General features: G+C 48.7%; 3 protein-coding genes across 7 annotated transcripts in view; 1 reads left to right on the top strand and 2 right to left on the bottom strand.

The window, feature by feature from the left end:
- The window catches only part of HDGFL2 (HDGF like 2), a 28,899-nt gene extending 8,504 nt beyond the window's left edge, over window positions 1-20,395 (bottom strand). The window contains exons 1-9 of one of the 4 annotated variants that reach the window (XM_075903041.1): window positions 20,214-20,395; window positions 13,893-13,969; window positions 13,669-13,807; window positions 7,022-7,219; window positions 6,394-6,510; window positions 3,497-3,568; window positions 2,861-3,002; window positions 2,451-2,526; window positions 537-828 (exon numbers count right to left, since the gene is read on the bottom strand). In XM_075903041.1, the coding sequence (XP_075759156.1) occupies window positions 537-828; window positions 2,451-2,526; window positions 2,861-3,002; window positions 3,497-3,568; window positions 6,394-6,510; window positions 7,022-7,219; window positions 13,669-13,807; window positions 13,893-13,969; window positions 20,214-20,285 (1,185 nt within the window). In that variant the 5' untranslated portion in view covers window positions 20,286-20,395. The remainder of the gene's footprint in view (window positions 1-536; window positions 829-2,450; window positions 2,527-2,860; window positions 3,003-3,496; window positions 3,569-6,393; window positions 6,511-7,021; window positions 7,220-13,668; window positions 13,808-13,892; window positions 13,970-20,213) is intronic. The other 3 variants (XM_075903042.1, XM_075903043.1, XM_075903044.1) reach the window with 3 other exon arrangements.
- Window positions 20,396-26,793: 6,398 nt separating this feature from the next.
- On the top strand, window positions 26,794-41,333 carry UBXN6 (UBX domain protein 6). 2 transcript variants are annotated; one of them, XM_075903037.1, is made up of 11 exons: window positions 26,794-26,936; window positions 32,134-32,291; window positions 33,748-33,809; window positions 35,218-35,349; window positions 36,340-36,437; window positions 37,457-37,532; window positions 37,615-37,699; window positions 38,337-38,556; window positions 38,726-38,856; window positions 40,681-40,826; window positions 41,184-41,333. In XM_075903037.1, exons 1-11 carry the CDS (start codon window positions 26,926-26,928, stop codon window positions 41,310-41,312), a joined length of 1,248 nt encoding a protein of 415 aa, XP_075759152.1. In that variant the 5' UTR covers window positions 26,794-26,925; the 3' UTR covers window positions 41,313-41,333. The 2 variants fall into 2 exon arrangements, with proteins under 2 accessions (XP_075759152.1, XP_075759153.1); XM_075903038.1 differs by lacking the exon at window positions 26,794-26,936 and adding an exon at window positions 26,998-27,155.
- Window positions 41,334-44,349: 3,016 nt separating this feature from the next.
- Window positions 44,350-67,464, bottom strand: CHAF1A (chromatin assembly factor 1 subunit A). The gene is made up of 15 exons (XM_075903036.1): window positions 67,312-67,464; window positions 66,583-66,633; window positions 65,539-66,353; window positions 60,668-60,724; window positions 57,728-57,969; window positions 56,551-56,611; window positions 55,449-55,517; window positions 54,850-55,076; window positions 53,701-53,869; window positions 53,396-53,476; window positions 53,103-53,195; window positions 51,512-51,770; window positions 50,343-50,830; window positions 46,663-46,753; window positions 44,350-44,853 (listed from the first exon to the last, which is right to left on the bottom strand). The coding sequence occupies exons 1-15, from the start codon at window positions 67,316-67,318 to the stop codon at window positions 44,750-44,752; spliced, it is 2,814 nt and encodes a 937-aa protein (XP_075759151.1). The 5' UTR covers window positions 67,319-67,464; the 3' UTR covers window positions 44,350-44,749.
- Between the last annotated feature and the right edge of the window lie 2,397 nt (window positions 67,465-69,861).

Here is a 69,861-nt window from a genome sequence, read left to right as displayed (position 1 = left end):
AGCAACCAAACATCTACGTCACATACACACCCTCCCCACCCCCGCCCAACAGCCAGTCCCTGCGCCGGCAGCCTCCATTTCCTGCCGCACCTAGACCCTCCATGGGCTGCTGCAAATACAGCCAACAAACCATGGCAGAGAGTTTTCCAAGCCCAAATCCTGAAGCCCTCCACCAACTGATGCTCAGCCATCACAATGCAGCCAGCTCTGGGGTGGAACGTTAAAGCTGTTACACAGCTTCCAGCAATGCTCCACACCAGCATTCAGGGCTTCCCCTGTGACAGGAAGCAGCCAGAGCCTCCGTCCAACATCTCGGCAAGCCCTGGCGGTGGAGTTTGGTACCAACGCTAAATCCAGGCAGCTCCGCCCCGCCCCCCTCTCGCTACAGTGGCAGCTTGTTCCCCACTGACCGGAGCCGACGTGGCTGCCCTCAGCTAATCCGGGCAAGACACCACCCGGCAGCACAGCTGGGAGAGGTTCCTCCTGGATCTGGCCTGATCCTTGCATGGGCAGCACAGGAGCGACTGCACACTCACCTCTCGCTCCAGCTCCAAGTCGGAGTCCGATGACAAGTGGTCCTTGCCACGGCCCTTCTTGCCTTTCTTGGTCACTTCGTCCCCCACGCTGCTGTCGCTGTCCGAGTGCACCTCCTCCCCCTTCTCCGCCTTCTCTTTCTTCTTCTCCTTCTCCTCCTTCTCCTGCTCCCGGAGCCTGCGGATCTCTTCCTCCTGCTCCCTCTTCCTCTTCTCCTCCAGCTCCCGGCGACGCTCCTCGTCCCGCCGCTTCCACTCGCTGATGCGGTCCACGTCGCTGTCGCTGTCACTGTCGGGGGCAGAGAAGTGGATCAAGGGGAACAGGAAACTCCCTGAATAGATGGAGCCCAGGCGCCCTCCACCTCCCTTGCTTCCAGAGTGCTGCTGGTGCTGCGGAGCCCAGGGCAGGCTGTATACCGGGAGGAGCCGCAGCCTTGCTCCCTGGGACATAAGCTATTTGCAGCGTCAGTCTCAGCAGAATGTGGGGTGTGGGCCCCTGGACAGGCCCTGGAGAGAGAGGTAGGAGGCCACCAGCAGCTGCTCGCTCGCTCGCTGCCCCCACCTGGATGGAAGCAGAGCTGGCAAGGGGGGCCACCCTGGCAGCCCGGGAGAGTGAAGGCTTCTGGCTACCCCCAGCGGTGCACACTGCCCCCCAGCATCGAGGCAGTGCTCAGGGATAGCTGCACTAGGGCATCAGTCTCCAGGGCCTAGGCAGTCCCTGGCCCCTCGGCTCAGGTGGCCACCGCTGCGGGGGCGGGATTCCTGCCCCACACATGCAGGAGCCGGGCAAGAGCCACGGGGCCTGCCTCGGTCCAGGCTGCAATTCGCACTTGGGAGTCCAGTCCCTGGGAACCCTGCGCTCTCCTCCCGACGTGCCACACGAAGCCTGTCGGGCACCTCGCCAGTTGTGGCTCCCCCCCGCCAGGCCAGGTCGCCCACGGAACCGCTGGCTGTCGCAAAGCTGGGCAGACGGGGATTCCCTAAAGCCCTGGGGCAGACGCACCGAGACCAGCCCGCGCGTGTTGCTTGGGGAACCAGCACGCGCTCTCGCTGAGTCTGCACTAGGAGGGGTCGCCAGCGCAGCCACGCTCCTGAGCTGGGAAAGGTTTGCCGGGGTGGCTCTAGGCTAGCCCACAGAGCAGGCAGCGCTCGTCGACGATGGCCACTCGACTCGCACAAGGCACCCCCTCTGGCGGCAACCACGGGTACTGCCCCCTGGCCAGCGAGGCACTGACCCGGCCCCCAGGCTTACAGCCTTTATACTAGTGATATATGGTTGTGACTATTTTCTTCCACTATTTGATCTGAGGAAGTGGGTCTGGCCCACGAAAGCTCATCATCTAATAAACCATCTTGTTAGTCTTTAAAGTGCTACATTGTCCTGCATTTTGTTTCAGCCTTTATACTGTGGCACTGCCTCCCAGCCCTAGGGTGCTGGACAGATGTTTTGTACCTAGCAGTCCCTGCCCTAAAGATCAGAGGCGAGCGCTCCTCTCCCCCTGACGCCCAAATGCTGCCCACGTACACATTTCCCTCCGGACGCCCCCGAGACTCAGGTTTGTCATTTTATTCCCGTTTTCATAAATGGGGAAACTGAGCCAGAGGGAGACCAGGCAACTAGAGAGCTTGTGGCAGAGCCGAGAATCGAACTTGCTGGCCACACTCTGCCCATCAAGTCAGGACTCCTCTGCTCCAACACAAAAGATCCCCCACGGGACACCAGCAGGTCTCTTCCCTCTGCTCCCGCTTCCCCTTCTCCTCCAGACGGGACACCAACACATCGCCCTGGCTAGCTCCTGCAAGAAGCTAGAGCCAGGCTCCAGGCCGCACTCCTCTGCTTCTGAGCCAAAGGGGGTTAGAGCATCTGAACTACAGAGCAGGCATCCCAGCCAGGCCTCGATGCCCCTCGGCTCTCACCTGTCGCTGCTGGAGCTGGTCGGGGCTCTCTCGGGCTTTGGTTTCCTGCCACGAGGCTTTGGGGGCGGCTTCTCAGCTAGAAGAAGGGAGGGGTCAGGGATTCAGCACAGCAGGACATAGTACACACACACAGAGCACTAGACAGTGCTTGGTCCTGCCATGAGGGCAGGGGACTGGACTTGATGACCTCTTGAGGTCCCTTCTGGTTCTGTGATCCTTTCCACCAGCACCATATGCAGCCTAACCTGGGCCGGGGATCTGGCTTTCAGCCCACCTCCTGGGGCAAGGATTAACGAAGGTTCCCACACAAAGGGGAGCTGCTGAGCCCACCCAGCCCAGCTCCCTTCCAGAACCACATGGAGAGAGCTAGCAGCAGCCTGGCAGGAAGGTTAGCTCCCCTTCAGCCCTACCTGGCTTCCGGCCCCGTGGAACCTTCTTCACAGACACGTCCGAGTCCGAGTCAGAGTCCGAGTCCATCTTAGTCACGTCCACCGACTCCTTTTCCTCTTCCGAATCCACTTTGGAATCCGAGTCGGAGCCTGAATCCGCCTTCTGTGAGCAAAAGGGAGAGCAAGGGGGGGACCGATGAGTTGGTCCGCAAGGCACAGAGCTGAACTGCCTTCCTATGGGACCCGTAAGTGAGAGGAAAGAGGAAATCTACCTCCAGTCCCCTTAGATCTCTGCAGGTCAGGAGGTCAGATTAGGTGATCACAAGGCCACAAGAGAACAGGACATCCCCTCTTCCTGCTCCCCCAACTCATCAACTCCACGAGCAGGACGCCCGTCATTCTGGCTCCTCGTAACCCTCCTCCCCCCACCATGCCTACACTGGGGGCAACAAGGAATCAGAAGTTGCGTCTCTTCCGTTGCGCGTCTGTATTTCCTTTCCACTTCCGGCCAGCTAGATCAGGTCTGTCTAACTGGCCAGCTGCAACCTGCACCGGATGTCGACTGGCAGAGCCAAGCTCTCAGTGGCAAGGGGCTAACCCGGTGCAGGGAGCAGGGACTAGCAATGGGGAAGGGCTGTTGGCTTTAAGGGCCCCTACCTTTTTCTTCCTTCTGCCTGCAGATGCCCTCCTGGGAGCTCTGACCACTGGCTTCTTCTCTGGAGTAAAGTCCTGGGAAGGGACGGACGGACTTGATTTAGGAAAGGCCTCACTTTCGCTTCAGGGCCTTTGCCTGCATCGCTCTCGGCAGGAAACAGAGAGAGGTGAGGGCACCTTCTGGATATGCCTTGGGGTGGCATTGTGGGGGTAAAGAATGACCCCAGGTTGGCCCTTCCAGCTAAAACGCCTGCCCCGCCTCATTATCGAACAGCCCTTGGCTTGGATCTCCGCAGACCACAGGTGCTGACCCAAAGCCCCGGGCCTGGTTGTACTTGGGTAGACAAGCTGCCCAGTCTTAACTGGATCAAGGAACAAATACCGACAAGGTCCCAGCAAAGATGCATTGGGCACCTCAGAGCAGAGCCACGACTTTTCCTAAAGCTGGGGAACAGTGGGCGAAAGAACTGCCCCCGGGTGCCCAGTCAGTCAGTGCCACACCGGCCAACCTGTGCCACCTGCTGTCACCACCAATGTCCCTCCAGCAGCAGAGCTTCACAGGTGATTAATCAGCCCCGCCCAGTCAGAGGTGATTAATCAGCTGTGAAGCTTTAGAGGAAACACCAGTCACCATGCAGAGATGCCAAGCCCCAGCCTGGCCTGAATGCTCATGGAACATAAGAACAGCCGTACTGGATCAGACCAAAGGTCCATCTAGCCCAGTATCCTGTCTGCTGACAGTGGCCAGCACCAGGTGCCCCAGAGAGGGTGGACCGAAGACAATGATCAAGCAATTTGTCTCCTGCCACCCTTCTCCAGTCTCTGACAAACAGAGGCCAGCGTCACCATTTCTATCCCCTGGCTAATAGCCTTTTATGGACCTAACCTTCATGGAATTATCTAGCTTCTCTTTAAACTCTGTTATAGTCCTAGCCTTCACAGCCTCCTCTGGCAAGGAGTTCCACAGGTTGACTACACGCTGTGTGAAGAAGAACTTCCTTTTATTAGTTTTAAACCTGCTACCCATTAATTTCATTTGGTGTCCTCTAGTTCTTCTATTTAGGGAACTAATAAATAACTTTTCTTTATCCGCCCTCTCCACACCACTCATGATTTTATAGACCTCTATCATATCCCCCCTCAGTCTCCTCTTTTCTAAACTGAAAAGTCCCAGTCGCTTTAACCTCTCCTCATATGGGACCCATTCCAAACCCCTAATCATTTTAGTTGCTCTTTTCTGAACCCTTTCCAAGGCCAAAATATATTTTTTGAGGGGAGGAGACCACATCTGTACACAGTATTCAAGATGTAGGCGTACCATAGTTTTATGCAGGGGCAGTAAGATATTCTGGGTCTTATTTTCTATCCCTTTCTTAATACTTCCTATCATCCTATTTGCCTTTTTGACCACCGCTGCACACTGTGTGGAAGTTTTCATAGAACTGTCCACGATAACTCCAAGATCTCTTTCCTGATTTGTCATAGACAAATTAGCCCCCATCATACTGTACGTATCATTGGGGTTATTTTTCCCGATGTGCATTACTTTACACTTATCCACATTAAATTTCATTTGCCATTTTGTTGCCCAATCACTCAGTTTGGTGAGATCTTCTTGGAGTCCCTCACGGTCTGCTTCTGTCTTGACTATCCTAAACAGTTTGGTATCATCCGCAAACTTTACTACCTCACTGCTTACCCCTTTCTCCAGATCATTTATGAATAAGTTGAAAAGGATTGGTCCCAGGACTGACCCTTGGGGGACACCACTAGTTACCCCTCTCCATTCTGAAAATTTACCATTTATTCCTACCCTTTGTTTTCTGTCTTTTAACCAGTTCTCAATCCAAGAAAGGACCTTCCCTCTTATCCCATGGCCATGTAATTTACACAAGAGCCTTTAGTGGGGGACCTTGTCAAAGGCTTTCTGAAAATCTAAGTATACTATATCTACTGGATCCTCCTTGTCTGCATGTTTGTTAACCCCTTCAAAGAACTCTAATAGATTAGTAAGACAGGATTTCCCTTTACAGAAACCATGTTGACTTTTGTCCAACAAATTATGTTCTTCTACATGCCTCACAATTTTATTCTTTACTATTATTTTGACTAATTTGCCCGGTACTCAAGTTAGGCTTACGGGTCTGTAATTGCCCGGATCGCCTCTAGAGCCCTTTTTAAATATTGGTGTCACGTTGGCTACCTTCCAGTCATTAGGTACAGAAGCCGATTTAAAGGATAGGTTACAAACCACAGATAATAGTTCAGCAATTTCCCATTTGAGTTCTTTTAGAACCCTGGGATGAATGCCATCTGGTCCCGGAGATTTGTTAACATTAAGTTTTTCTATTTGTTCCAAAACCTCCTCGAATGACACTTCAATCCGGGACAGTTCCTCAGATTCATCACCCACAAAGGATGGTGCAGATTTGGGAATCTCCCTAACGTCCTCAGCCGTGAAGACTGAAGCAAAGAAATCATATAGTTTCTCCGCAATGGCTTTATCATTTAGTTTATCCGAAAGAGCTGGAGACTGAATGCTCATGGAAGCAGTAGGTGTACTGCAACAGCATGCCATTGCCCTCCGCTGCAGCAACGAGACAAGCTTAGAAGGCCGGGATTACATCCCTAGGCCAAGGTCTTCAGAGCAGATGCACTCACATGCTACTAACCACGGATGGACGCTGCTTGAGCTCAAGTGGTAGAGGCCCTTTGTACGTGTACAGCACAGGCTAGTCCACATTCTGCCCCCGTGTGACCCATTTAGCTGGCAAGGGAGAGGGTATATGGAGAGTGCACCTTGGCCTACGTGCTCTCCACTCTCCCGTTAGTTAATCTGAACCTACCCAACCCCAGCAGCATTGGGGGAGGGAGGGAGAATCTCTAAATCACTCGCTCACCTGGTCACTGTTTTTCTCTGATTCGGAAGAACTTTCCGAGTTCTCCTCTTCCGAGGGAGACGCACTGCCCTGGTCGAGGTCGCTGGAGGATTTCCGGGGTCGTTTAGCCACTGGCATCTGGAGTCAGAAAATCATCAGCAGACCCGCTGCCACAAGCTGGTATATATTGCTCACTGCTGCCCCCAAAATCGACTGAGTGGGGCTTTAACCACCACTCTCCTTACTGGTTTCTGTAATAAACTCGGAACGGCAGCCAGGGTGCAGTTTAAAGTGCATACAATTCATGCACATTGCGACAGGGCCTTCTGACGGATACTAGGGCCAAGGGAGCTATGTCACCCGATGTCAGCTGGTGAGTTAGCTCTGATGTCTTAGCTACTTCTAAACTTGGGATTACCTCCAGAGCATCAATAGGAGAGCTTGATTTCACAGCCTGCTGTGATGTTTGGGTGCCACAAGAAAAATGCAGCTACCTCTGGGGTGGCTCACAGCAGCTAAGTGGTGGTGATGTTCCTGTCTTACATATTATTCCTTGCGTGCTTTGTGAGCAGCCCGTGATATAACTGTAGCCCTCCTCCCACTATCCCAGCCAGGTCATTCCTCCCACATCGTCATGGGGCAAACTTACTTTCATAGCTAGCGCTTTCCGTTTCAGGCCACTGTGGTCGCTCCCCTTGTCGGACTCCTCATCACTGTCCAGCTTCTCCATGGCCGCTGCAGCAACGGCAGCAACCGCCATGGCAGCGGATTCCTCTTCCTCCTCTCCTCCGTCGCTTCCTGCCACTGGGTCGTTCTCGGGAACCTCGCTGTCAGAGGAGCTCGCTGGCTGCGGGGGCGAAGAAATGGAAAGGTCGGGGTGACTGCTCTGCTGGGGGTCCCCCACAGCACGGCAAGAGAGTAGGGAATGAGAGAGGAGGGTTGAGCCAAGAGGGGTATTTACACTCCCACATGAACAGCAGCCCTCAGAAGGCGGGACAACCAAGCCAGAACCCCCGGAAGGGTGACAGCCCTGAGAAGGGACAGTATCATGTTGACTTTTCAATGAAACTTCTTCCACAGCCCCCTAAGCTCCCCTCAGCCTAACCCCCTAGTCCCTTTCTACACCATCTCGGAACAAAGACAACTCCGCACTGGCTCCCCCTCCATCTCTGGGGTTACCTACTGCTGCACCAAACTCTCAGGATCCCGCCTTCACCGTGTTGCTATTCCAGGGCTCCTCAACAAGCTCCCCAGGGGTGAGCCAAACACCGCTCTTCTTTTCTCTGCAGGGCACTGGAGAAGGCCGACTGCTCCCACCTACTTCAAAGCAACTTTCACTGGTTTCACTCGGGCTTTTGACCTCTTCTTAAGTAAGCGATTGCTCTTAGGTGACAGATGAGCCTCTGATCACAGATCCCGCTTCCCAAGCTACATATCCCAGGGCAGCTTCAGATATTCTCCCCTTTGAAATAACCCACCTTCACATGAGGGGTTGGATTTCACCAGCACTCCGCTCCCCTAGTTTGAATCCCACCTCTCCGACTACCCCTTTAACCATCTGCAGCAAAGACGTCACATCTTCCTGGCTACCATTATACAGTGCCAGCTTCATAGAAGCCTAGAACTGGAAGGGACCTCGAGAAGTCATCATGTCCAGCCCCCTGCCCTCACGGCAGGACCAGGCACCGTCTAGGTCAGTGTTTCTCATCCTTTTTTTATAAAGTACCGTATATTCCGGCGTACAAGACGACCTCTGATGTTAAAAAACATCCCCCCAAAATCGGGGGTCGTCTTGTACGCCGGATGCACCGCCGCCGGAGCCCCTCCGCGGCTTTGAAAGCCTCGGGGGAAGCCGGCGGGGGGGCATCCCAGGCGCACATGGGCTGCCCCCCCGCCGGAGCCCCTCCGCGGCTTTGAAAGCCTCGGGGGAAGCCGGCGGCGGGGCATCCCAGGCGCGCATGGGCTGCCCCCCCGCCGGAGCCCCTCCGCGGCTTTGAAAGCCTCGGGGGAAGCCGGCGGCGGGGCATCCCAGGCGCGCATGGGCTGCCCCCCCGCCGGAGCCCCTCCGCGGCTTTGAAAGCCTCGGGGGAAGCCGGCGGGGGGGCATCCCAGGCACGCATGGGCTGCCCCCCCGCCGGAGCCCCTCCGCGGCTTTGAAAGCCTCGGGGGAAGCCGGCGGCGGGGCATCCCAGGCGCGCATGGGCTGCCCCCCCGCCGGAGCCCCTCCGCGGCTTTGAAAGCCTCGGGGGAAGCCGGCGGCGGGGCATCCCAGGCGCGCATGGGCTGCCCCCCCGCCGGAGCCCCTCCGCGGCTTTCAAAGCCTCGGGGGAAGCCGGCGGCGGGGCATCCCAGGCGCGCATGGGCTGCCCCCCCGCCGGAGCCCCTCCGCGGCTTTGAAAGCCTCGGGGGAAGCCGGCGGCGGGGCATCCCAGGCGCGCATGGGCTGCCCCCCCGCCGGAGCCCCTCCGCGGCTTTGAAAGCCTCGGGGGAAGCCGGCGGCGGGGCATCCCAGGCGCGCATGGGCTGCCCCCCCGCCGGAGCCCCTCCGCGGCTTTGAAAGCCTCGGGGGAAGCCGGCGGCGGGGCATCCCAGGCGCGCATGGGCTGCCCCCCCGCCGGAGCCCCTCCGCGGCTTTGAAAGCCTCGGGGGAAGCCGGCGGCGGGGCATCCCAGGCGCGCATGGGCTGCCCCCCCGCCGGAGCCCCTCCGCGGCTTTGAAAGCCTCGGGGGAAGCCGGCGGCGGGGCATCCCAGGCGCGCATGGGCTGCCCCCCCGCCGGAGCCCCTCCGCGGCTTTGAAAGCCTCGGGGGAAGCCGGCGGCGGGGCATCCCAGGCGCGCATGGGCTGCCCCCCCGCCGGAGCCCCTCCGCGGCTTTGAAAGCCTCGGGGGAAGCCGGCGGCGGGGCATCCCAGGCGCGCATGGGCTGCCCCCCCGCCGGAGCCCCTCCGCGGCTTTGAAAGCCTCGGGGGAAGCCGGCGGCGGGGCATCCCAGGCGCGCATGGGCTGCCCCCCCGCCGGAGCCCCTCCGCGGCTTTGAAAGCCTCGGGGGAAGCCGGCGGCGGGGCATCCCAGGCGCGCATGGGCTGCCCCCCCGCCGGAGCCCCTCCGCGGCTTTGAAAGCCTCGGGGGAAGCCGGCGGCGGGGCATCCCAGGCGCGCATGGGCTGCCCCCCCGCCGGAGCCCCTCCGCGGCTTTCAAAGCCTCGGGGGAAGCCGGCGGCGGGGCATCCCAGGCGCGCATGGGCTGCCCCCCCGCCGGAGCCCCTCCGCGGCTTTGAAAGCCTCGGGGGAAGCCGGCGGCGGGGCATCCCAGGCGCGCATGGGCTGCCCCCCCGCCGGAGCCCCTCCGCGGCTTTGAAAGCCTCGGGGGAAGCCGGCGGCGGGGCATCCCAGGCGCGCATGGGCTGCCCCCCCGCCGGAGCCCCTCCGCGGCTTTGAAAGCCTCGGGGGAAGCCGGCGGCGGGGCATCCCAGGCGCGCATGGGCTGCCCCCCCGCCGGAGCCCCTCCGCGGCTTTGAAAGCCTCGGGGGAAGCCGGCGGCGGGGCATCCCAGGCGCGCATGGGCTGCCCCCCCGCCGGAGCCCCTCCGCGGCTTTGAAAGCCTCGGGGGAAGCCGGCGGCGGGGCATCCCAGGCGCGCATGGGCTGCCCCCCCGCCGGAGCCCCTCCGCGGCTTTGAAAGCCTCGGGGGAAGCCGGCGGCGGGGCATCCCAGGCGCGCATGGGCTGCCCCCCCGCCGGAGCCCCTCCGCGGCTTTGAAAGCCTCGGGGGAAGCCGGCGGCGGGGCATCCCAGGCGCGCATGGGCTGCCCCCCCGCCGGAGCCCCTCCGCGGCTTTGAAAGCCTCGGGGGAAGCCGGCGGCGGGGCATCCCAGGCGCGCCTGGGCTGCCCCCCCGCCGGAGCCCCTCCGCGGCGGCGCGGAGGGGCTCCGGCGGGGGGGCAGCCCATGCGCGCCTGGGATGCCCCGCCGCCGGCTTCCCCCGAGGCTTTCAAAGCCGCGGAGGGGCTCCGGCGGGGGGGCAGCCCATGCGCGCCTGGGATGCCCCGCCGCCGGCTTCCCCCGAGGCTTTCAAAGCCGCGGAGGGGCTCCGGCGGGGGGGCAGCCCATGCGCGCCTGGGATGCCCCGCCGCCGGCTTCCCCCGAGGCTTTCAAAGCCGCGGAGGGGCTCCGGCGGGGGGGCAGCCCATGCGCGCCTGGGATGCCCCCCCGCCGGCTTCCCCCGAGGCTTTCAAAGCCTCGGAGGGGCTCCGGCGGGGGGGGGGGGGGCAGCCCAGGCGCTCCTGGCGGCTTTGCTCCCGGTGCCTCTGGTCTGCTGGGGACCATCTCCAGCAGACCAGGGACACCGGGAGCAAAGGAGGCGGAGGGGCGCTGGGGTATAAGATGAAACCCTATCTTTTAATTAAAAAGATAGGGGGTCGTCTTATACACCCAGTCGCCCTATACGCCGGAAAATACGGTATCCCCTTTTCAAAAAAAAAAAATAATTATAACTACCCCCAATACCTAGACTTTTCAGACATACAACATTTTTTTCTACCGTTGCAACACATTTGTTTAAACAGCTTAATTGTAGCCAAGCGGGCGATGAAATTTTTGGGTGTAAAAAGTACAAAAACAATAAATTGCTGTAGAACTTAAAACAAAAATTCAGTTTTCTCCAAATTTCAGTTGTGTGGATGTACTCCTCAGACTTCTCTCGAGTACCCCTATGAGTACTCGTACCACTGAGTCTAGATCATCCCTGACAGGTGTCTGTCCAACCTGCTCTTAAATATCTCCAGAGATGGGGATTCCACAACCTCCCTTGGCAATTTACTCCAGTGTTTAACCACCCTGACAGGCAGGAAGATTTTCCTAATGTCCAACCTAAACCTCCCTTGCTTCATGTCTCACTTCAAGCATGCAAAACACATCTAAAGTGATGATGACCAAGCTCCCTCTTGGTAAAAAGCCCTCTTTGCCCTATGTCCTTCATGCTCTTAGCACTCTCCTTAACTGCAACCAAGAGCAAACATCTCCAAGCCACCCTTCACTCCAGATGTTTCTTCCCGTCTACAGCCACCTCTTTGACAATGTCAGAGTTTAACTTTTCCTCAAACCCATCTCTGCTGAAATTGTGAATCAATAACCCACCTTAATCAAGAACCACTGTGACTACAGCAGCTCGCTCGCTCTCATCTTATAGAATCCTAGGGTTGGAAGAGACCTCAGGAGGCATCAAGCCCAACCCCCTGCCCGGAGCAGGACCAATCCCAACTCAATCATCCCAGTCAGGGCTTTGTCAAGCCGGGATGGAGATTCCACCACCTCCCTGGGGAACCCATCCCAGGGCTTCACCACTCTCCTAGGGAAATAGTTTTTCCTAATATCCAATCTAAATCCCCCAATGCAACTCCAGACCATTGCTCCTTGTTCTGCCATCTGTCCCCACTGAGAACAGCATCTCTCCGCCCTCTATGGAACTCCTTCTCAGGTAGTTAAAGGATGCTCTCAAATCCCCCCTCACTCTTCTCTTCTGTAGACTAACTAAGCCCAAATCCCTCAGCCTCCCCTCCTAAATCACATGCTCCAGTTCCCTAATCTTTTTTCTTGTCCTCTGCTGGACTTTCTCCAATGCGTCCGCATCCTTTCTGTAATAGGGGGCTTGGAATTGGACACAATACTCCAGATGTGGTTCACCAGTGCTGAATAAAGGGGAATAATCACTTCTCTAGATCTGCTGGCAATGCTCCTCCTAATGCACCCTAATATGCCATTAGCCTTCTTGGCTACAAGGGCACACTGTTGACTCATCTCCAGTGTAATCCTCTTCTGCCAAACTGCTGCTTAGCCAGTCGGTCCCCAGCCTGTAACAATACTTGGGATTCTTCTGTCCCAAGTGCAGGACTCTGTGATCGTCCTTGTTGAACCTCAGATTTATTTTGACCCAATCCTTCAATTTCTGTAGGTTACTCTGGACCCCATCCCTACCCTCCAACGTATCTACCGTCCCCCTAGCTTAGTGCACTAGTGTCTTCTCTTACATTTACCGATTTCACACTCATCTCTGTTGTTTTGAGAGCAATGTTAAACGGCTCTCAAAACTTTCCATGGCATCATCTCACCTTGTATCTCTATGCCCTCGTATCCAGCCATCTCTTCTGCCTGTTCACTGCAACCTAGAGTCTCTCCCCAAACTCTGCAACAGTTTGGGTGGGAGTTGTTGCTCATTAATTTGGTGCATCCTTTCTGTCTGAAATGGTCTTCCTCTAAGCCATCTTCTCTATGTCTCATCTTAAAGCCTTCCTTTGCCTCTCTAGAGATCACAATGTAATAAATCGTATTATTCAATTTTGATTACATGTAATGTTCCTCATACACTTACACAGTTTTCTCCGAGTCTGATCCAAAGCTTACTGAAGACTCATAGACTTTAAGGTCAGAAGGGACCACTATGATCATCTAGTCTGACCCCCTGCACAGTGCAGGCCACAGAATCTCACCCACCCCTCTTAGAATAATCCTCTCACCTATATCTCAGATATTGAAGCCTTCAAATACTTTGAAGGTCCCAAGATGCAGAGAATCCTCCAGCTGTGATCTGCGCCCCATGCTACAGAGGAAGGCGAAAAACCTCCAGGGCCTCTGCCAATCTACCCTGGAGGAAAATTCCTTCCCGACCCCAAATATGGCGATCAGCTAAACCCTGAGCATGTGGACAAGACTCACCAGCCAGACACCCAGAAAGTTCTCTATAGTAAGTCAATGGGAAGCACAGTAATATATGGAGATATACCTATCTCAAAGAACTGGAAGGGACTTTGAAAGGTCATCGAGTCCAGTTCCCCGCTCTCCCGGCAGGCCCAAGTACCATCCCTGACAGATTTGCCCCAGATCCTTAAATGGTCCCCTCAAGGATTGAACTCACAACCCTGGGTTTAGCAGGCCAATGCTCAAACCACTGAGCACTAGCGACTCCAGTGGCCTTTGGTTCAGGTGCTCTCATGCCCGGGAAGGGATTGACATGGTCTGAACACAGGACCAGGAACTCTGCAATTCTAATTCTTCCTCCAAACACAGATTTCCTCTGGGGCTTTGGACAAGTCATTTAAACTCTGTGCCTCAGATTAGGCATCTGTAACGCGGGTGTGAGGAGGGCTAGTTATTTGTAAAACTTACTTTCTTTTCAAGAAAGCAGATTTTGCACATAGAGGTTTGCCAATATCACAGTGGCAGGCGGCGGGAAAAGAAGGGAAGGCTCTTGGGCACTCAAGAGTCCCTAGTTATGACCACACAGGAGCCAGGCTCCTGCACTCACCGGAGGGGCACTGTAACTGGCATGGGGGTTGTTCTGGATTTCCCACAATCCCTCATTGAAGCCTTTCCGCTTGTTTGGCTTCCCGTATTTGTCCTTGTACTTGTCATAAGGGAACAAGTCCTTAGGTCCCAAGAAGGCTCTGGGGGGAAAACAAAGCAGAGGTCAGTCCCGAGCAGCCGGGAAGCGGGCCACCGCAAGGGAATGGAGCGGAGAGCAGGGCTTACGTCTCATGCGTCCCAAAGAAGAAGATGGGGTACTTGTTTGGCGGGGGTTTCACGGCGCCGTCTGCTATGTCATCAATCTGAAATGAAGCACAAAGCAGGAGGGGGTCAGAGACGGCAGACTAGGGTGCAGCATGAGGAGGCAGCTAACGGATCCAAAGGCAAGGTTGGCTGCTTCCCATGTACACGGCAATTACACACCAAGGAAGGGAGCCTGCTACCCTCTGAATTCAAAGATAGTGCTTATGGCCAAGCAGGATCAGTAGGCAAGTAACAGCAGGGATCCGCTGCAGCTGCGGTGTTGCAAGAGCTCTAGTCTAAGACTCAGTATCCTTAGGGCTGGGAAGGCTGCAACACGGGTTCTGCACATGCAGGGAACAAGTGCCTTGCCTGGACCACCAGGAAGAACACAGTGGAAGGACTCCCAGGAGAGTCCATCCAGCCCTACTTGGGAGGAAGAAGATTGCTCCAGCAGGTGGCTTGAAATCCTCCTTCCTGGCTGGAAACAAGCGACAGGAAAAGCCCAGGCTGCTAGAAAGCAACTGGCTCGTACTGCACAGGAAGCCCAGCCTTCCCTCATGTTCCACTGGCTCCAGTGCCCATCAGTCCTCGCACATGGCTAGGGTCCTTCCACACTCACCGTCCATTTTGATCAATGTCGCAGTCACAGGATTTTTAAAATAATAATTTTCATGATTTCAGCTATTTAAATCAGAAATGGAAATGTCGTGATAGTGCAATTGTAGTAGGGATACTAAAATGTGATTATTTGTGAAAAATTCAGCAGTTACACGTTTACACACCGGGGGGTGGGGGGAAGGGTAGGTGGGAGCCGATGCTTGTTGGTTATTAAGCCAGCTCCCCACATGTACTGGCTCCTGCCTGGTCTCCCCCGACACACTGCTGCAGAGGAAGCAGTGTGTGAGGGGGAGCCAGGCGGCTCTGGGGGAGCTGGCATGAGTGGGGTGCCAATTTAAAAGCCTGCTCCCCATGCACACCGGCTCACCTCCCTCCCCTGATTCAGGTGCAGAAGGGGGAGAGTAGGATGCATGTAACTGAGAGGGTTAACCGATGAGCCCGAGCTCATCAGTTAACTGTGTACTCGGATACACGTTCACATCCCTAAACTGTAGGGGTCCTGACCCAAAAAGAGAGTTGGGGGAGGGCAAAAGGTTATTGTAGGGCAGGACTACTCAACTTTGCAAGCCCTGGGGGCCACAATGATACTCACAGCACATGCCGAGGGCTGCAACTTAAGTGTAGTTGTGTATACATGCAAATACATATGAAAATAGCTTCTTTCACACTGACGGGCATGAATCCAAAGATGAAGGCAAGACTACACAACACGCAGACTGCATTTAACTCAATTCTGCTGATATTAATAAAATGCAATATTTACCTGATTTCCACCCATGTGACAGCACTTTCAATGAGCAATGACAGTCCAGGAATTTAACTACTAAAACACCTATCAACGGAAGACCATTCCATTGACTACTTTTTTGTTTTGGCTCCCACCCACGGGCCTTGTCTTGAGCCCCATGTAAACCCAAACCTCACTGCGGGCCACAAACAAACGGGCTGCATGCAGTCCGCGTGTTGACTAGCCCTGCTGTAGGGGTTGCAGTACTGCTTCTCTTACTTCGGCACTGTCCTTGCAGTGGTGCCGTCTTCAGACCTGAGCAGCTGGAGAGGGGTGGCTGCTGGCCAGGAGCCCAGCTCTGAAGGCAGAGCCACCACCAGCAGCAACTCAGACCTAGGATGGCCAGGTATGGTATTGTAGGCCTGCAGTGAGCAGTCACCAGTGTCCAACTGCCCAGCTCTGAATGCAGCAGCACAGAAGCAGGAATGGCCTGGTACGGTATTGACACCCTCACTTCTGCACTGCTGCTGGCAGGGCACTGCCTTCAGAGTTGGGTGCCCTGCCAACAGCCTCTGCTCTGTGGCACCCAGCTCTGAAGGCTGTGCAGAAGTAAGGGTGGTAATACCTGTACCCCCCCCAAAATAACTTTGTGACATACCCTCCCCCAACACTTTTTGGGGTCAGGCTCCCCCAATTTGAGAAACACTGGTCTCCCCTGTGAAATCTTTTTAGTATGGGGAAAAGCAAGCAAAAGACCAGATTTCACAGTGGGAGACCAAATCTCACAGCATGCTAAGGATGTTAAGAGGCAGATAATCCACTAATCATGTAGGGGGCAAAATGTTTATTAACTACAGGATTAGTTGATAAGGGAAGGCTTCTCAGTCTCATCTCACAGCTGCAGTTCTGCATTTTAAATGTAGTAACAGCTGGGCTGCCTGCGCAGCTGGCTCTTACATTTAAACTGCAGAGCCACAGCCGGGGTAGCTCCCAGATCTGGCACAAGCCGGTACTGAGCCAGGATTGCTCAGTCCTGGCTCACGCCAGGTCCAAGACCTACCTGTGCTGAGCCTCTGCAATATATATGTAGCAGGAGCCAGGCTGCCTGCACACCCGACTCTTATTATATTTAAACTGTAGAGCTGCAGCGGGGGTAGCTTCTGGACCCGGCGGGAGCCAGGACTTGCTCAGTCCTGGTTTGCACCAGTGGGGAGCTGGGACACACACACCCCTGCAGCCAGGGGCTGTCACCAGAGCACTCTCTGTCCGCAGCCAGCCTCCTCTGCCCCCCACAGGTGGCACCACAGACACAGTGCTGGGGGGGAACCAGCTTTAAAGCCAGTTCCCCCCAGCACCAGCACCGACTTCCCTCCCTCCCTTGCTGCCTCTGTATCAGACAGTAAAGGGAGCGGGGGGGAGAAGCAAATAGTCGGCCCAACTACTCACCTACATCTCTACGGCACACGAGGCATTTTTCATGGCTGTGAATTTGGTAGGGCCCTACACATGGCATAGCTGGGGCACAGCTTCTAGGCAGGAGCCAAGGAATATTATGGGCTCTGTGATTACTGAAACATGGAAACGTACATGCTAGGGGGTGACATCGCATACTGGGGAAGTCTTCACAAGACAGCATCCCCCAGGGAAGGGCAGAGAGCTAACCCGGAGCACATTGGGACTCCAAATCTATGAGCATCCTCCCGATTCTAACCACGTTGTGCTGCAGTTCCACATTCTAGCACTAACCGACCTCAGGCACATTTGGGAAGATCCACGAGCAGATCCTGTCATGCACTGGAGGTCACGCATTGTCTTCCCAGCTCCCACACCCATAATCTTCCCTAGGCATCTACCGTGTCCCAGTCCCAGGCATTTGCAGCCTCTTGCCTCTTTCCACTATGCCCAAACCCCTCACATATAGAGACCTTGCCCCTCCCTCAGCTTTCACAGACCCTAGAACTGTAAGGGACCTCGAGAGGTCATCAAGGGTGCGTCTACACAGCGGGGCTTAACTCAAAATAAGCTACACACATTGAGCTATGTCAATTGCGTAGCTTATTTCAAAATTGGGAGCATCTACACAGCACTTATTTCAAAAGACAACACTCTTCCTCCGACTTCCCTTGCTCCTCAGACAATGAGGGTTACAGGAGGAAGAAGTCCTCCAGCTTGACAGTATTTTGACATTATTTTGAAATAACTGCCTGCTGTGTAGATGCAGACTAAGTTATTTCAAAATAACACTAGTTACTTCGAAATAATGTTGCTGTGTAGACGTACCCCAAGTCCAGTCCCCTGCCTTCACCACAGGACCATTTTAGATCTTCCCTGATACATGTTAATCTAACCTGCTCTTAAATATCTCCAATGATGGAGATTCTAAACAACGTCCCTAGGCAATTTATTCCAGAGTTTACCCACTCTGACAGTTAAGTTTTTTCTAATGTCCAACCTAAACCTCCCTTCCTGCAACTTAAGCCCATTGCTTTTTGACTTATCATCAGTGGTCAAGGAGAACAATTTTTCTCCTCCTTTCTTCTAACACCCTTTTAGGTACTTGAAAACTATCATCACATCCCCTCTCAGTCTTCTCTTTTCTACACTACACAAGCCCAATTCTTTCAGTCTTCCCTCATAGCTCATGTTCTCTAGACCTTTAATCATTCTTGTTTCTCTTCTTGGGGCCTTCTCCAATTCCTCCACATCTTTCTTGAAATGTGGAGCCCAGAACTGGACACAATATTCCAATTGAGGCCTAATCAGCACAGAGTAGAGCAGAAGAATGACTTCTCGTGTCTTGCTCACAATACTCCTGTTAATGCATCCCAGAATCATGTTTGCCTTTTTTTTTTTTGCAAGTGTCACACTGACTCATACTTAGCTTGTGATCCACTATGGCCCCTAGATCCCTTTCTGCAGTATTCTTTCCTAGACAGTCACTTCTCATTCTGTATGTGTGAAATGGATTATTCCTTCCTTACTGGAGCACTTTGAGTTTGTCCTCATTAAACTTCATCCTATTTACCTCAGACCCTTTCTTCAGTTTGTCCAGGTCATTTAGAATTATGACCCTGTCTTCCAAAGCACTTGCAACCACTCCCAGCTTGGTATCATCTGCAAACTTTGTAAGTGTACTAGATTGTTGATCGTCCAATAGGACTTTACTTTTAAGGACCACTAATCAATGCCCTCTCATGCACATGGTGTTCCACACATATACATTGACTCTTCCTGATCATCAACATCCAATACAATACACCCCCACCCCCTCCAGAAAGTGACCCCCTGACTCCATCCCATCCAGAGGCCGTCACCCTGCCTCATCCACACCCTGTCCAAGCACTGTGGCCCACACAGCACTGTCAGTCACCTTACAACAGTATCACACTGCAGCTCTTAAAACCAATCACCTGATACTCTATAACAGACCAGTAATTCCTGCCTGCCCAAAAGAACCCCCATATCCTGTGATCCACTCCCCCATCTCCAATCATGTGCCTCTATGAACCTCTCCTTTCATGTGCAGACCAGGGATAATCAATAGGCAGGCTGTGGGCAAAATCCAGACTGCCAGACGCCTCTGAACAAATCACAAAATCTTTCTTTTTACTATTATCATTACTGCTACTTCAAAAAAATATTTTCTGTGGGGTCTGGACCTTGACAAAAAATAACTGACTACCACTGCTGCAGACTGTCATCCTTGATCCCCATTCCCTGTCCACTTACCCCAATCCATATCTTTTTCCTCATCTCATTTCTCCACAGACTCCTGCATGCCACAATCCATCACCTTGCCCTTTCTGGATCCCAACACCCATCCCCTGAACCCCACATAAGTTTCCTTATGCTCCTTCTCCCCTTACCAACCTCCCTGCACCCACCCCCAAAAACCACCCTACAATCCATCACCTTGCCCCCAGTACCCCAACTCCTCAATGACCACACCATAATCACCTCTGTTCCATCTCTCCTCTGCACCGCAAGGCACAATGCCCTGCTATTGCTGAGCCCCATCATCTCTTCTTCCACATGACCTGTTTCCCCCACTCCACACCTCATCCCCTAGTGCAGGGCCCAGGCACTAGGCTGGACTAGACGCCCCCCCATAAGAATCTCCCCATAACCAGGTGGATTGAGTATGAAGTCTTTTGTAGGGAAGGTAAAAGGGTCACCTGGGAGTAGGGGAGCCCCCATGAAGGGCACTTAAGGCTCCCCACTGGAGCTGCAGGGTTTCTCCAACCTCCTCCCTGGGGCTAGGATGAGGGCCCCCTCCCCCAAATCCCCCTAAAGCTTGGGTTGAGGGTGCTCCACTCCCACAGCTGGGGTTGGAGGGGGTCCCCAAATTGCAATTAGGGGCATCCCCTGAGCGCCAGGGTTAGGGACCTCTCCACAGGCTCCCTCCCAAGGCTGAGGTTGGGGGCTCCCCAGGGGGATAGGGTTTGGGGACTCCCCCCAGGTACTCCCAAGGCTGAGGTTGGAGGCTTCCCCGAGGCTGAGGTCAGGGGCCCCTCTCAAGGCTGGGGGCCCCCCTGAACCCCTCCCGAGGCTGAGATTGGGGGGCTCCCCGAGGGAGAGGATGGGGGGCTCCCCGAGGGACCCCCGAGGCGGAGGTTGGGGGGCTTCCCCTGGGTCCCCCCGAGGTGGGGATTGGGGGGCTCCCCGAGGCAGAAGTTGGGGGGCTCCCCCTGGGTCCCCCCAGGCGGGGATTGGGGGGCTCCCCCTGGGCCCCCCAGGCGGGGATTGGGGGGCTCCCCGAGGGGGGGTTGGGGGCTCCCCCTGAGTCCCCCCCAGGCGGGGATTGAGGGGCTCCCCGAGGGGGGGTTGGGGGGCTCCCCCTGGGGCCCCCCAGGCGGGGATTGGGGGGCTCCCCCTGGCCCCCCCAGGCGGGGATTGGGGGCTCCCCCTGGGCCCCCCCAGGCGGGGATTGGGGGGCTCCCCGCGGGCTGGGGTCTCACCCGGGCCGGCCAGTGCGGGTATCCCTTCATCTTGGCGAAGACCAGGTCTCCGGGCTTGAAGCTGTGCGGCATGGCGAGGCGAGGCCGGGCCAGGCCGGGCCAAGCCGGGGCTCCGGGGAAGGGGGAGGGGCGCAGGCCGCAGCAGAGGCCCAGGCCGCTGGCACCGCCGGGGAAGCGGGGGGGGGGGGGAGCAGGGTTGGGGGGGAAGCGGCAAGAGACTGGCCCTAGGCCCGCCGGATGTCCCGCCCCTCCGCTCGCATTTCCGCAGCGCACTGGCTCGCGCCCCTGCCACTCACCTGCTCCCTCCAATCGGGGCTCGAGGCGGGGCGTGAGGAGTAACGGGATTGGGCAGCTGTCTGGGCACGCGGGGCGGCGTGGGGGCACTGGAGGGGTGTGACTGGGGATGTGCGTGGGAAGGGGGGCTGGGGGCTATAAGGGCCGTGGGGGAGGGGCCTGGGGGCTATAAGGGCCGTGGGGGAGGGGCCTGGGGGGCTATAAGGGCCTGGGGGGCTATAAGGGCCATGGGGGAATATAGGGCAGGGAGTGAGGGGGGATGTAGGTGTATGGGGTGAGGAGCAGGGGGGCATGGAGGGAGGAGTACAGTGGAAGGGATATAAGAAGAGTGATGGGGCAATAGAGACGGGCTTATGGTGGGGCACTATAGGGCATGGGGTATTGAATGGTGGCTAAAGAAGGGAAGAGGTGATTACAGGGCTATGTCTAGACTGGCATGATTTTCCGGAAATGCTTTTAACGGAAAAGTTTTCCGTTAAAAGCATTTTCGGACAAGAGCGTCTAGATTGGCTCGGACGCTTTTCCGCAAAAGCACTTTTTGTGGAAAAGCGTCCGTGCCAATCTAGACGCGCTTTTCCGCCAAAAAGCCCCGATCGCCATTTTCGCGATCGGGGCTTTTTTACGGAAAACAAATCTCAGCTGTCTACACTGGCCCAAAAAACTTTTGCGCAAAAGGACTTTTGCCTGAACGGGAGCAGCATAGTATTTCCACAAAAAGCACTGATTTCTTACAGTAGGAAGTCAGCGCTTTTGCGGAAATTCAAGCAGCCAGTGTAGACAGCTGGCAAGTTTTTCTGGAAAAGTGGCTGATTTTCCGGAAAAACTGGCCAGTCTAGACACAGCCAAGGTGTCTGGAGGGGATGAGGGATAAAGATGGGGGAAGGCATCTGGAGGGATGAGGGGTATAGATGTGAGGAAGGAGTATAGTTTGAGGCATATAAAGAGGATGGTGTATAGGTATTGATGGGGATGGAGGGTGAGGATAGTATGGAAGGCTGGGCTATAAGGAAAAGGCATAATAGGATAGTGTGGGGGGTTTTACAGTGCAGGACTGAATGTGTCATTGCTCTCTCCCTTTAACGCCTCTCCTTGCTGCTTTGCTCCATTTTATATCCTCCACTTAATTGTCTTGTTTTGTCTCTTGGGCTCAGCTGGGCATTACTTTCCCCAGATTGCTGGTCTGCCTGGAAGCACTGATTCTGTTGGGAGGCTGATACATGCTGTGATGAGTGTGGTCACAGAAGCTAGTCACACAAATCACTGTATTGTGGGGCATTTTCTAGGCTAGTCACAGAGGGATGATGAAGCTCTTATTAAAGGATAAGGGGGGTATACTATAGGATGCAGTTAGTGTTACATCCTTAACCTCCTCTATTGAGATTTTTTGATGCTATCTGCCCCAAAACACTCAAAATTAAACAATAATTATACATTAATAATTTTCTGTCCAGAAGGGATCTCCTAATTAAAGATCCCCATGTGTACCCAGGGATCTGCAACAGTGGGATCTTCTGGATCACTGTCACTAGAGGAGTTATGGAACTGAATTGTTCTTTGTCCTGCTTAAATGGTGAGCCTCTGGTCTAGTGGCAGGGATGGTATCTTCGTTAGAACACACTGTCTTAGTGCAGGTGATCATGTCTCCCTCTAGAGGCTGGTTCTAGAAAGTATAAGAGCCTGCTACTGACTAAACAGGGTAGGCCTGAGCCTATACCCACTTGAATGGGCACTGGAAAAAAGTGGCAGCAGCTTGTGTGTTCAGATCCTTATGCTACACCCACTGAAGTCAGCTGAAACCTGACAACAACCTCAACAGGCACAAGAGTCAGGAAAGCATCTCTTCAGGGCCTGAATGGCCTTCCCCCTGACAAGTTTGATGTCTGTATGCATCAGGCCACATTCCATTACGGCAGTGGTCCCCAACCTTTTCAGGTTGCCGGGCGCCAGGGGGCGTGGCCGTTAGCCCGCCGGGCGCCAGGGGGTGTGGCTGTTAGCCCGCCGGGCGCCCGGGGGCGGCCCCCCCCCCCATAGCCCCCATATGCCCGGGGCCGGCACCCCCCCCCTGCAAGCGCCGCGCGCCCGGGGCTGGCGCTCTCCCTCCCCCCCGCAAGCGCCACGCGCCCGGGGCTGGGGCCGGCGCCCCCCCCCTCCAAGCGCCACGTGCCTGGGGCCAGGGCCGGCACTCCCCCTTCCCCCCGCAAGCGCCGCGCACCATGTGCCCGGGGCCAGGCCAGCCCCGAGCACCTGGCGGGCGCATGCAAGTGCCCCTGCGGGCACCATGGCGCCCACGGGCACCGTGTTGGGGACCACGGCATTACGGTAACAATGTTCCATAAATATGATACTAATAACAATAGTTAATACTTAAAGTGAAACAAAACAAAAAGCTAGTGAATCGAAACACAGGATCTACAAGCGTTACAACACTGTCAATAAGCCGCTACAAAACTTAATTATAGAAATTAATCACACCGCTCAAAATAATCATTTTGGCAAGGTTTGGATTTGAATATTCCTCTGCCATGTCTGCAACCCAAATATAATGGCATCGGACTAATACATGAGAACCAGAAAGTGAAACTAAGTAATTTATTTTCCAAGCACAAGCTGAATAGAGTGAAAAAAAAGCATTTGTAAACTATTTTAAATATTGATTGGGACAGATTCTGGCACTCAGGGCTTGTCTTCACATATGGTGCTACAGCAGCATGACGGCACCAGTGAGGCATGCAGAGCCCGTGCTGTCCACTGGATGGTTTGGGGAGGTTGCCCCAGGTCTCATGCTTTGGGGGCCTCCGGTTTAGGAGGACTCAGGCCCAGCAGCAGACAAACTCAGCACTTCTATCATTCAGGCCTTGTAGAGATGCTTTCCTGAATCAGGGTCTGTGGGCTGAATCTTGCACCTATTGAAATTGTTGAAAGGTTTCAGTTGACTTCAGTGGAAAGTAGCGTAAGGGTCTGAGCACACAAGCTGCGGAGCAGAAGCAGAGGCAGGAAGAGCTGGAATCGGGGCAAGCCTGGGGTGGGGGTTGCCCTAGGCTCCACACTCCCTTGGGATGGCCCTACTGCCATGCCACTGTAGCACTTGAATGAAGATGGCCCTAAGCCAACAGGAATGTTTCTCATGTCAGCTCCTGTGGCTTTTTCCACATTCTTGACAGACTTAGTTATAGTGATAATAGGGCTATATAGTGTAGATGTGGCCTTAGTGACAACACAACTTTCAAAGGGAAGTTACAATAATGTAACCAAGACTGAATTTGTCCTTTCCAGTTTTAATATACCCAGATAATGGCATTAAAATGCCTATAAGGGAATTTCCTTCTTTTACAGGTTCTGCACAGTTATACTGATATAAACTCAGAGTTACTCCACTGAAGCCAGTTAAGTTTATATTAATGGAACCAAGAGTAGAATCTAGTCCTATCTGTTTTGTACTTAACAGTTTCCTTTTAATTACGAAGTACAGTAGTAGAACATGTCTTTGTAAATCTGTCTTTCATTGTGTAATGCTGCAAAAGGAATAGAAAGCACTGACAGAAATTGGGCCTTGTCTACACACAAAGTTGCACTAGTTTATTTAAAGGTATATTTTTAAATCTATTTAGTTTAAACCAGTGTGAAATTTTTAAAACTAGTTTGTTCTGCTTTAGCTAAGGTTGATGCCAAGTTGATTTAAGATAAATTGATGCAGGTCAGGATTAAGCAGCTTCAAGAAGATCCACGCAGAAGTTTGCACTAATTTAACTAAATTGATTTTAAAACTAATTTTAGTTAAACTGGTGTGATTTTTACATGAAGCTCTTAGAAACAGCAAGCCAAATTAAATAGCCATATGAAAGCTGTTGAAAGTTGACATGAGGTGTCAACAAAAACAAGCATGTGTGTGTATGACTTAAGTCATATCTAAATTAGCATTTATGACCATAAAATGTTTGTCATTCCGATTTGTGAAAAAAACAGGACCTTAAGTGACATAAGTTTTGCCATAGGTACCAAATTCTCTTCTAGCTGAGGGGGGAATGATCTTCTACTCCAGTGGTCCCCAACGTGGTGCCCGCAGGTGCCATGGCGCCCGCTGGGCCATTTCTGTGTGCCCGCTGAGTGATCAGGGCCGGCCCTGCCCCCGGGCGTGTGGCACATGGGCGGTGCTGGCCCCTGGGCATGCAGCATATGGGCATCCCCGCCCCCGGGTGCACGGCGCAAGGGCTGTGCCGCCCCTAGGTGCGCAGCGTATGGGTGTCCCCGCCCCTGGGCGTCCCCGCCTCTGGGCATGCAGCACAGGAGCGGCGCTGGCCCCGGGTGCGTGGCATATGGGCAGCCCCAGCCCTGGGCATGCAACACAGGAGCAGCACTGGCCCCAGTGCCCGTCAGCCCCAAAAGGTTGGGGACCACTATCTACTCTACCCCTACCCTTCCTTTTCCCCAAGGCACTGCCTCCTCTCCTCTTGCAACCCTCCCCCTGCTCTACTCTCTCTCATTTGGTCCCCTCCTTCAAGTGCATCCCATCCCTGTTCCTTCCCCTTCCTCTCAGCGCCTCCTGCATGCTGGGAAACAGTGGGTGAGAGGTGTTTGGAGGGAGGGGGGCACTTGATCAGTGGGGCAGCCAGCAAGCAAGAGGCTTGGGGGAAGGGGAAGGCAGAGGAGAGATGAGAAGGGAGTTTGGCGGTGGGTGCTGAGCACCTGTTAATTTTTCTACAGCCCTGGTGGACCCATGGAGTCAGTGTGTATGAGTCTTGCTGGCACAAGTGCTAATGTGCTCAATGCTGTGTTGGTGGGAGGGGTTCTAAGCTGTGCCAAAGCTTGTAAGTGCATCTACAGCCTTCAGTGACAACTTGTCTAAACTAGCTGAATGTGGCAGTGAGGAGCATGGATTTACACAATGAAAACATCCACACCCTTGACTTAAAATATATTTACATAGCAATGCCCTCCCTGAGAAAGGATGAGTGAAAGAAAACCTCAGATGTTAATCATGTTGCTTAATGCATGACTGGAAGGCACTGAAATACTGAGGTGATGGGGGGGAAGAGTGAATCAAGAACCTGCATAAAGTAGACTAGAATAGCATCTAAAAGCAAGTTAGGAGCTTTGCAGAGCAAATTAAATGACAAAGGACCCTGTTCAGATGTTACCTGATGATCTAGGGTCCTGACCCTGCAATCATATGGTGAGTGAATGTGTGTTACAGATTCTCCTGTGCTGAGGATATAAGCTGCTTATAGCCTCTGGCTACAGTCTTGGCTCTTTACTTCAAGTTGTGGCAGCTTGTGCTTTTAGCTCTGGATGTTCCTGGTAGGCCAGCTAAGATGGTCATTGAGACACATGAGTAACTTTAGTGCCATTGTGCGAACAATGCTAATGAGGCTGCTCATGTGAGTAAAGGTTGCTGTAATAATGGGACAGCAGGGGGAACCAGGAGAAAAGGTGAAGAGAGCTGGGTGTGAAAGTAGGGGGTAGACAGTGGTGGGGGAGGGCTGTAGGTAGGCAAAGGGTTGTGGGGGTACATGGTGTGGGGAGCTGAGTGCCAAAAGGGGGCAGTGGGTGCCAGTGTGAAGGCAGGAGAAGCACAATGTATGAAGGCTTGGGTTTGGGGGGCTGGGGTCAGGGGGAATGCAGTGTGGTGCTGGGGGTAGGTTGGTCATGAGTATGCCCTCCCATTCCTTAAGGCCGTGGCTCTCAGCCTTACCCTTTGCAAATCTTAGCTGAGGCTGCAGACCCCCCTCGGTCTGCGGAACCCTGGCTGAAAATCGCTGCTGTAAGGGACCATTCCTGGTCACCGTTCCCTTCTTTTAAGATGCACTGAAATATATTAAATAAGAAGAAGTCTTTGAGTTTTAGGCAGGAAGGTTGAAGCCTGTGAGCATTGCACTGTATCCAGGAGGGGACCAGAAATGGACATGGCTGAAATAGACGGCAGGCTACACCAAGAGGGGGTTCCCCGAAATGCCCCTTCAAACGCAGCAGTGTCCCTCACCTGTCCTGTCCCTGTATCCCCCCCCCCCAAGCTGGTCACCCCAGCTGGGGGCAAAGGCTGGGCACGTGTGGCGCTAAGGTTGGGGGAAGGGTCGGGGGCCTGGTATAGGAAGAAGGGGGGGACACACATGTGGGGCTGGGGGGAGGGGTGGGAGGGAAGGAATGGGGGAGGGGATAGGAAGAGCAATGGGGGGGAGAGGCACGTGCGGCGCTGAGGCTGGGGGGAGGGGTGGGGGAGGGGCAGGGCCAGTGCTCGAGGTAAAGCGAGGTCAGACCCGCCGCTGGCGCTTGGCGGACCTCACGCACCATAGAGAGGCGGGGGGGAGGCCTAGAGCGCCCCTGCCGGGCTCGTCACACAAGGAGGCGCGTGAGGTGCCTGAAGGGCGCAGGCGCCAGGCTCTGGCCCCGCCCCCCGCCGCTTCCCGCCCGTTCCAAGAGGCCGATGGCCGCTCGGTAAGTCACGTGCCCGCAGCGGGAGGCGGGGCTTCCTGTTTCCGGTGGCTGAGAGGAAGGGGGCTCCGCAGGTGTTTTGTTGTGCGGGGCCGGCCCGTCTCTCCCCGCCCCCCTCCCCCCCCGCGCCGCCGCCATCATGCGGAAATTCTTCCAGGACATCAAAGCGGACATGAAATTCAAAACCGCGGGGCCGGGCCAAAAGCTGGCGGAGCAGCCCAGGTAGTGGGGGAGGGGCGGCTGGGGGGGGAGGAGTGAGGGGGGGAGCGTTGGGTGGGTGGTGGGGGGGAGGAGTGAGGGGGGGGAGCGTTGGGTGGGTGGTGGGGGGGGAGGAGTGAGGGGGGGGAGCGTTGGGTGGGTGGTGGGGGGGGAGGAGTGGGGGGGGAGCGTTGGGTGGGTGGTGGGGGGAGGTGCCTGCTCCACTGTGAGTTGGGCTGGGTGATGCTGTTGGTGGCAACGAGGGATCCAGCCCCAGGACTCCCATCTCCTCCGTGGTGCTTCTCCGCTTCTGGATCCCAAACCGCCTTTCTGCCATTAACCCCTGCCCAAGGCTGCGGTCGAGTAACAGAGTCTGTGGCGTGGGGCCTGGGCTGCACGGGGGGGACACGTGAGACGGGTTCGGGTCCCAGCTCCCTGCTGGCTGGTCTGTTCCTCCTGGGACCTGGGTTCAGATCCCAGCTGCCTGGGCTGGACCCTCTTCTCATCTCCCCTCCGCCCGAGTTCGGTTCTCTTAGCCCCCAAACCGCTTACGCTGTTGGCTCTTCTCATTCCTGAGGTTGTTTTTTTTTTTTTTTCAGACGACCCCTCCCCCCGCCCCGGCTGTTCCCTTCTCCCCGCTTCCCCATCTCTTATCCCCCCACTCCACTTCTTCAGACTCAAGTTCAGATCTCTGCTCCTTCCCCACTTGTGCTGTTCCTTTCTCTCCCAGCTTCTCTCCCCCACACCCAGGTTCGGCACCCACATTTACTTCCACCCAGGTTGTATCCTGGTGACTCTAAACTATCCGACCCTTTGTGGTATCCTGTTTAACCAGTTAACCAATTCAGTGGATTTTTCTGTAATCTGCATCCCCAGTCTTCATCCCCTTTTCCCAATTGACTGTGCATGGCTAGCCAAGTACAAAAGCAGTTTCTCCTCTCTTGGTCTTCACACCTCCACATCAGCTGCTAGAAGTGGGCCTCATCCTTTCTGACTGAATTTACCTCTTTCTCTCTAGCCTTACTCTTGATTGGTACTCTTTTCTTATGCCTGTATATTTATACCTGCCTCTGGAATTTCTACTACATGCATCTGACGAAAGCCCATGAAAGCTTTTGCTCCAATAAATCTGTTAGTCTGTAAGGTGCCATAGGACTCCTCATTGCTTTCCCAGGAGCTTCCTTGGTTCCCTCTTGCTCTACTCCTCCAAAATGTGTCAAGCTCTGGGATCCTCTGCGCTAGGCGCTGCAGACCAGGCCTACTGTAGGTTTGGAGGACTGAGGACTTTTGCAGTAGGGTACAGCATACACCACCAGAGGAACAACTTTATTTTCCTTGTATCACTTTTAGCTTTAGACTCAAAAACACACTTCCACTAAATAGAAAAAAAAATACTGTAGCTCTGAAGAAGTGTTTACCTGATTCAGGTATCTGAGTCAGAGCTCCTGACTCTTTTGGCACAAACAGGCTTTTACTCCTGTTTGCTGTACCAGCTCCTGCCAAGCCAAGAGCTGATTGTTCCCTGAAGCTGCACTGGGTCCACATCTGACCACAGAATTGCTATTCTTGTGGCTGATTTTCAGATACCAAAGTAAGTTTGGGGAAATGATGCTAATCGAAAAATCATTTGACTTGTAAAGGAACAGGATTGGAGGCAGTTAAGACAAATACAGAACCTCACCATGTTGTGGGATAGTCACCTTCCTGAATATCATTGTCCTGCAGCTGTTTATGAAATATGGCAGCTGAGTGAACGTAGAATAACCATACTGGGAATTAAAATCACAAGGGTGTGTGGTGTTGACTGTTTTAAGGCCTAATATGTTGAGAACAATCAAAGATGAAAAGGATTGCTTTGTATTATATAAATTCTTGGAATCCCAAACTCCACTGGTTCAGGTGACAGTGGCTGGTAAAATTTCCTTGAAGACAAACCCCTTGCCTGTAGAAAGCAAAGGTGCAATCAGAATGAAGCAGTTTATAGGCTTACTGTCACAAGGTCTGTCTGGGCTACAAAACAATATTGATGAACTAGGTCATGTTTTCAGGTTCAGTAAATGTTTCAAAATAAGTTTAAGACATTAGGCCAATACATGGATTAGTAATGGTGAAAGTGCATCTAGACTGGAATTTAACTGTTCGGTGACCTGACCTAGTCAGTGTTGCACTATGTATTCTCACTTTCTATATTATTTGTTTAGTTTCTATGTGAATTTCATATGCTTGATCTCAGCCCTGCTGCACTATTCAAATACACACTCAAAGAAGGCCAGAGTCCCCAGTTCCATCCTAAATCCTGAAGGAAACTGCTAAAACATTAGTTTAATAACAGAACTTTTCAATAACAATATTTCTTAAAAGTTGCAAGAGATTTGTAGTTGAGATCATCTATTGAATCCAATTTTCTGTGGCTTTCAGGGACAATGAAAGTTGTGATTGGTCCTGTCTTGGGCAGGGGGCTGGACTTGAAGACCTCCTGAGGTCTCTTCCAGCTCTATGATCCTATGAATCCAGTTGTATTTATTGCTCCAAACTTTGGGCGCACAGGCTTGACAAACTGCTTCACGGTCACTGAGCAGTAATGCTACCTAGCAAGGGCATCAGGTTTTTTTGTGACCTTATAAAGCTATGATGTCACTGAGCATCTACAGTTGCTTCCCGATCAAGCCTGTTCTTGGTGCTGTTCTGTGTAGTGCTCTTTGAAATTATACTCTGGTGAGGGTGGATGTTTTGCAGAGCAGCTGGAAACATTAAATTCTGTTTTCTGCTAGCAGCACACATTCTCCATTCCTAAATGTATCCATGTTTTGTAGTGGGTGCAGTCTTCAGGACTTTCCTGCTTGCATGTTGCGTATAAGCCTTTGATACACAACGGCCTTCTTGTTCTTATGGAGGAAGAGTATCTTGGAAAAATGGGTCCATCTCTCAGGGTATGCCTACACAGCAGGGCTAAAGTTGAATTAAGCTACACTACTTCAGCTACGTCAGTTGGAGCTACATCATAGAGGTTGAGAATGGTGTCCCTAGCTGCTGGTTGTCTGGAAATGGGTGACAGGAGAGGGATCGTGTGAGGATTACCTGTTGTGTTCCCTTCCTCTGGGACAACTGGTATTGGCCACTGTCGGCAGACAGGATACTGGGCTAGATGGACCCTTGGTCTGACCCAGTATGGCCATTCTTATGTTCTTAAGTCAAAATAGCTTAATTCAGCTTTTGGTGCTGTCTACACAGCAGGAAGTCAAAGGAAGAACACTCTTTCTTTGCCTTCCCGTACCCCTTGTGAAATGAAGGTTACCAGGAGTCAGAGTAAGAAGTCCTTCAGCTCGACATTTATTTCAAAATAAAGACTTGTAGTGTAGATGCACACTGTTATTTCGGCATAACGTCAGTATTCCGCTGCTGTGTAGACGTACCCTTAGAAGGGAAAGGTGCCTTTTTGCTGCCTTATAAAGGCCCAAATCTTTCCTTTTTTTTTTTTTTTTTTTTTTTTTAAATCCTGCTTGTCTTCTGTCTTCCTTGAGTTTGATGAAGGATGTCTTGTATGACTCAGGCATGTTTGAGTGCTTATTAAAGCAGTTTGGCAAAGAGCTGTTCTCTCAATTGTCTGAGTGAAGTTGGAGTTAGTAATTTAGGTCTGAAAAAAACCCACATTCTCAAGCAATTGGGTTCCTTTCAGAGCATCCAGTGGCATCCTTCTAAGTGCCCATAGTCTTCCAGGGTAAACAAAGAACTGACGTTCTAATGTAATCCCAACTCCATGTTTCTTTTCTATGTAACAAGAACATAGCACCTCTGTGGATCACCTTTAACCTGAGGCTTAGGGCTTGTCTACTCTTAAACACTAGTGGCACAGCTGCACTCACCAATATCGTACTTCAGTGTAGACACTAGTGACGCCGATGGAGGGATTCTCCCCTGGCTGCAGTAGCTACATTGATGGAAGAGTCCTTCGGTCAGTTTAGAACTGTCTACGCTGTGGGGTAGATCACAGCTGCACCTCTCAGGAGTGTGGGTTTTTCACATCCCTGAGACTCAAAGCTATGCTGATGTAAGGTCTCAGTGTAGACCAGCCCACCGTGTACTTAAAGAGTTAAACTACCATTTCAGAGCCTGATTTTCAGAGGCACTAAGTACCTGCAGCTTAAAAGCACCTACCACTCCAATTGACAATGACTCAGAAGTTCAGATCCCAGATCTCTGAATTGCGTTATATGTAACTTATTAACCTTAAAGAAGAGTTGTTTGAACTTAAACTGTCTTCTGTTGTCATCTGAACAAGTAGGTTGTCCCCACGAAAGCTCATGATACCATCTACATGTTTTGTTATCCTCTAAGGTGCTCCTAGACTATTTGTTGTTTAAGTGTCTCCTGTTGTGTCTATAACCCAAATACAGTGTCCCAGTGCCACAGCATGATAGCCAGAATATGAAACTCATCAGTCTCTATTGATCAGATGGAGACAGTTTCACTAGGTAAACATCTGGGGGTGGGGGAGAACTGGATTTTATAAACCTCCTTTTAATAATCTATAGCAGGGGTGACCAGCCCACAAAGCTGCCTCTGCACCCATACAAAGGGCCTCCGGTTCCCTGTGAAGCAAAGTGGCGCTGGCAAAATAGCACCGGCAAGAAGCCAAACCCGAGTTTTCATTTAAAGGGGCAGTGTCTTCCTCTCCTCTCCCCCAACAACTTTTTTCCCTTGGCTCTTTGCGCTATGTCCACCACTATTTTGGCTCTTTGACTGTAATGGGTTGGCTACCCCTGATCTATAGCCTGGGTAAAATAAAGGGAAATACACACATCCTGATTTGCTCCTGTAAGTGAGGTGAACATAACTCTGCATTGAACCTCTGTGGTTCACAGATGTTGCCGGACCAGAGAGCTCCAGCAGTTGGGAGTCTTGCAGCAGCGCAGCTTGGTGGTGGCTGGAGTGGGGACAGCGCAGAGTTCTGCTTCACCTGCTAAGAATGTTCATTTATTTGTGCCTTTCTTTCATCCGCCAGGGAAAGGGCCCCTAAAGAAAAGCCAAAAGCGGTGACCCCAAAGTCTCGCCAAGGCCCCACAAATGAGGCCCAGATGGCGGCAGCTGCAGCCTTGGCTCGGCTGGAGCAGAAACCCAAGCCTCGGCTCCCTTCTTCCCAAGACGCCATCAAGAATCAAGGTAAGAACAGCCACCGTTCCTTATGGGTGCAGGGGCATGACAGGCATATTTGTGCCTCGACCGAGTGCCCGTTCACAGGGAAAGTCTCCCCCAGCCTGTTTGGCCCAGCGAAGCCTGCACTCGTCTCAGTGGCATTTCCATCTGTGAGACTGGCAGGGTGAGGAGCTAGTGTCCTGTGCTTTCACACTCCATAGATGGCTTTGCACAACCAGCTAGAGGCACTCTTGGGAGCAGGGGGTTGCATTCTCTTGAAGCCTCGTGTTCCAACTCACTGCCAGAGGCCAGATAGCAAAGATGAACCACCTGCCTGACTCGGGTTGGCAATAATTTTTGACAGGGGGCCACTCCAAGACTTTGTAAAGTGGTTGAGGGCCGCGCTTTTCCATTTTAAAGGAGGAAGTGCGGGGTCTGGGATGGAGGTTGGGTGCAGAAGGGAGCTTGAGGTAAGGGATTGGGGTGCTGGAGGGATAATGGGGTCTGGGAGGGAGTTTGTGTGAAGGAGGTGGTCATCACCTAGGGCAGTAGTACGAGTACTCTTAGGGGTACTCAAGAAGTCGGGGAGTATGTCAACACAACTGCAATTTGGAGAAAACTGAATTTTTAAGTTTTACACTCCAGCTATGATTAAGTTGTTTAAACTAACGTGTTACAATGGTAGAAAAAATTGTTTCTGAAAACTAAGTACTGGGGGTACTTTATTTATTTATTTATTTTTAAAGGGATACTTTATAAAAAAAGGTTGAAAATCACTGATCTAGGGCAGGGGAATGGGATGCAGGCTTTTGGGAGGTGACCTAGGTTAGGAGGGGATTGTGATCTGGGGCAGGAGATTGGAATGCCAGATCTGGGAGGGAGTATGGGTGCAGGACAGGGCAGAGGATTTGGGTATGTGCACTAGAAGGGTGGGAGGAGCAGAGGTTGGGGAAGGGAGACGCTGGGGTGCCAGAGGCAGCCTCTGGCCAGGAGACTTACCAGCCAGCAGCCAAACCTGCCTGCCTGTCTGCAGAACTAAATGCTTACAGGGCTTAAAATGTTTCCCAGCCAGCCTGCCTACCCAGCCATGTGCTTGTGTGAATAACTGAGCCGGACAGAAGGGGAGCATGGTACTTCGTGGCTGCCTGTTACTCAGGCAGCTCCCATTGGCTAGTTTCTGCCCAGAAGCTGGATAATGGGATTGTGCTGGGGATGGAGGCAGTGCCTGAAGCCCTCCCCTTGGGGATTACAGTTTTGAAAGGGAGATGGCCCAGGAGCTGCTTTTCTGAGCAGCATGCGGGGCTTCAAGGCAAGCAGGGGAGCCTGCCTGCGGCTCCCTGCTGTGTCCACAGGCCGGATCCAGTGGCTTGGCAGGCCAGATTTAGCCCAGGCCTGTCCCGACTGCTGCTTCCCTGCCCCAACCCTGTGTAATTCATTGGGTTGCACCACATCAGCCATCCTAACCTGAATTTATGCCTCCTAGTGAAAAAGGAGCTTCTGGCTGAAGCAGCAGTGAGCGAGAGAAGACTTTCTGCGGATGACAAGGTATGAGGTGATGCTGCTAATCAAGGGCATGTGATCCCTGTGCATTAGAGAATCCCTAAATAAGGAAGTTTGAGCATCTTCTAGGGAAGGAGATACCAGCCCCCGCACGGTGGGGACTGTGCATTTGAGTCTGACTTCAGAAACAAGCAGAGAAATAGCTGTGTGTGGTTCAGAGAGCATAAAACCCTTCAGCTCATACTATGGCATCTCTCCTAATTTGTCTTGCTCACTAACCCCCCCTCCCCCCGCCCAAGGTCAGCAGGCTGCAGGAGAGAAGAGCAATTGCTGTGGAGTCAGAGGAGTGATTCTGCACTTGGTGCAGGACAACACCTATTTTTACACCCTCTTTTACCCCCTTTTTGAAAACGCCTTGACTGAAACATCTCTGGGCTGACCCTGAGTTCCTTTGCGTGTAGGAGAGTTACTCCTATTGTTTGGCCCTGGGCCGCATTTGAGTACTTATGGGTAGTACCTTATGCTACAGGTCAGCAGGCCTACTCCTGAATCACGGGGCGGCTTGGTGGGAGCCATGATAATGGAATCTGGTGTTTTACCTGTGGCTCTGAGAGTAATGGAAACATCTGCTGCTCCAGCCGAGTCTTTTTAACATGACTGAAAGTGTTGACCTCTAGTGGCGGGAATCACTCTGACTTCAGGGCTGCCAAGCACTCGGTAGGAACGCTTTGCAAACCTTGGGTGACTTGCTTGGTAGCAATCAATTCCTCTGCTTGGATGTGGCATGCTTGTTGCTGGTATCTCCGCAGAATGCCTTTAGTACTTTCCACTATATTAGAAGGGATCCGAGTTAAGCCTTTGGAAGCATTGCACGGTGCTGCCGAATAACCCACACGGTCCGGGAAACATGCTGAGATATGAGACTGGCATCTCCCCTCTGAAATAGGGATGTTAAAATGTGGGTGATGGTGTAAATATGTAACCGCTGAATTTTCCAGTGATTACACACACCTGGCTCCTGGGAGCTGGTGCACTTCTGGGGAGCTGGCTGCTTCCCCACGCTGTTGCCTCTGATACAGAGGCAGCAGTGTGGGATGATAGGCTGCTCTCCGGGAGCCGGTGTGTGCCGCCTGCATGCTTTTAAGCTGGCTTCCCATGTGTACAGGCTCCCGCTTGCCATCCCTGTCACAGGCAGCAGCAGCTCCCCAGGAGCTGGCGTTTAAGCCTACTTCTGATAGAGGCAGCAGTGGGAGGTGGGGGGAGCCTGTGTGTAATCATGAACGTTAGCTGATGAGCCCAGGCCTATCAGTTAACTGTCTGCGGGTTATACGTTCACGTCCCTACTCTGAATAGTTTCCATGAGTTGCACTAGCAAGAGAGTTGTGCATGGGGGAGATGGGAATCAAACGTTCTCCCCTTTCGAACCACCGTTTGATTTCAGCTCTTTCTTCAGGGGCCCGTGCCTGCAGTTGAGGAAGAAACAGCAGGACTGTCGGTGTCGGGGGTCTATTTCATTTGCCCACTAACTGGGGCCACCGTAAGGAAAGACCAGAAGGAAGCGCACATAAAAGAGGCCATCCTCTGTGTAAGTGAGGTCCTCTGCTGGCCACAGATGTTCGCTGTTTTCTGCCATCCATCTCACTAAATCCTTGGTGTGGTCTCCAAGTGCAACGTAACCTGTTGGAAATGCCATGGGGCCGCTGTGGTCTCAGCCAGATTCTCAGGCAGCCCAGGGTTGGATACTCTGTGTAGAACAACGTGCACTCTCCTCTATCGCCACCTCTCAAAATTACAGCCCTCTGCTGTCCCCACTTTCTCGCTCCAAGCTTCTATCTCCTCATCTGGATTTACAGTCCTTGAAGAGAGTTGCTGACAAATGCCTGCTCTGATTCCTTCCTCTGAGCTTGGTAGGAGACTGCTATCCGGAACCCTCTGGTTCTGAGTAAGGATTCTAAATATCAGTTAATTGAATAGTGAATTCACCTCATGAATTCTTATTGGTTACTCGACTATTCTGTAGTCCCCGGGGGTGGGGCCAGCAGCCAGTGTGCTCCAGCCCCTCTCCTGAGGAGCCCCCTGCCTTTCCGCACTACTGCTTCTGTATCAGAGGCAGTAGCGCGGGGTGTCAGGTGGGAGCTGGTCCGCAAGGGGATCCAGTTTAAAAACCAGTTCCCTTTGCAGACCGGCTGCCTGTTGCCCTGCCCTGCTGCCTCTGATAGAGGCAGCAGCACAGGGTGGCAGCAGCCCCTGTCTGGGCTGGGGATCTGAGCTCCCAGACCTGGTGCGAGTTGGAACTGAGTCGGGCTGCCTGCCCTGATACACTTTCAATGCAGAGCCGCAGCAGGGGTAGGTCCCAGACTCAGCACGATCCAGGTCTCAGCCCAGCTGCTGCCCAGCCTGTTAAAAAATTGTACCGGCAAGACAGGAGGGGCAGAATGTTTGTAGTCTATAGCAGTAACCTATAAGCTTATGGTTATCAGTTAATCACCGATTACGCTATTACGTCCCTAGTTCTGAAATTGGCAGGACCAATCAGCTGGCCCCTCTGTGACTAGCTTCTGTCCTTCTCCTTCAGCATTCCGCTAAAGACCCAGTGGCTGCTTCCATCATGGAGATTCACACCTTCAACAGGGACCGAGAGAAGGTGAAACTTGGTGTTGAGACCATTGCTAAGTAAGTGTGTGAAAGCCTTGGGCAGCTCAGCTCCCAGGTGGCCTGCCTAGAATCTGTTGCTTCTCTGGGTGAGAAGGGGTTGGGTGCAAGCAATTGCCCCTTTCCCGGAAGGTTAATGGGGAAGGGATTTTCTTGTACTGTACGTGGTGCCCGAAGGAAAACTGAAGGGGAAGATTTGGAAACGTTTCCTGAAGTCTTAGACTGGACAGTGCGTAGTCAAGGAGACACAACTTGTGAATGGGGGGAAATGGACTGACTAGATGGGGATCAGGAACCTAGATCCCCAGCTTACTTGGATCTGGTAGGTGGGGGGCCCCCTCCCTTCTCCCCCCTCTGAGGGCTGGAACATGAGCTTGTTGGGAGCCAGTGAGATGTTTTAATTTTAATGTTAGGAGCCAGGTCAGTGAGGTGTGTTGCTTTTTGCTTCTCACTGAAGTGAGGCCCCTGACTGAAAAAGGGTTTCCTGCTCCTGGAGTAGATCATAAAAGTGGGCCCTGCAGTCCTAGAACTAGGCACCTCCAGGTGGAACATGTGAGTGACAAGTGAGTACCCTCTGAGTCAGGCTTTGGTTTTGGACTTTGCCTGCAAAGCAGACGGGGAGGGCAGTGGGGGAACCCATTGCTATGCTCCTGACATCATGAAACAAGCTGCAATGTGCACAAAGAACATTCTGGATGCTGGTATGCAAATAAGCCCAGTCGTCTTCAGCGATCTCACCCTATTCACAGGGCTTTTGAGTTTTATGGTTCTGTCCTGTGTGTTTCCATGTCTCTTCCATGGGCAGTTCTAAAGACTTCTTTCTGGAGAAGGGGGACCGAGGAAATTCGTACAATGAATGAGTGCTCAGAAATAGATTTGGCTTGGGATAAACAAGCCTGGGAAGGATGCTAGTGGAGGGGGCACTTGGAGATCTCTGGACCCATGGAATATGTTTTCAAACGGGACCAGAAGTTCACCAGTGAGCCGAGTATCCAGGCCTGCTGTTGTGAATGAAGTGTGAGAGAGTCCTGCCTTTGCAGATACCTGGATAACATCCACCTCCATCCAGAGGAGGAGAAATACCGGAAAATCAAACTGCAAAATAAAGTGTTTCAGGTGAGGGTCAAACGCTTGCAATTGACATACTGAGGAATTCCCACTCTGGCAGATGACATCTAACCCTCTCCTTCTCTTTTAGGAAAGGATAAATTCTCTAGAAGGGACACACAAGTTTTTCCAGGCCATTGGGTTTGAGAAGGCAATGCTGCCTGTTCCTGGACAAGGCAAGAAATCTAACTCTTAGATTTAAGACGGGGGTCAGCTACTTGTTGGTGCTAGCAAGGTATTTCTGGGAAGCAACTTTGGTCACTGTCAGAGCCTTCTCAACCAGGGCTATACGCAGGTTTTCCAGGGGGCACGTCAGCTCCTCTAGATATACACCTAGTTTTACAACAGGCTACAGTTAGTACAAACTGAAATTTCGTAGTAGTTTATACTGCTCTATAGACTACACTGAAACAGTACAGTATTTTTATTCTGGTTGATTACTTTCTCAATTTTATCATATAGCTATAAGCATTTTTCAGTGTGGTGTAACACTGCTGTATTTTTGTCTGATTTTGTAAAGCAAGTCGTTTTGAAGTGAGGTGTAATTTGGGGTACACAAGGCAAATCAGACTCCTGGAAGGGATGCCGTACTCCGGAAGGTTGAGAGCAATACTCTGAAACCTGCTGTCTGTTGTGGCATCACCGTTCTACCCACACCCCCAAACCTGCAGCTTGCTTGTTGCCCCAGGGGGTTTTGCTCTGGGGAGTGCTTTCCACTAGGTCAGAGGGAGACGTGACTACCCTCCTACCAGGGGGGAGTGCGAGTGGAGGCGAAGGGAAAACAAGATGCTGAAGCCCCATGCGTGTTTGTAGAGACCACAGAAGAGTACTACGTGCTGAAGGAGGAAGTGTTGCCTAAGCTGGAGGAGCTCCAGGACTATAAGGAGCAGCTGGTGAGTTCAGAGCCAGTGAAGGCCCAGTTGGATCGCCAGCTCTGCGTTTTCAAACCCTCCCCTCAAGCTGCCCAGTTTGAGCTGCCCCACGATTTCTACAACCTCACACTAGAGGAGCTAAAGCGAGAACAGCGGCTCCGGTGAGTGGCCTGTAGCACTGAGCACTGTAAGTAAGAGATCTGCATAATTGGGGGCAGGAGGGTGGGCTGACCATACAGATGGAATGTGTTACTCTGGCCTAGGAAAATCTCACCGCTCCCCCACCCTCCCTTTGCTTTATTTCATGTTCAAAACTGTTTGTCCATAAAGGACGGAAGCGCTGGAGAAGGCATCTATGCTGAGAACAAAGGCTATGCGAGAGAGAGACGAGCAGAGGGAAATGCGGAAATATAACTATACGCTGCTACGAGTCCGTTTCCCTGATGGATACATTCTACAAGGTAAAGGATGGCCATGCCTTGCAACTTACACACACACTAGGGATGTACTAGTGTAGTCGATTAACCAATAAGCAAAAGCTTATAGGTTAATGCTATGGACTACACGCATTTCATAGAAACGTAGAGCTGGAAGAGACCTCAGGAGGTCGTCAAGTCCAGCCCCGTGCTCAAGGCAGAACCTGTCCCTCCCCCCTCCCCTTGCCACTACATTTTTTAGCAGGCTGGCCAGCAGCCCAGCTCAGTTCTGGCTTGCGATGGGTCTGGGACTACCAGTGCTGCGGCTCTGCATTTAAAGTATATAAGGAGCCAGCTGGGCAGGCAGCTCGGCTCAGTTCCCGCTCGTGCCAAGTCCTGGAGCTCAAACCCCCCAAGACAGAGGCTACTGCCACTCTGCGCTGCTGCCGCGTTCTGCGAGGCAGCAGTGCAGGGCACCAGGCAGCTGGTCCATGAGGAGAGCTGGTTTTTAAATTAAAGAAATATAAATACATACATTGGCTCCCTTCACAGACCACCTCCCGCCTGGCACCCTGCACTGCTGCCTCTGATACAGAGACAGCAGCATGGAGTGGCAGGGAGCTTCTCAGGTGTGAGGCCAGAGTGCATTGACTGCCGGCTCCGCCCCTGGAGACTATAAAATAGTCAACTAACCAATAAGAATTCATGAGGCTACTCGACTATTCAGTTAACCGATATTTAACATCCCTAATACACACCCCAGATAACTAGACATTCAGCTTTGTAGCTTGAGAGCAAGAAGCATAAACTTGGCAAGACCATGGGAAAGAACGTGGCAACATGGGGATAGAATAACTAAACCAGCTGGGTCTCTTCTAGACGGCATGGGACTGAGACAATGGGGTAACTAGATTTTTGCAGTCTCTGTAGAAACTTCTCTAAAGCGCTCGCCCTCTAAATCAATGGTGAGTATAAAGATATGGGACCTCCTTGATCAGCACCGTGCCCCGATCCACTCTAAAGCTGTACAAGAGATTGCGCACTGCTGATGGGAAATGAGCCATTTAGTGCCCATTACAGATTCCATGGAGTGGTTCATTAAAACAATCCGTGTGATGCCCACATTGTGGTATCCTCCAGCTACAGGGCCCCTTTCATTCTGCAATAGGAGACCCTTGGAATCTTAGACAGTTTTCCAGTGGATTTTATTTTTACGTTAGAGGTGCAACAGTAGGTTATTTTATGGCCTTGCTTTGATGCTCTTGGGATGACCAGTGTGTTTCTATGAATTGTTTACTTGTTGCATTAAATTATATCAAACTTGGTTCCTTCTCTAATGAACTAGCACAATGTTCTCCAGTTATGCAAACTGAGGGTCTTGGGGTATGTCTGTTGCATTCCTCCTTTGAGAGAGGAATGCAAATGCAGACAAATTGCAAATGAAATGCGGATTTGAATTTCCCGTGCTTCATTTGCATAATTGCAGCTGGCTGCTTTTCGAAGTACCGTATTTCAAGAGAAAAACGTGGTCCCCACGGGGTTATTTCAAAAAGAAACCCTTCCTTCGAAATAACCCATAAACCTCATTTTTTTTTAAGGAGTAAGGGTTATTTTGAAGAAAAGGTTTCCTTTTGAAATATACTGTATTCGAGAAAAAACAGGGTTTTTGGAAAAGCGGCTAGCTGCAATTATGCAAATTCAAATCAGGAAATTAAAATGGGTGCTTCATTTGCAATTTTGTTTGTCTGTATTTGCATTTCTCTCTCGGAGGAGGAATGCAATAGACACACCCTTAGTGAGAGCAGGTGAATGGGAGTCGGCCTATAAACCAGTTTTAAAAGCTCTCTCTGCCTTATTTCCCCACCTCAGGGACATTCTATGCGCGGGAGCCCGTGTCTGTGCTCTACACGTTCGTGAGGGAAGCGCTGCAGGATGACTGGATGCCCTTTGAGCTATTTGTCCCTGGAGGTCTCAAACTGACGGAAGAGAACGTGGCGTTCAATGAGTGCGGGCTGGTGAGTAAAGTGATTTAGATGAAGCTACTTACAGCAGATACAAAACTCTGCAGGGAACGGAAATGGGATTGCAATCATTCTGTTTCCAGGGGTGGTCGGATGTGTTGAAACACTGAGCCTCTTAGTCCTCAGCTCAGTGCCGTTCAGCTTCAGCCTGGTCACAAGCTGTACCATCCCCTGCCAGAGGGCTAGGAACTCTGCACAAGCCTGACCTATATGTCCTGTCTTCCTGCCTGGCAAAGTTCTTCCAGAACTAACATGCCACCTGGAAGAACATTTTGAAGGGCTGCAAATAGTCTACTCCCTGACCAGCTTTGGTGTAGTTACTGAGATCCTGTATGTTTCTACCTGTCCTAGGTGCCCTCTGCTCTTCTGACATTTGCATGGGATGCAGCTGTCATGGCAGACATAAAAGCTTCAGGGGAAGAGAAGAAAGGAAGCCTGTTGAAACCAGAACTCCTTTCCGCTGTCCAGATATTGTCATGAAATAAACAGGATTGGATTCAGCGCTGTTGCCTCTATGATGTGCTGTTGCCTCGAGCATGGAAATAGAAGCTGCCTCACTGTCACAAACGTGTTTGAGGGAAGACTTCTGTTTTAGCTAGAGCACTCGAAGGCCGGGTCTCAGTAAGCAAATGCTCAATGCATTATCCCCTCCAGTCAGATAGGAGTGTGTCTCTAAGGGGCTGCCACAGAGACACTGGTTTAAACAGATTTAGGTCTGAAGACAGTCCTGCCCAGAAAGAAACTTTACATTTGCTGCTTTTATATAACTACTTATTAAACATCCAGAGTAATCAAGAGCTTTTTATCTTTTCTAGAACTACTAAAAAGAAAAATCCACACTACTGAAGTGTAGCAAAGGACAGCTGCAGCGCTACCCTATTGAGTTGTGATGGTGGACAGGACTAGTGTTTAGCTTTTCCTTGGTGCATCTATTGTACACAATACAGAGCCTTGGTTGGAACACTAACTGCACACACTTATATTAGCCTCATTAAATGGAATATTTGGAAATAGTTTCCTTGAGCCAAGTGATTTGAGTTAACTTCCCTCCTGGTCCTTGTAGGCTTGAGTAAGGTAGGGTGTGCCAAGGGGGGGATACCAAGCCTGTATGTGACAGCAGTAGACTTCTATTGCTACCTCTGGTTGGAGGGCAAAGTAGAGATCAGGTGAGCAGGTAGGAAAAGCCACAGGTTCAACCTCTCTAATCTGGCACTCCCTGGTCCAGCATGGCTTTAGCTGAATGTTCACTTACCATGGGTGTGGCCAGGTTTCCCACAGTTCTGTACATTTTGTTTATAGCTATGAGTACTGGCTCTGTGTTCTGTGCTGCTATTTAGCTAAGAGTCCAGTAGGCAGTGGAAGTGTTGGTAATGCCACTAGGCTATTGACCTTCTGTGGCTTGGCACCTGTCCGGTCCTGAGGATGCTGGACTAGAGGTTCAACCTGTAGTGAACTCGGCATGGAGAAATTGGAGGCAGAGCTGCTCTGGGGTGATCTAAAACAAGTGCCATGCTACAACTTGACAAAGGTCTACCCCAGCACCAGGTAGAGTCACTTTAAGTATAAAATTGTCAAGACTCACGTTCCTCTGAGAGCGACTTGAGATGGTGGGAGTTAGGTCACTGGCTATGCCTAAAGAAAAAGTGTGTATATTTATACTTGTTCCTTAATATAGATATGACCCAGTGTGGCTTTAGTATGCTGCTTAGTGTGTGTTCACTTTTCCTCCACTAGAGTTTACTAGTCAGCATTTCCTCCAAATGCTGGTAGGAGTAAAATAGTATGAAAAAGGAAACAATTGAAAGTCTCTTCCCTCTCACTTTAACCTTCAGTGATGGAGTATGAGTTAACAGAGCCACTTGGTAGAAGTAGGTCTTAAAGATTAAAGGGGGGGGGTAGTTCTTGAATTCAAGATCATGGCAACAGGTATCATCACTTTCACCTTCAACATTTTTCACTACTGAAGTGTCTTTACACAGATGCTGGGAATCAATGCAGGAATTACTGAATGACTAGTCTGTGTTGGAAAAGCTTAAATTCAATAGAATCTAATTTCCTTTTTAGACATCCATTAAACCTGTGCAACCAATGACAAGTACATACAGTTTCACAGCAATAAAGCAAAGCTCGGTGTAGTCAGATTCTCTCATATGCTTTGGAGACTATCAATTTACCCACACTATTGCAGCTGACCTTGCTTTCAAATTGCAATCAGATCATGTAGCTAAGCTGTTAACTAGTGGAGTCCCTTAGCTTTTAAAGCTTAAGCTAAGCTTGGTCATCACATCTGCACTCAACTCCTACTAAGGCTTATGCAAATAGTACATGTCACTGATGACATACAGGCTTGGAAGGATTCCATTGGAAGTAAACATCATGCTGCACATGCACCAAAAATATTTTCCTTGATATTTATAGAGAAATGTTGCTTGAGAACTTTAGTTTGATTAAGGATGTTTACTGTGTATTTTGATATGTTGACAGTGTTAACCATTAAAGCTTTAACTTTTTGAATTTCAATGTGTCATTAAATAATTGAACATTAAGCATTTTTTTCAACAATTTAAAACCTACAATTTTGCACAACTGTAGATTTAATCAAAGTTTAGATAAACATATCTATTAAAATAAATCATTCTACCAACCCTAATTAGATAATCAGGGTCTTGAACTGTATGTTGAACACTTCAGTCTCTTCTCTTCATCCATGCTATGTCTGTTATAAGAAGGTTGATTTCTTACCACATGATCCATGTCTGCAGTGTGCAAAATTAGCAGTTTGAGTACGGATGCACTGTGGGTAGATATCCCACTGTGCCTGGGCCCCTTTGCATACTGAATTGTGCTTTCAGTGCATGCTGGGACCACAACTGCTGTAGATAGGTCTGGGTCCCTGTCAGCATCCCATAATGTGCTTGTCTACTCCCTTGCTTGAGATCAATGAGAGTCTTTTTACACCCTCTCTGGCCCTGGTTACCTGCACAGTTGCCATAGCAGCACACAAATAGAGTCCCTCATGGAGCATCAAAGTATTGAGGTTTATCTGGGTTTACCTAATGGGGAATAGGTAGAGAGCACATGCATGCCACTCTCAGGAGGCCAGGGCCATACTGTTCAAGTAAGCCTTTGAGTGAACTGGAAGTGTCGCCAGCGTTTAAGCCTGGAAAGAGAACACTAATTCTGATGCTATCAGGCAAGCACAGACTGGTAGGGCTGCATCATGCGACAAGCAGCAGTGAATGCAAAATTTCCAAGGGTGCAAGGCCACTTTCACAGAACTTTGTGAATTAAACCACAGTGGCACATTGACTGGATACAGAGGGAGTGCCTGGGGGGCTCAGTCAATGGGCATGTCAGTAAGTAATACCAATAGGAAAAAACTCAGACAAACCAGTAAAATGTGGTAACCCTGTGTGACAGCAATGGTAAGTGTCTTTCAGGCCACACATAGAACCCTGATGGGCTGCATGTTCCCACTACTGCTAAGGAAGACAAACCAGAAACAGGACAAGATGCGGATAGCATAAATTCAAATATAATTGTACACATCACCATTTATGCCCCAAGAGCCATGCTATACAGGGTTATAAACAGAGGACTTGCTCATGGGCATTGCAGTAAGCTTACATTCTCAAGATCACATTGCTAACTTTGCTTAGAGAGCACAAGTTAGATACCTTTCATACAAAATATCAATTTCAATAATGCTTTATTAAAGACAGATTAATATGCAATATTTTTATCTAAAAACTAAAACTAAAATTTTCAAGCTTCCATCTGTTCTGCTTCAGACCAAAGTGCTCTCTTCTTTACAAGAAATAGGGAATACTTTCAAGTATCTTGTACAAAGATACACAAGTTTTAAAAAAATCCTAAAAATTCTACATACATACAGAGGTGTTAGTAAGTATTGGGCATCAAACTGCGTTAGATGGACCAACTGTAATAGCCTTCTGCACAGGGACCATCTCCACTGCACCATCTGATTCTGCAGCAATTTCAGGAATTAAAGGTGTAGAATCTGTGAAGTAGAAAAATGTTTTTCACATTCACTATTAATGCAGTACAGCCGCAGGGCATCCCTCCTCATTAGAAAGTGTAGCTAGCATTAGAGGCTCAGTCTTCAGTGTTGTTTACTCAAAATGCATGCTATTGGTACAAGCCCATGTGGACAACTTTTTCAGGGGCTGATTTTGGATTGACGTAACTGTCTAAAGGACTGACATTGACCCAAAATAAATTGTTTACACAAAATGGTTATCCAATGATTGTTTTTAAAATCACTTTGTTAAATCAGTGCAAGTTTGTGCATAGACAAGTCCTTAGATGGAAACGAACAGAAAGAGCCCTCTCTCAGCATAAGAGGTCAGAGCCTTTAAGTTGCTCTGCACTTTTGTGATTCCAGAGAATCTTGATGCACACAGTTTTAGCTTAAGCTAATGTTTAAAAATATTGCCTATTAAGCATCAGAAAAAAGGAAAGGACGGTAGGTACCATAGCAGTTCCAGTTGGCAGAAAAAAAAGTAGAGATGGCTCAAAAGGTGGGGGCATTTTATATCCTTCCTGACCATAGAACATAGGCTCAAGGAATATTGTGCACCCCTCATCTCTGTGCCAGGCAACTTTTACAAGGGGGCTCTGCAGAGACAGTCTCACAAAGATGAGCTACGCTGCAGAACTGGTATGGGGAACTGATAGCTCTGACAATGGTATAAGGGACAGTTGTAGTATTGTTTTGCATTAGTGACCACCAGTGAAATACTTAATGAGACCAGGCATTTACATTTCTCAGCAAACATAACAAAAGTAGCCTCAGAGAAAACTTAACACAAATGGGCCTGCAGCACCTTAGCTACTAACAAAGAGTGGACAGTATTCATGATCTTTTGCGGGTACAACCCCCTTCTTCAGATGACTGGAGCAAGGGGTCCAGAGGTACCTGTGGAGTAGTGTGTGGTGAGGGATTCGTTATTAGGTATTTTGAGTCGTTGATTTTATGTTGGCTGCTAAACCACATTACTTCTCCCAAAGGAGAGAACAATTAGCTTGGCAGCCAAAAGCAACTCAAGCAATTTGTGTAAGTGCGGAGTGTATTTCCAGACATTTCTTGTCATCTCCACCCCCAACCCTGACTCGATTTTGTGTGTGCATGCAGAGGTGACCTTTTTCTGCAGGCATGAGGAATCTGGTTATATTCCAATGTCTAAGCAGGGCAGGAAAGAGAAGGGTCCAGCATACTACTGACTGGAATGGAAGATTGGCAGTATTGTTGTAGCCATGTTGCTTGCAGGATATTAGAGACACAAGGTAGGTGAGGGCATTTTTTATTAGACCAACTTGATAAAAAAGAAACATTCAAGCTACACAGAACTCTTCTTCAGACAACAGTTGTGTAGCTTGAAAGCTCCCCTCTTTCATCAACAGAAGTTGGTGCAACAGAACACATCCTCCCCCACCTCGTCTCTGAAACGGAGGAGTAGTTAGAGAAGGGAGGTTGCATAATGCACAAGTAGGGTCTGTGGGACTGAGACCCATTAAGTTAGTGTGGGAGAAGCACCACAGAAGAACGGGCATTCTGAGCCAACGTTAGACAACTTGGCATCTAGGAGCAAAGAGAAAACATGGCCTGGGGAGGGTGATAAAAGCCCTAACACAGATGAGGCATCAGTTTTATGTAGAATGAACCAGCCGTGGGAAATGTTGGCAGGAAGAACTACAGCAATGTTGGCGCTCTGTCCTGTTCCCATCATGCTGAATGTACAGAGCGTTTCGCTGTATACCTCCTGGGAGCAGATCTGCCAAGAGCCATTTGGCAGAGGTCATCTCTCACCTTTCCCTGGTTTTATGTCCACGATTATGCAATCTTCTTCCTCCTCCTCTTCAGTGTCAGCCTGGAAACCATCCATTTCCACAGCTTCAGCCTTTAAACAAATCAAAAAGGTAGCAGCAACTAAGTTTGTCTGTGACTGTTTAAAATGCAAAATGATCAGAACGAGCTCCAGTAGATTAGGCAGCACAAAGGAAATCAAAAGCCTTACTGTAAGAGATGCTTGCTGTAGAATGTGCTTTCAGGATATCTTGAACAAAGTTAGGGATTTCTCACACAGACTGGGCCCTTGTCAAAAGTTAACATCTATATTACAATGTCAGATTTCCTGCTGTATCAAAAAACTGCTTGCTAAAACACATGGGCTATTCCTAATTGCTTTTTGTGTAAGGTACAAACTGATGTTTCGGCTCAGTGTGAACAATGATCTCCAGCTTTGTTCTAAAAGGGAAGGTTTTTTTTTTAATATTTTAAAAAAGTTTCTTCTTGCCCTCAACAGGGAATCACACATGGAAAATTATTTTTCCCAACCAAAATTTCCCCTCCAGGATTATTTATTCAGCATTTATCAGTAGTGACTGCTGCTTTTGAGCCAAAAGAACACAAGAGTGAAATTAAGATGGTGTCCTTACTCTACACTGAGCTGTATTTTTTCTGGAATTAGAAAAACCTAGAGATACCCAGTCATTTCCTCTCCCCTCTGTCTCCCAATAGCTGTTTTAAGATAAGGAACATTTTAGTTTTAACATGTTTGATAATATCCTTCATGCTTAAATTTTAAGTAAGATTCACTTAATTAAGATTCAAGTTTTTCATACATGCACTGGTTCTCAATAATCAGTGACTTTTGCTCTTCAAAAGAAAGAGCACCTGTATTTAGAAGACAGATCCAGAAAGCATGACAGCAGATGGATAACTAGAAGAGGGAAAAGAAAACAGATGTGGCTGCATGGACCCAAACAATCCAATTTTGATTTTTCCCCACAAGCACCCACCCTTTTTGATGGGAAACAATAAGATAGAAGCTGTGACAAGTGGACTTGAAAGCACTAACACAAAAAAATCTGAAAGCTCCCGACAGTTTGTTTCAAATTGCAATCTTCTCCCCCAGCATGATGTTCTGTTTTAGGAAGCTGCCTTTAGCAGCATCCAGAGCGTTAGAGTGTCCGTAACAGACCAGCACAGCTACCTCTCTGAAACCTGTAATAATGCTACTTATCAGAACCCTCAGTCTCATCCTTCTTCTTGCAGGAGAATCATGGCCCATAGCTAACAGCTTGAATGAATAGCAAGCAGAGGTTTTAGGTTCTGCCTTACTCAGCATGTAGGCCAGTCAAGAGCCAGATGGAACACTGGAGGCAGGAACGCCTCAGTGCAAGCCTCTAAAACAATGTTGCTCAGAGCAGCTTCACATGCAGGAGGAAGAAAAAGGCCCAATGTACTAAGAGGAAGATGGAAATTAGTAGTAGAGGAAGGAACCTTCACTTACAGCTTCTCTCTCCAACCTTGCAGTCTACAGAGCAAAGTTCTACCTTTGCTCATTAGTAGGCAAGCCCCTGACAGCTTTGAGTTGGAAAACAACTTTAACCCCCTCTTCATTGTCCCCGACTCAGAATAGACATCTTCCCAGCTGCCAAAATGGACACCTTGTTCTAGCTTTTCACAGGACTTCTATAGAAGTTATTTCAAAATATGTCTATTTAAGTATGCAGTGTTGATGTAGTCCTGTTGGCCCCAGGATATGAGAGGAACAAGGCGGGTGAAGCAATGTTATTTATTAGACAACTTCTGTTGGAGAGAGAAGTTTAAGCAGACAGAGCTCTTCAAGTCCAGGAAAACTTACTCAGCATCAGCTAAATACAAGCTGGAATAGACTGTTTAGCATGAGTAGTTAACATATTAATGGTCCACTTCACTTTGAAATATTACTCTAATTATAGGTGGAAAGGAGGGATAGTTGTTAGTGGGTTATAGATTAAGGGTGTTAAATTTAGATCAATCAGCTAATCGAATAGTCGATGTAATTTTCATTGACTAGTCAATTAGTCGATAAGGGCACCTCTGCCTCTGAAATGTAATTAGAGTCCTGCCAGCTCTTGCTACATTTCAAAGGCGGAAACGCCGCCGGGTACACAGCCAGCGGGGGACTCAGAGCAGGCAGCAAGGAGGGAGGAAGCAACTGGTTGACTAGTCACTTACATCCCTATTATGGATTGTTATAAGAAGCCATAAATCCAGTATCTTTTCACTCCATGATTTTAGCATCTAATGCAGTTAAGTGTCAAGGTTTGTCTGTTGAAGGTTTTGTGCAGGTTTCCTCTGAGGACTGGGAGGTCAGATACAGTGATTGCTCGATGAAAAATGTTCACCCATAGCGATATGGTATTTGTCATATTCCTGTGAGTTTATTCAAGAGTATAGTGATTGTCTAGTTTCACCCACAGTGTTGCTATTTTGGCATTTACTATATTACTATTACCTGTTAGGATAAGCATGTCTAGGACCTACGAATCTTCCAAATAAAATCTAAGAGCAATGCAATAGCTGAAATTCTTACTAAAAACTGAGAAGTAAGGGAGAGCAGAAGGGGGAAAAAAAAGTGGCCTAAAATATTATAAAATGCTCAGTTTTGCCTCATGCTATACGCTAAAGCTTACTAGGACATCTTGCCAGTTACCTTGGTGTATTTTGCTAATCTATACTGCTATGAGGCTTTGCAAGCACAATTAAGGATTTAGTCCAGGGGTGGGCAAAAGGGCCTCCACGGTCCTAATCCGACCGGATCCGGCCCACGGAGGCCCTGCTGCTCCCCCGCCCCCAAACCAATCAGGGCATGGTGGCAGGGGAGCTGCATGAAGCTTCCTTCGCCCTGCCCCAGCCCTGCGAGTAGCCTGCAGCACTTCAGAGTGCCACATGCTCCTCGCAGGGCGGAAGGAGGCTTCCTGCACTCCCCCGCCCCCAGGCCCTAATTGGCCTGAGGGTGGGGGAGCGTGCCAAGCCTCTTCCAGGGCATTGGTGCCTAGTGGGAAGGAGGGCGGGGGGAACAAAGGGGCTCCCCTCATCCTCAGGCCAATCATGGTCTGGGGGTGGGGTAGCCCCGCCCCTTCCTGGTTAGGCCCTGCCTGGCCTAAATTTTTGAAGTGGCCCCCAGGCAAAAATTATTGCCCACCCCTGATTTAGTCCATAGGTACTTGCAGTTTTATATGTATTGAACAAGCAACAGAGCAAGAGGTGAGAGTAGCGAGTCAAGGCTAGACAACAAGGAATACATCTGGCAGCGATAGAATGCATTGTTTCACATCTCTCTCAGATGAGCACTGCAGTATGAGCAAAGTTAGCTAGGGGTGTTCAAAAAGCATTCATAATTTGGAGGGAAAATGGAGGGAGGGACAGAAAGAAAAAGTTGCCAATATTTTAATCAGACTATTTTCACTTGAAAACTAGAACTACAAAGACTCCTCCTGCCTATTCAAATTAATGCATCTCTTCTCTCACCCCTTCCTCCAATATATCAGAAGGGATTCATTGCAGTGAAATCCACGTCAATATTCCCGACTGCAAAACCAACATTTTGCCATCTATATGGAGATCCATGCTTGCCTAATTAGATCACCAATATTCTGTGTTAATAGCTCTTATCCCTTCTGAGTACATAAAGTTAGAATGTTCTTAAAGGAACTCACCTGTTCTGCATCCCTAGGTTTTTTCATGAACTTGGTGATAGACATGCTTCCTGTTGACTTCCTCTTTGCTGAAACTGGGGTGGTTTGTATCACTGTCACCCCTGGTACAGTGCTATTGTCCTCCTTGGCTGCAGAAGGGACAGGTGTGATGTAGTTCCACTGACAAGGAACAGGCAGGTGCTCTTGATCAAAGCTTTTCAGCACCTCTGAGTGGACATACCAACACATCCTATATTCAGGTCTCTTCTCATACACAGAGTTCTCTGAAATAATTCGCTTTAGTCTGGCTTTGGAAGGAATAGCACTGTCCTCATTGACTGGAGTCTGTGGACGGGAAGTATTGGGACTCGTATGATTAGCATCACTAATATCTGAGACTAGGGCCGTTTCACTGAACAGTCCTTGGCGGCAACACTCCTGGAATTCATGGATGATCACTTTACTTCCATTTACATTTCCATGGAGCAGTGGAAGTAGTTGTCCCAGAACTGGAGAGAAAAAGAGATCTGCATGTAGGTTTTTGAAAGCAAGCCATTATATGCCTAGAACTCAGTATACATCACTGATTCACTGATATTAACTAAGCAGTTGTTACTGAAAAATCCACACCTAGGAGTTGTGGTCACTCAAAGTACAAGGCAAGAACACTTTGCTTACTGGAATTTTGGCATGCAAGCAGAGCAACAACCCAGGATGGTGTTACACTCACCATTTTACAGAAAGGAAAAAATATTGTTGAATTCAAATCAATGTGTAGTGGAAACAGAACCCAAGAATCCAACCCCATCCCCTGCTCTCACCCTTCACTCTGTTTTCATGGTGTTAGCATCCTGTTAACTAGTTATACCTGTTCAGCATTAATCAATTGAGAGACAATGAACCAAATCCCCATTCCCTGCAGTAGTATATAGGGATTCAAGAGAACACAAATTGTCTCATTCCCTAATCTTTGTCACAGCAAAAAGATTCCAGCATTTAAAGCAAGCAACAGATTTTAGATGGAACATAGTTAGAACTACCCATAATGGAAAAGTTTCCACCAAGTTCACCTGCAAATATTTCTGACTTCACACCAGTCAGTAAGACTCAGAATAAACTGGATACATGAGTATCATCAGATTGAAACCAATTTAGAGAAAGTACAACTGTTTGACCCTTCCCAGTCTTACTTTGCTGGTCTTTTGTCCTTTTTTTGCTAGTTTTCTGCATCTGCTCTTCCTCTGCAACAGAGGAGTCCAGAATACAAACTGCAAACTGCTGAAGCACTTTTAGGTCTGCATCTGTACTGCTGTTGCTTTCTTCTGTTTCCCAGATGCAGCCAATCTTCACAGCCTGAAGGACATGGAACCTCTTCCCCTTGGCTATCAGTTCATCCCATTCCTTTGCTTTCAGCTTCTGACGAACTTTCTGATTCTCAGGATCATGCTCCTAAAAGTCAAGAAAAGCCTCCAACTTATTAATTCTAGAAAAGTTGAAATTCTCACTTTTGCTTCACAATGTTCTCAGAGCTATGAAAAATTAAGAACTACAGGAGATCAGAAATATGAGGAAATACTTTGGAAAGGAAAGCCATCAGAAAGTATGGACACCATACAGTATTGTCACAGCCTTACAATAAAAGTGTCAGAAAAATCCTTATTGTCAATCTCTGGTGTTCACATGGTGAGTCACTAAATATCTATCAGTTTGTCATCCATAAGTCTCATAGGCAGGAAATATCCCCATTTATAGATGAAGAACTGAAGCACAGAGGGAAGTGACAATCAAAGTTACACAGTAGGCCAGTGGCAAAGCTAGACTAGAACACTGGTTTCCTGAGTCCCATATCCAGAAAGAAACACTCTCTCAACATAAAGTTTCCAAAACTTCTAAAAAAAGTGTTGTGATATAGGTGGCTGAGTTTTATAGACACTAGAAGGGAAGCCCTAACGTAGTCTTCCATCTCTCAAGAAATGCAGCTCACTCTTGATGAATACCTCTTTATAAGCGGTTTAGAAGTGACTCTTCCCCAAGTGTAGGGTCAACCTGTTCTGGAAGCTTTTCCAGGATGTTGCACTTACAGCAGGCTAACTGGCCATCATCAGCTGCTTATTTCCTGTCTTTCAGATGAAATATTCCTAGAGAACGGTTTTCTGTTTCAGTTGCCCATATTAACAGTTTGTCATCCTTTGCATCTGGTGGAATTTCTAGCACAGCCTCATCCTGAGCATAAGCTTACAATCAGCACTGATTTTTACTGCAGTCTTACATGTATTTCAAATGTTTCTCTAATCACCATTCGCTATTCAAGTGTGCTATTATAGGAGATGGGAGAAATCATGATAGGATATTAGTAGCTACTTCTCCTAGCTTAATCTTCTTCTATTCCACTCCTCACAGAAGAGCTTTCTTGGATTTTCATATAGCCACACAGCATATTAAACTCAGATACAACCCTGTCTATAACAGGTTGTATGTGAATAAAACTATCTCTGTCAAATGTTCTTCTCCCCTGCTTAATCAAAATGCTGCAGTACATACTCATCTGGAAGTACAAAGACACTGATATGCTAACTGACTGCAGAGTGCGCTAGTATTAAAGGCTGAAGCATACATTTTATTTGTTAAATAGATAAGCAGATCAGTCCTATCATGAGCATGCTCTCTCTCCTCTATCAAGTTTGAGTCAACATCAGCTTCCTCTGGAAAAGTACACAACATATTACACAGTACATTTGGGAAATGAAGAAACTGAGGTCCACAATCACTCAATTCACTTACTTCTGTCACTCCCTCATCCTCAGATAGATACCCATGGGGTACAAAAAAGCCATCATCATCATCTTCATCTTCTCCTCCCTCCTCCTCATCATCCTGAAAATAAAGTTAACTTTATTGGAAACTGCACTTCAGAAGAGTTTCTAAAAGCAGCAAGAAACCAGACAAAAACACTCTTACAGAAGAGTGTTGTCTGGCTTGAGACTAATGACAAATCCTTCTGTCCGCTAAGACAGCTATGGTTCTTTTGAATAATATCCACAACTTTAAGGCTGGCTGGCACTGGAAATTCTCACCCCTTCGCTGTGAGAGAGAGACTCTCCTGGTTCTTCCTCTTCCCACTCTTCATCACTATCTATCTCATAGTCCAACAGTTTCTGTAATGGAAACGTTCACATGTCAGCACTCAGTCAGTGAACACAGAGAACAATTCAATAGTTAAAGCAACAATTTAAACAGCAGCAAAGAGGAATAAATGATAATTGGTCTGTCAAATGTAAGAGAAGAATTAATGGGTATTGGATACAAGGTCTGCTTTCAGAATTGAAAGAAAGCAGTCAGTAAGGCATAGCTAATACCATACTGATTGTGAAATGCTTACACTGTCCTTTGACCAAGGATTCCTGGGACGGATGACAGCGGTTTTCTTATTCCACGTGCCCCAATATGCAGGTCGGTGATTCTCCGAAAACTGTAGGAGTTTCATCCTGCCAAATTTCTTCCTTTCAGGAACACTGTCCATTTTGCAGCTATCCACTATCACCACATCACTGTTGAAACAAACACATCTATCATCTTCTACTGCTGCTCAGACAGAGCCTATGGACATCACTCAAAAGCCAAGGAAACCTAGGGGTCAGCAGTCTAGAGCATTTGAATTAACTACACTTCACCATCATCTGCTTGCAAGAACAAAGTCTCTACCCAGGCCAGATCCCACCCTAAATATCACATCCAGGTTGGTGTAGTTAGCCACTCTATTTCAACTATCAGACAGATTTAACAAAAAGTATGCTATTTAGGCTGTGTCTACACTACTAACATTACAATGGTGCGGCTGTGCTGCTGCAGCAGCCATGTGATGCACTGCATAAACATTCTTTATTGCTGGGAGACCACTTCCAAAGAGGTGTGGTAAGCTTCATTCTCCATACTACCGCTTTTTATAATTAGAGCTGTCTTTCCGGGTTTGGTTGTTTTTTTTCCTTCACATCCCAAATGACAAAAGTTTTGACCAGAGTGCCAGTGTAGACAAAACCTTAGATCATGGATGGGGAACCTTTTTTGGGGTCAGGGACTGCTGACCCACACAAAAAATCAGTCAGGCTAGTAGATTTTGTGTGCTCCAGCCCCATGGTGAGAACAGCAAGGGGTGTGTGTGTGTGTGTGTGTGTGTGTGTGTGTGTGTGTGTGTGTGTGTGTGCTGGACTGCCAGCGTGGGCTCCCGAATGCTGAGGTAGAGCCCCAAGCCTCAGGGGCCAGATTCAGGCAAGCCTTAGGTTCTCCACCCCTGCCTTCTGCACTGGACACTGTTAAAATGCCATACTTCCTGCAGAGAAGAATCTGTGAGCTTGCATGTGGAATCAAATCTGCTTCACAATACATTGCATCTTGTAACAATAAAACTCACAGGACTCTCTGAACAGGAAAATCCCACTTTTTTGGTGATCACTGCCATTGGTGCAAGCCATAACACCTGGTTAGACAGCTTGTATGTAAGTGAACAGCAACCACTAAGTCCCACACTAACCTGTTGACTACGTCGGCACTGTGGTAACAGACAACTGTAGGTCCAGATTTACGCTGCTTACGGCACTTCAGTTCTTCCAAAAAAGAAACATCACTAGTCTGTCCTTGTAGGAGCTGATCTAACTGATCTGAGAGGTCCTGATCAAAGGCAACACGACAGAGCGGGGCCAGGACCATGTTTTCTTTAATTTCAAAGGGAGCAAATTTCCCACAGGAGCCAGCAAGAGTCTGAAATTAAAAGTGCATTTAGAAAAACAATTGCACCAGCCCTTTTGAGTTAAATCTAAACTCCTGATATTTCAAGGGGTGCTAGGAATAATTCCTATTAGAGTTCAGCAGATCCCCTCGAAGGAAATTAAAGTCTTGTAATCATGCCTGTAGCAGCTATTAATCAAGAGTCAAGGATTTCCATTGTAACTGGCAAGATGTATGATCTTTGCTATAAGAGATTACAATTCTGTCCCTCACAGCAGCCACCACAAAGTTTTCAGTAGTCTAACCAGACACACTGTTCGCCATCACTTAACTAAACTAGCATGTGGGTTCCGAAGATAAGACAATGAAGCAGAGCAATAAAGAAAATTACTAACTACCACCCACCTTGGGGGTTTGTGGAGTCTTTGGTTTCTGAAAGAACCTGGTGATTTCTGCCTTCTGTGCATTAATGCGCTGGAATTAGAGATTTGAAATACAGGTTATCAACTTGTTAAATGAACATGAATATGGCAGAGTCTTTAAGAGGGGTTACTCTTTAGCTCTCTAAAGTTCATGATGTGGTATGTTTGGTATTTTTGCTCAGCTTCTGTAATATAACAGCAATCAATAACAAATGAATATGCTATTACTATGTTATCCATTTATAAGGTCAACATGGAACACAATACAAGTAGGTAGACTCAAGAGGCTTAGTGTTCTGATAAAAATGATGAATTAGAAGCAGGAAAAAGCAGAGCTGGAGCAACCTCTTAGTGCCTTGAATGTCAGAATTTGAGTGGGAAGAATGGTGCTTTGGTGGAAGCTTACACTGTTACACTGTTCAGAGGATGGGTTATGACAGCTTTTGATGGAAGATCTGTCAAAAAGCCCATCACAGTATCCTCCCTGAGTAAGTACTTGAGTTGCTCCCTGATGACTTTTGGAAGGATTTCCATATTGCCACTGTTCTCCATTCCTAGCCCAGAGTCCTAAAGGTGAGAATTATTTTCATACTGATGCAGATGGCCTTCTCATTCTTTTTTTGTGAATGAGTAGGCCAACATACATGATTGGTGGGCAGTCTCAGAAGAGGCAAGTTCAGCAAGGATTTAAGGACAGGGTAGCAGTTTGACTGACCAGAACAGATAAAGCTTTTATGTTTTTTTCCAGGAGAGGAAGATGGAAATGAACAAGTCTGAACAAAGGCCACTAGCATGCATGGGAGGAATTGACAGAGGTACCAACGCATCACTGGTGGAGTAGTGTAGATTGAATATGTTGCACCTCGAATTAAAAAAGTTTAATGTGATGCATCTGAGAAGGGAGAGCGAGTGGAGAGATTCAAAGACGGGAATATTAAAAGCCATGCTCTGGATGATCTAGCAAAGGGTAATGTTGGTATCAGTCCAATCAAGAACACTAACAATCGCCAACTTCCATAGAAGAACCTAGATAGAAAGTGTCAGAGGGACAGCCCTACTCCAAAAGCAAGCAAGAATTTTTTTACCTTCTCCTCTTCTTTTAACCGTTTCTCCTCCTCCTTCTTCCTTTTCTCTTCAAGTTTTGCTCTTTAAAATATAAAGTTGATTCAAGAAATTACTACACAAGTCATTAAGGTGACAGTATTTATCATTTGTATTTTGGTAGAAACTAGGACCCCAGTGACTGTACCAATGGAACAAAAGGGCACTCCATTAATTTGATCCAAACAGCAAGAACGTGAAACAAAAAAGGCTATTCATGTCTTCTGCATGGAAACGTGTTATGTTCAACCATGTCTACATTACTAGTTATCTATTTTCAACTCCCTCTAATACCCAGAAGAGGGATTTGTGGTTGTAACCTAAAAACACTTAAAAAAAACCCCTTAGGGGGCTGTGCACCTTGCTCGCTATGCTCACCAATTCCCCTCTCTCTGGGGGTAGATGTCTGGGTCAGAGGGGAGAGAGCAGGAGCAGGCAGGGTGCATGGCCAGGGGGAGGATGCAGGAGCAGACTCAGCGTGTGGGGCTTGGCAGAAGGGTTGAGGAGACTGGCAGGTGGGATGGGGTGGGGCTCGGATGGCAGAGGGGTGGCCTGGGGACAGGCGGGAGGAGGGGGATGGGCTCAGATGCTGAAGGGGTCCCAGCCCCAGTAGCTCCTCCCCAGCAGCACAGCTCCCCAGGGCATGAAGCAGAAGCCAGAGCTGGAGCAGCCCATGCCTGGAAGGGATGGTGCTGAAGCTGGCAACAGCAACCAGCTGAGGATGGAGGCGGGCAACAGAATGAGGACGCAGATGACATCACTCTGTCGTCCCACAGGAAACTTTTTTACACACACACACACACACACACACACACACACACACACACACACACAGAGACAGAGACAAGGAGGCGGCACCACACACACACACGGAGGCGGCACCACAGTACCTGGAGAAGTTTCCCTGCCATGATATGAAGAAAAAAAATCTCAGGTCAAGCACAAAACCTTTCAGTCATTTCAAAATAGCTCAGTTTATCCTCGGCATTCAAGCTGAAAATGAAAGACTAAGGCCTTGTCTAACTAGTTAAAACTGGTACTAAAACTATTTAGAAACCGTTAAATCAATCCAACCCCTAAATGTGAACCCAGTTATACTGGTATAAAGGTGCTTTTATTGGCATAGCTTATTTCTATAAGCTACAGATACAAATCACTTACTCTAAAGCTTCTTGTCTCTCCTTTCGTTTTTCCTCCTTCACTCGTAACTTCTCAGCTTTTTCCTTTTCATCTTTTTCCTTTTTCTCTCTCCTTTCTTTCTCTTTTAGTTCTCGCTCTTCCTCTTTCTTCTTCTTTGCCTCTTCCTTAGCCCGCTCTTTTGCAGCTTTTGCCTCTTCTTTCAGCCTCCCTTTTTCCTCCTTTTCTGCTTGCAATTTCTGCAGCTTATCTGCACGTTCTTGATCCTAGTTGTCAAACCAGTTCAATAAGGGTCCTTATCATGCATGTTACGCAGCCACATATCAAAAGAATAAGTAATGAGAGGTTGTAGCACAACTGTTTGCACTGTTGGGCTACTGGTATAAGTCCTTGCACTGACTGGTTAGCCTATTGCCTCGTTTTGTTTCAGGTTACCAGGAAGGAGGAAGAGACAGAGGATTTACAGACTCATCAGCAGCTTGGGCTTGCTAAGCCATTTTGGGAAGCTGCTCCTCAAACCCCTGTTGATGAATGGATTTGGCTCTCCCTCTCCTCCTCCTCCTCAATGAGCAGTGTACTGCATTTCAGTCATGTTCTGGATAATGAAGGAAGTTTGTGTTCTGTTTCACTGTATGTGTTAATAACAGTCTGACAATACAGGCAGTCCCCGAGTTACGCGGATCCGACTTACGCGGATCCGACTTACATCCGATCTGAAGTTATGAACGGGGCTTTTCTTGCCCCGGAGGACGGGAGCGGCGGGACGCCCAGATGCGCCACGGTCCCGCCGCCCGCGTCCTCCGGGGCGAGAAAAGCTGCTCCGCATCTCCCTGGCCTGCTGGGGCGGGGGAAGGGGTCATCCCCCCCAGCAGACCAGGGAGACGCGGAGCAAAGCCGCGGAGGATGCGGGCGGGACCGCGGCGCGTCTCGGCGGTCCCGCCACCCGCGTCTCCCTGGTCTGCTGGGGGGAGGGGCGGGTGCGCAGCTAGTGTGCCCCTCCCCCCAGCAGACCAGGCTTTTCTCGCCGACGACGCCTGGGGTAGAGCAGCTGGGGCGCTGCTGGGTTGGTCCCGCAGCGCCGCTCCTTGGCGCTACTGGACCAACCCGGCAGCACCCCAGCTGCTCTGCCCCAGGCGTCCTAAGTCAGCCGCTGCTGAAACTGATCAGCAGCTGATTCCAGGAAGCCCAGGGCAGAGCAACTCTGCCTCGGGCTTCCTGTAGTCAGCCGCTGGTCAGTTTCAGCAGCAGCTGAATCTGGACGCCAGTTCCGACTTACATACAAATTCAACTTAAGAACAAACCTACAGTCCCTATCTTGTACGTAACCCGGGGACTGCCTGTACATATCTTTTTACAGAAGAGTATACAGAAGAATAGATTTAATTATGGTAATTTTTAAAGAGATTTGGGGAAATACATATCCTTTTATGTACTGCATTTTCATGCTCTTAATTTCATTTACGGCTACCTACTGTTAAAGATTCTAAATATGAAAATCCAATTAACGTCGCTTTACATCCAGCTGTAGTTTCTGAAGGAGACACACTGTACTTCCTAAAAGCATGATGAACTCCAGAATTCGCACTACGCAGATATTTTATTTTCTACATAATTCTAAAGCAGGGGGGAATTTTACTGGTGTACCAATTCATCTCAAGTAATTTGACATCCTGAGTTGCTACGATAATTTAATTGGTATTATGGGAGGAGTAGAGAAGGCAAACAAGTGACGTTAGTACTAACATAATATCCTGAGGCAATCCTGTGCTATTTTTCTCAGTTGCACCATCTACTGAAATATTCTGAGTTTAGTACAGTGATAGATCATGTTAGCCTCCCCACCCCGTTTTGAGGGGGCCACATACTACATGCCTGGAAGCTAACGAAATCTATAAGGGGCATTTGGATGCTTGAGTACTGTCAGTTTCTAGCTCTGTCTATTAAGCTCACATTTCAGGCCTCCAGCAGATGCCTGCCTTTGCCAAGCAAAGCTTGCGCTGCACTAAAAGTCTAATGAATTGATGTCTATGACAGCAATCTTATAAAGAATGTGTTACTAAGGTCTGAGTGCTTCTGGCAGCAAATGAAGATTTATTGGCCGATGTGGCTTGGTAAATTGCCTAAATAACCACCAACACACACTAATATGCATATAATAGCAGTAATGGTGCACTGAGGAGGCTTCTACTCAAATGTCTGAAAGTAGTTGTGTGTGTATATATGAAATTCCTAAACTACAATATTAATGGAGCTAATATTAAAACATGTCAGTAATTAAATCTTCTAACCAAGATACTGAGAACATGGTATGTGTTTATAAATGGATGCTTGTGGCAAAATGCCAGTCTAGGTGTTTCATGACACAAAGTAAACCACAGCTGCAGATTATATATCAAGTTCTATTTAGTCAAAGGCTTTATATTAGCAATATATTAGAGGAAAGAATGATCAAGAAGCAACACAGGGACATTACATGATAGCACTGAATCACAAGGAAGTAGCTGACCACTGGCTTTCTAGTGGATAGAGGATGCAGCTTACAAAGGCTGCTTAGAACAGCACCTAGCAACTCATTCAGCAAGTCACACAGGCAAGCAGGCCGCTGCCAGATTTCTCAATTTCTAGACACTAGATTAGTAGCTGTCAAGAAAAGAGGAAGAAAGTTGAAGGACGCAGTCAGAGCAAAGATTCTTCAGGATTTCCAACCCTGTTTGGCAGAATGCATGGCAAGAGTGTATCTAGAAAGTCAATTAAAGCTTAAGAAAATAAAGAACCTCTCTCAGCAGTTCTGAAGTTGGGGAGAAACATACTCCCCAACTGGTACTATTCCACATTCCTCAGAAGAACTGGAGAAGCAGGAAGAGAAGTGTTAACTTAGACCAAAAGGAAACGCAAAAGGCTTTGCTTACTATTCAATGCAAAAGCACAGCAGGTAAACTTTCTATGTCAGTGAAAATGCCTTACTCTTTGCAATCTCAGTTTCTCCTTCTTCACAGAACTTGAGAGGCATTTCTGGTACACCTGAAATTAAAAAGGTACAGATGCTTATAGATTCATACTGCCCACATCATTCTCTCAGTATTTCAATTGCTAGAGCACTTTCTCCAGAAGAGCTCTAAAAAACTTGATGTAATTTTAGACATCCAACAGCAAATGGGCTAGGTTAAATATTCCTACCGATTAAGAAGCTGGTTTCAGGTCTCTATTTCTGGCCAACCTGATTAATTTATTAAGCATGTATTTATAAGAATGTACTGCACACTACATCTTATACTATGCCACATACTTAGCACATTTTTCTCTAATGTACCATCACCATGGTATATTTAGAAACCAAAATGTTTATTTTTGTACATCAGAAGTCATCCACAAAGCCACTAAAATAAAATGAGGGAGCCAAGGCTGTAGCAAAGTTAGATTTTACCCACTGCAAGATAGTTTGCTGCATTACTGATTTCTGCCATGATATTGCAGCCTCATTACCCAAATAAAAGGAATGCCACTAATGAGACAAGAAGCTGTCAGAGAGTAAAAAGCCCCCACCCTTGCTGCCCCCTTCCATCAACCACTACATTTATACATGTCCAAAACATGCACAGATGTCAGCTGTGGAATACCAAACAATTCAATTCACATAATGATTACATGATTAAATGTGTCTGTAGTATTTTATGTAGTTTAGTTAGCTTTGCTAAATCCCTCTATTCTCTCCTTTTCTAGGCCTCTTAAGTACAGATCAGGTGGTCCCACAACGTTTTACTGATCTGAGGAGATCACTCAATACCTAGTTTCCTAGTCCTGAAGATGTTTGCTTATGCAATATAACCAAGCAATAATCATGCACTCAGTCTTGCATGAGAAAGGATGCAGCCCTTGTCCCAAGGTCTTTTAGGCCAATAAACAAAATTTTAATTATGGCTTTATCTGTAGAAAGGAGCCAACACCCCATCACAAACGACAGATACTGTATAGTATGTGCTGTTTTTCCCATTTTTGGCAAAAATTCCATTACATTCAAATTCCAATGATAAGACATTCTACTTTAGTTTGAGGTGTGTGGAATGCAGGTTAACCCCTTCCAAAAATCCTTTATTTCATTACCCTGGCATAGTTTTGTGGCAGGATTTTCAAGTGGAACTTTAGTGATAAACAATGGTTTACTACCATGGTTATGTCCACACTGCCCAGTCTTGCGCAAGAACATATGCAAATGAGGCACAGCGATGAATATCGCATGCCTCATTTGCATACTTAATGAGCCACCATTTTTGTGCAAGGGGCTTTTGCGCAAGAAGGAGCAGTCTACACTGCTCCTTCTTGTGCAAAAACCCCCTCTTGCACAAGAGCTGTTCTGCCTGAAAATAAGCTTAAACAACAAAATAAACTTAAACAACAACAAATAGTCTGGTAGCACTTTAAAGACTAACAAAACATGTAGAAGGTATCATGGGCACAGCCCACTACTTCAGATGACCAGAGTGTAGAAAGAAGTGAGCTGTGCCCATGATACCATCTACATGTTTTGTTAGTCTTTAAAGTGCTACCAGACTATTTGTTGTTTTTTAAGTTTACATTTTTATTAGTTAGTATCAATTTCACTGTACACAAAATAGTTTCATTTATAATTAAAATTTACAGGTAGGCAAAGAAATATTGCTTGAGAACCAAAAGGTATCACTTATTTTTCACCAAGGTCCCAATTTCTTAGTCAAGGTATAGTCAAGCTTCAGATTCCAGAAAAAAATAGAAGTAAATAAAGAGATTTCAGGGTCCCTTCAAAAGCATCTGGCAATCCAGATTTGGCTTGTAGTCCACCAATTGACTACCTCTGAAATGTAAGTATATTTGCATTGTATATTTTGACATATAATGTTGCCAATTTGTGTTTTAGGGTTATAAAGTTTTGATTTTAAAGTTCAAAAAGTTTGTCATTAAACAGTTAGATCCTCCCATAATTTCCTACAACTGAAAATGTAAATTGATTAAAGTGCTTGAAAATTAATCAATATTATCCAACAAAATTATAAAATTAATTCTGCTAAGTCTACTTGTAACTTAACTTAGTAACTGTTCTATTCTTGCTAAACACACAAGTCACTTATGTAACAAAAATTAGAAATAGAGATGTAATCTCACAAAGGCCAAATTGCAGCCAATGCATAGGCGTACGCTGCTTAAAAATTCAGTGCTTTTTTCAGTCTAGTTAGGATTTCCCTAGTAATTGAGCCTCCACTACTTCCCTTAGGAAGCTATTCCACAATCTAATTAATCAGCAAGCTTCTGGTATGATGCTATGAGCCCTTTAATTATATTCTATTACTCCTTTGCTTCCTCCTAAATAATTCTCTCCATTTTCAGTGTTTATACCTTTCAGCTGCGCAAATGTGTGGTTCTCCGCCCCCGCTCCCTCAATCACTTGGCTAAGATAAACATTTTTCTCTCAAACTTTCTTCACAGAGTAACATCCAAACCCTAGCCCTGAACCTCTTTACTAGAAAAGAATTACAAAATTAAAAAGTTAACTAGAAGTAAACAAGTATCCAGCCCAGTCTACTGGACTTTTGCACTGAACAAGGTTGCAGTGCCCAAAGCATATAGTTACACGGTCTTCTCAACAATATTAAGCATCAGGTCTTTGTGTTTCATGCAAGAAAAACTCCCACTCTACATCTCACATGATAGATTCCACAAGAGTCTATTCACATCTCAACTGTGTTCAAGTGATTTGATTAATGGTTTCAGCACTATTCTCACAGATTGCTTCCCTCTCAGCTCAGTGCCAAAAACCATGGTGCTGTAAAAGGTTCTAACAATCACTGGAACAGAAGCCTTAAGTTGAAATTTAGTAAACGCATAAAATTAACACAAATGAAGCTATCCTGAAGTTTAACTAGATGTGTATTTTAGGAATGCAAAAATCCCATTTGTTTAGTTAGTCGGTTAAACATTAAGTTTAACCAGTTAACTAATTAAATGGAAGTGGGTGGGCAAGAACAACCTCCTCACCATGGATAAGGGCTGCTCCAGCCCAGCTGCTCTGTGCCCCATGTAGGGCTGCTGCTTCCAGGAGCGGCTGCCACTCCCAGCCTGCACGGGTAGGGAGCAGACAGCCTCACGCAGGCGCCCAGCAGGGCTGGAGCAGCCCTCCACCTGCAGGCCAAGTATGGTTAACCATTACCTGGTAAGCATCACCCATTAAGCGTAATGCTTACTGATTAACCAGTTACCCATTAACATCCCTAGTGTTTTTATTATTGTATTCCACTCTTGATTCTGTTGATCAGCACTAGAGATGTAAAAATGCATTTAAAAATGTAACAGTGTAATTGCTAAAAACCATAGCAGTCACACACACTTTATAATAAACTTTATACTGCAGAGACCACAGCAAAGCCATCCCAGGCATGAGCTGCCAGCCCCAGTCCTGCGGAGGTGGCTTCCTCAGGAACAGGGTAGGCATGGGCTACTATCAGCCCAGCTCCTGGGGAGGAGGCTTTACTGTGGGCTCTGCCAAGAAACCAGCATGTAACCAGTAAGAGTGAGGCTTACCCGTTAACCTTTTACATTCCTAGCTAGCACCATGTGCCTCAAATAGTTTTGTACTAATGCTTTAGGGGGAAAAAAAAAAAATCAAGCAATTAATAACTTCACATCATCAGATGGCATATACTTAAACAAGATGGCTGACGGCAGAAGATTTGCACACCAGCTTTAACAGATGGAGAAAAATAGTCTGAGTTGCCCTTTTCCCACATACATAGCGCAGGGGTTTGCAGTTATATTGTTCAGTTTGAGCATTTTCTATCCTTCAAACAATTTTACATAAATATTCTAAAAGCAGTATTTTGCACCCATGAGCAGCTTCTTCCATAACCTAAAATTCAATCCTGTATATGTAGGAGTACTTGCACTTCTGACCACTTCAAAAAGGTAAAGATTTTAAAATCTCCCAAAAAGACAATTCTCTTTGGACACTGCTATTTATTCACATATTATACCCAGTCCAAGGGTATAATGTTACATGTTAGTCTTGTAACTTTAAAAAACAAGTAGTCCTGTGGCACCTTAGACTAAAAAATATTTATAGTATCAGGAGCTTGGGTTTTGCTATGAAAGCTCATGATACTATTTATCTATCTTATATATTTATTTTAATCTTTAAGGTGCCACAGGACTACTCATCATATTATACCCAGGTGTAAAGTCAGAGGGTGTGTTTCATGACCAAGTCGTAAAATACCTGTGATAACATTAAAATATATAGCTTAAGATGCACGGATATATCAACTTACAATACTTTTCAGAATTTCTTTTTGTGACTTTTAACCTGAAATGGCAGAACAAAGTGATTAAAAAAATCCTAGGATAGTATGATCTCCCACCACAAAAACTAACCATTAGGGATGTGAATGTGTAGTCATTAACCAAGCAGTCTGGGCTCACTGGTTAATCCTAATGGTTACACACCGGTTCTTCCCTCACTGCCTCTGTATTAGAGATGGCGGGGAAGGAGAGCGCAGGTGCTCTGTGAAAGTTGGTGTGTGTGGGGAGCCGGCTCTTAAGTCAGCTCCCCGCATACACCAGCTCCCACAGAGCCACCTGTCCCTCCCACAGAGCATGGTGGGGTGGGGGAAGAAGAGCAGGCAGGAGCTGGTGATCATGGGGAGCCAGCTTTTAAGCTGGCTCCCCATGAGCACCAGCTCCTGCCTGTTCCCCCTCCCTCATGTAAACATGTAACCACTATAAAATTCAGCAGTTACACATTTAAAAAAATAAATGCATTTTTACATCCCTACTAGCTAGAGAAATGAAACAAATATTTTTAAAAAACCAACCTTCTGGACAGGTATTGAAGCAGCTAATGGACTAATATCACTCCTGTTCCCTGGGGCAGGCTGTGTCTCAGGTGAGCTGATAGAAGAGGGGGAGCTTAATGAGGAATTAGTAAGTATAGAGTCTCCTTCAGGAGAAGATTCCATTGTCTCATTTTCTGAGTTCATACTTTCTTCCAAAGACACAGCCTGGGGAGACCTTGCAATCATAATATCCTCCAGAACTACTACAGGCATTTTCCCCTCAAATATAACACTCTTGAGTTCACTCTGATTGGCCCTCTTATTCTCCATATTATTACACTGCATATTTGATAATTCAGAACAGGGTTTGGTTGTATCTATTGAATCTTCATCCTTATCTGCAGTAGCTTCATAGGGCGGACAGGTATCCATTGGAACATCCACTTGGGCATTCTGAATGGGCTTAAATGGACTTGTATCTTCTTTCGTACCATTAGTTGTCTCTATAGATGAAAATGCTTCTGGATTTAATTTACTGTGGTCTAGGCCATCAGTGTCGTTAGAGTCCTGTGTCAAGTCAAATATGAGTACAGTTTCTCTCACGTTATTTTTTATGTTTTTCTGTAAAAAGTTATCTAACGGACCCTTTCCATTAACAAGTTTGGAAGTGAACTGCATTTCAGAATCCAACTGACAATCATTCTCCATATTGTCCAAAGACGCATGTGATGTATCAAGAGTGGAATCTTTATTTTGACCAAGAACATCTTGCGAGCTCTTTGCTTTCTTAACTTCCATGCCTGCGTCACACTTCTCCTTTGGTACAAGATTCAAACGCTTGAAAGGTAACCGTGCTGAAATAGTAAGATTTTGTTACTTTAGTAAAGTCATATAAATCAGCAGAGGGAAAACTACAAATAGAGGGAGTCGATGGGTTTTTAAAAGTACAAGCAATCCTTCAACTCATAACAGGTTACGTTACTACATATACCGAACACAATTGGCTGGTTTAGCAAGTCTATGCAACACTCGATGTATAATATTTTAGAAAACACGTTGTGTCAGGAACTTCCTGAAAGTTACCTTGTACGAGTTTCCTCATGGGAATAACTGGTTTGTCTCTGCACTCCATGGCTGTAAGCAGAAAAACGCCAACATTGATGTTTAGCTCACATTTCTTCCCCATTCAGGAAACATTAAACTGACATCACACCACTGCCACCCGCCGCATCACTAGCGATCAGACCATCCCTCTCAAAAATGGAGAAGGGCAACCAGACCAGGAGGAGGAGGGTGAATGATTGAGGCGCACAGGTTTTACCAGCACCAGGCCTGCTGTGCAGGGAAATTCAGCTCCCTCCCCCGATGGGGGGAACCGCCAGAAGGAGGGTGCCGGGGGCCTGTGACAAAGGCGCAAAGGGGGAGACTAGGCGTGACCAGGGCCATCGCCCCTCAGAGGGCAGCCCCCCCCCCGCCATTTGCATTCACCACCCCCTGGTGTCCCCACGACCCATGGGGGGGGGTTACAAACCCCCTCGGGTCGCGCCCCCTCATGCACCCCGGGGCGCTCTGCAGGGGGGGCCTCGCCCCAGGCCCCCGAGACAGGAGCAGAGCCCCGGGCCCCTGCCGGGCCGAGGTCCCCCCGCCCGCGGAGTTGGTACCGTCCCCGGGGGAAGCCGGGTTCCACCTCCCTGGGGCGCTGTGAGGAGCAGCCCCCCGGCGGCGGGGACGGAAACCCCGGGGGCGTCGCCTGCCCCCTCAGCCCCGCGCCCCTCCCCCTTCCTCGCTCGCAGCCCTGGGCCCGGTCCGTACCTGCCATGTCCCGGCCCCGGAGCGCAGCCCTGACTCCTCCCCCCGCCGGCCGCGCGGACCGGGGCGCGCCAGCTTCTCCCGCTCGTATTTGGCGGGAGCCTCGGCGGCTCCACGCTTCGCCACGCTGATAGGCCCAGAGAGCCCCACGTGACCGCGGCCCCGCCAACCCTCGCGAGAACTCCTCCCCCCCCTCTCCTGCCGGCTCCAGGAAGGGGGCGGGGGGGAGGGTGAGACTGGACTGCCTCCTATTGGCTGAGGGAGATTGCATGTCATTGGGGCAAACAGCTGCCACCATGCTAGGTCAGGGCAACGATTGGCTGGAGGAGCAGCCAGGCTGGGCTAGGTCTGTGGGTTGCACAGGTGAGGGTCTGGTGCTGTACAGGTAGGGGTGGAAGATGCTCTCTTCTGCTCCCTGGTGCTATGGGCCCTGCGCCCCCTGAGTGTGACCCCCCCAGGGCAATGACTCTGAGGATGCAAAAACAATGAGGAGTCCTGTGACATCTTCAAGACTAACAAATTTATTAGGGCATAAAACGACCTAAGTAAAAAGCACTTTGTCAGATGCATTGGGGCTATTTCTACCCGCAAAAGTTTATGCCCAAATAATTCTGTTCATTTTGAAGGTGTCACAGGACTCCTTGTTGTTTTTGCAGATACAGACTAACAGGCTCCTGCTCTGAGACTTGTCTGTGTGTGCAATCTTCCCTGCTGCTGCTTCCCTTGATTATGCTAGGGGACTTTTTCCTGCAGTGTTCAACTATCCCCACAGTGACAGAGTACATGTCACCTTGGGACTGGATGCAGAGGTAACATTTCTTGACACCTTAAATGACTGATTCTTGGAGCAGCTGGTTTTGGAATCCACAAAAGGAGATGGAATTCTTGATTTAGTCCTAAATGAAGGGAAGGATCTGGCCTATGAGGTGAATATAGCTTGAACTTTTGGAAATAGTGATCACAATATAATTAAAATTAATATTCTTGTGAGGGGAAAAAAACCTGCAGCAGCCCAATATTATGGCATTTAATTTTAGAAAGGGAAACTGAATAAAAATGATGTTAGTTAATCATAAATTAAAAGGTACAGTGCCAAAAGTAAAATCTCTGCAAGCTGCATGGAAACTTTTCAAAGACACCATAATAGAGGCTCAACTTAAATGTATATACCACATTTTAAAAATGTAGTAAGAGAATAAAAAAAAGTTTCACCATGGATTAACAATCAAGTAATAGAAGCAGTGAGAGATTAAAAAAAAGCATTGTTTAAAAAGTGGAAATTAAATCCTAGTGAGGAAAATAGAAAGGAGCATAAACTTTGTCAAAGGAAGTGTAACAATATAATTAGGAAGGCCAAAAACAATTTGACAAATAGCTAGCCAAAAAAACTAAAAAAGTAATAGCATTTTTCGTTTTAAATACATCAGAAGCAGTAAGCCTGCTAAACAACCTGTGGGTCCACTGGATGATTGAGATGCTAAAGGAGCGCTCAGGGACAATAAGGTCATTGCAGAGAAACTAAATGAATTCTTTGCATCAATCTTCATGGCTGACAATGTGAAGCAGATTCCCAAATTTGAGCCATTCTTTTTAGGTGACAAATCTGAGGTACTGCCCCAGATTGAGGTGTCATTAGAGGAGGTTTTAGAACAAATAGATAAACTAAACAGATGGCATTCACCCACAGCAGATGGTATTCATCCAAGAGTTCTAAAAAGAACTCAAATGTGAAATTGTGAAATTAATAACTCTGATTTGTAACCTATCCTTTAAATAATCTTCTGTACCAAATGACTGGAGTGGAACGTTACTGGATAACACTCCTTGCCAGTATAGTATCACCGGGCCAGTGGAGATCACAAGGGGATCTGGTTTTCTACTGGCACAAACCCCCAAAATCTTGCAGCACCAACCCCAAGTTCCTGGGCAGTTATGTAGAGGAGCTCTGCACTGTGAGTGAGTACACATGTACACAAATTATGTAGTATGGTGAACGCAGACTGGACTGTCTGGTGTGTGTAATTGTAGGTGTGTGAATATGAAATTACCTGGAATGAATTTTGCTGGTGTGTTTGGTCTTGTTTACATCAAGCTAATTATTTAATTCTAAGTGTTACTAAATAGTCATATACTCCTTTATCCAGAAGTTTATCTTCTGTTTATTGCTCATAGGAAAGAAGAATTGATTTTTCAGGTCAGTTTTGCCAATGCAGGCTTCTCTGTCCTATAGGCCTCATATTATTGAAAAGGCCACAAAGAACAGAAGTCAAACACGAACAATCAAGGCATCTGCTCACACTTTAATGAGCATTTGCTTAAGAAATCATACGTGGAGTTTAGCCAAAGTTCTAGCATAACGCAGATGCAGCCAGAATCACCGAGAAAAGTGAATACAAGACAACATAAAGAACTCAGAAAACCTTAGAGGTTATTTGGCACTCCTTCGAGTTTAGGAAGGCTTTTCGGGAGCAAAGCAGGTGACTTAAATTGTCAGATAAGCACAGCTTGTGATCCAAATGCAGACGATCCTTTAGTATCGAGTAAGCAGCAATG

This window comes from Pelodiscus sinensis, chromosome 19 (assembly GCF_049634645.1).
Source record: "Pelodiscus sinensis isolate JC-2024 chromosome 19, ASM4963464v1, whole genome shotgun sequence".
Classification (NCBI taxonomy): Eukaryota; Metazoa; Chordata; order Testudines; family Trionychidae; genus Pelodiscus; species Pelodiscus sinensis.
This window is presented reverse-complemented; position numbering and strand designations above follow the sequence as displayed.

Bases quoted from the DNA above. Each gene is read 5' to 3' on its own strand.
- UBXN6 (XM_075903038.1), top strand. From the start codon at position 27,073: ATGCGGAAATTCTTCCAGGACATCAAAGCGGACATGAAATTCAAAACC. The intron at 33,810-35,217 runs GTATGAGGTGAT...CTCTTTCTTCAG, and splicing joins GACTTTCTGCGGATGACAAG to GGGCCCGTGCCTGCAGTTGA. The intron at 37,533-37,614 runs GTGAGGGTCAAA...CTTCTCTTTTAG, and splicing joins TGCAAAATAAAGTGTTTCAG to GAAAGGATAAATTCTCTAGA.
- CHAF1A (XM_075903036.1), bottom strand. The intron at 66,354-66,582 runs GTAACTTTCAGG...TTACTATTTCAG, and splicing joins CATGAGGAAACTCGTACAAG to CACGGTTACCTTTCAAGCGT. The intron at 44,854-46,662 runs GTGAGAGATGAC...TCTACTTCACAG, and splicing joins GGACATAAAACCAGGGAAAG to ATTCTACACCTTTAATTCCT.